This window comes from Lathyrus oleraceus, chromosome 5, assembly GCF_024323335.1.
Source record: "Lathyrus oleraceus cultivar Zhongwan6 chromosome 5, CAAS_Psat_ZW6_1.0, whole genome shotgun sequence".
Lineage (NCBI taxonomy): Eukaryota > Viridiplantae > Streptophyta > Magnoliopsida > Fabales > Fabaceae > Lathyrus > Lathyrus oleraceus.
In genome coordinates, this window is record NC_066583.1 from 235,977,957 (window position 1) to 236,050,045 (window position 72,089).

General features: G+C 37.0%; 1 protein-coding gene across 1 annotated transcript; it reads right to left on the reverse strand.

Annotated features, from left to right (window-relative positions):
• Nucleotides 1–29,904: 29,904 nt before the first annotated feature.
• LOC127083323 (subtilisin-like protease SBT5.3) lies at nucleotides 29,905–34,374 on the reverse strand. Its single transcript, XM_051023632.1, has 11 exons — nucleotides 34,192–34,374; nucleotides 33,992–34,101; nucleotides 33,813–33,913; nucleotides 33,567–33,734; nucleotides 33,247–33,355; nucleotides 32,626–33,163; nucleotides 32,286–32,380; nucleotides 31,926–32,174; nucleotides 31,745–31,859; nucleotides 31,447–31,660; nucleotides 29,905–30,605 (listed from the first exon to the last, which is right to left on the reverse strand). The coding sequence occupies exons 1-11, from the start codon at nucleotides 34,303–34,305 to the stop codon at nucleotides 30,061–30,063; spliced, it is 2,358 nt and encodes a 785-aa protein (XP_050879589.1). The 5' UTR covers nucleotides 34,306–34,374; the 3' UTR covers nucleotides 29,905–30,060.
• Nucleotides 34,375–72,089: the final 37,715 nt, after the last annotated feature.

Sequence of the window (72,089 nt, forward strand, 5' to 3'; positions counted from 1 at the left end):
TATCCTAAGTTCAACAAGGTCAAACAAAGTTTGACAAAAAATTTCAGCATTTTTAAAAGTCAGAAACTATTTTTAATCAATTAAAAGTGAATAAAAATAACCTAATTGAACTAAAATCTCAAATAAATCTCAAATCAATTCAAAAATTGATGAGAATATTTTTCATAGATCCATCATCATTCAAATAGGTTAGGAAAATATTTTTGTATTTTTTGAATATCAAAAACTATTTAAAATGAATTAAAAATAACCAGAAAAGAGAAAATTCATAAAAAATATTAAATGATGAAATAAAAAAAATTAAAAATCAGAAATAGAAACTAGAATTTATTTGGGAAATAATGCAATTGGTCCCATATTTTTTGGATAAAAAATGAAAGAGATATTAATTTTTGAAATAAAAGGGAATAAACAAAATAAAAACAGAAATTGAAATAATGTGGAAAATCAGGGATCGTTGGATGCGTTTCATTAATTGACGTGGCACATCAAATGGTACAGTGGCGTGCGCCCACCATGAGTCTAGGTCAATGCGTAACACACAACATTAAAAATAGTCATAACATTAGACAGTGGAGATTGCATCTGGAAAAATGGATGAACGATCCAGATTGAATCTGGAGACCAGACGGTGGTCAGCGCCACCACCGTCTTCTCCGACCAACCTCCGGCCACTTCAAAAAATTGCAGAAACGCAAATGGCCACCAAATGAGGCGATCTATATACGAATCGAAAGAGGAAGTGATGTACATCACTCCTATACCATGCACTTCCACTCTAGATCCCTATAAATGGAGAAATCAGAGCTGGAAGTAAGATGGTGTTCATCATGAACTTCATGTTTTATGTAAAATTGAAAGCACAAATCAAATGCCTCTATTGAGAGGACTTCAGCCAACATTAGATCCAAGCAAAAAGGTCCATGGATGAAGAGAATCGAGGGAATTACCAGTTGGAGTGCAAGCTTGAATTCTGGTGAATTGAGCACGATGCCTCACTTGCTTTATTAAAACAGAAGTTCTATCGATCAAGGTGAAGAGGTCTAGGAAATTTTAGATCTAAGAAAACAGTCGAGGAAACTGAATTCTAGATCTGAATTTTTTAGAGAAAAGAGAGAGTTCCTTTGGTGTGAGGGAGGGGATTCAATTCAACAGAGGTTCAGGCGCCTTCAGGTTAGTGAAATGAAGCTCATATGCAATGTATTTATAGGCAAGGCAATGCTGAATGCATGATTTCAAATTTGCATGAATGGAAAGGGCCTCCATGCATGGGCCTGTACAGGCGCATGGAGGGCCCAATTTCGCTTGGTTTTGGCAGCTGATCATCATCATGTACAAATTGGACGTGCAGATTGTGTCTTAATGGATCATGCATGGCAATTGAAATGATTTTCACAAAATGCACTATTACATTGAAGCCTTCGAAAATGCCATGTCCAAAATCAAAATGCAACCTTATGAGTAATGGTTGGAAAGCTTATTGCATAAGGAACAAATGTCATGTTGGTCAAAACTTCATTTGGGCCTTGGAAATTAGTGAAATTTGAGCTTGAAGGGTGATGTGCAAAACATGTCAAGGCAAGGTTTCTAAAATTGGCCAACTTTCAAGCCCTTCTGTTTTGATGATGCAAGCTCCAAATGGAAAAACCTCCAACATCAACGTTGTAGATCTTTTCAAGACAGTCAAAATGGACTTAAATTATGCATCATTTGGATTTTTGATGAAAGAGTTATGGGCACTTGAAGTTGGACTTTTTTGACTTTTAATGCCTTTGGTCAAAAAGGACCTATATTGTATTGCATTATCACTTGTATTTTCTTTGAGATTTTGAAATTTTGTTCAACATAACATTTTAATTAGACATCTTAATCTTTCCAATGCATTTTATCCCACCTCAAAATCATAAAAAGTTAATGAGTTATGTCCTTGGGAAGTTGACCCACAATTAGGGTTTCAGTCAAAATGACCTATAATGTATTGGAATGGAAGATGGTCTTCCAAGCTTCAAATAAAATTTTGATGAACATGAAAGTTGCTCATGTTATCCTTAAGAACATTTTTTTTATTTTGGAACCATCTCCATTTGACCAACACATAAAAAGTTAGGTCTCAGTGCATTTCAGAATAGTCAGATGAATTGACTGATCAACTTCTCAAGTCCATGACTCATACCTTGATGAATTGATGATTGAGGATACTCAAATAAGTTCAAATATGCATGAAATGATGAATTAAAGGACTTTCCTTGATTATACTTGACCATGGGTTGAGGTTGCTTCGTGAGCAAGGCATTGTGGTGCATAGATGAATTAGGGTTTCTCTGGGGAACAAACCTCAAACCCTTTGACTTGCTTTGATCAAAATGATGAATTGAGGTACTAAGGAGGCACACTTGATGGATGAGAGCTTTGGGAACCATTACCATGCTTGCTTTCTCCTCTTCTTGACCATGTATTTGTACCAAGGATCTCCTAGAGGCTTTTGACCTTGTGATTGCTCAAGCTACAACCAAAGGATGTTAGTGACATATTTTTGTGCTTTTGGTTAGTAAACAAAATGATAAAAGCAATGATATACAATTTTAAGTATGTTTGGTGATCTCAAACCACACACAAGGAGTCCCACCCAAAGGCAAAGGGAACCAAGATGCTCAAAGATCCTTGAGGCTATGCAATGCAATGTTATGATGCCATGAGGGAGCTTAGGGACAAAATTGGGGTCTTACAATTACCATGTTTGTGCCGCGTTGACTCAAGTCTACCATGGAACGCGCGCTGGTGACCACTTAATCTGCCACCTCAATTAATGAGGGAGATCAAGTAGTCCACGTTTTTTCTAATTATTTGAATTTCATTTTAATTGATTTATTTTCATTAATTCATATTAATTTTAATATTGATCCAAAAAATATGAGAGTTTCACCAAAAAATTTCAAATAATTTCCTCTTTCATATTCTGAATTAAAATTATTTTTTGGATCATTATTAATATTTTTCATGATTTAATTGATTTTTCATTTGTTTTTAATTGTTTAAAAATACTTTTAAGTCTTTAAAAATTTTGAAAAATTTTCTCCAAGGTCCTTTGACCTTGTTTGACCTATGATAAATCTCATGACCATTTATTTGGTGTTTTGATTAGGTTTTAGGAATTAGACAAACCAATTTAATTTAAATATATTATTTTAGTATTTTTAATTTGAATAAATGCCAAATAATTTTGTTGACCAATTGTGATGACTTGTTTGTGTTTGACTCTTGTTGTTGGGCCTTGATCAAGGTTGATATGACTTTGTCAAGTTAATATCATTGGATTTAGGAGACTGATGGAATGTATATTCCATCTCCCAAAATGAATGGATGATATTAATTTGGTAAGAGTCCTCCTTTGATCAATTTGAGTTTTCATCTATCCCCCCCTCTTCATCTCATTCCCCTTCTTTATGCATTCACCTTATTTGGCCTATGATATCTCAAAGTCCTAAAGCTTGTTGATTAAAAAATTAACATGAGTATGGATGAGATTAGGCCACATCTTTTGCATATTCTTTTTGTGTGTGGTATGTTTCATGAGCATAGTCCATAATAATATGTCTCTAACATGCATTAACAACAAAATTCTATTGACCGGTCTCAAATAGTTGTGACATCTACATAAGTCCAATTACGATTGCTTAACATAGCGCTTAATTTGTGACATAAAAGGCATAGCATTCTAGTTAGTGAGATTGCAAGCCTCCCCTCTTTCATGGTATTGTGTGGAAACATGGCCTTTTTTCCTTCCTTTGAAAGATGTCTTGGTTCAAGGATCCATGCTTGTGATAAGTGGGTTGAGTGTTCTCCAAAGAATATCTAAGAATGAAAAGGAAAAGCAAAACAATACTAACTTCTAACCTATTAACAACTAACTTTTAATTTCAAGCCATTTACTTTAATGTCATTTAATTCTAGATTTTATACATTTTCCATTGTTCATATCATTCTAATTGTTTATGTTAATGCAATTTTCACTTTGTCCACTTGGACCATATTGTGTGATATATTTTGTTTGTGTATACTTTGCTTGTTTGTGTGGTCTTTGACCATTAATGTACATAATAACAACAAAAACCCTAAAAAAAACTTTTGTGTGGACTGTTGGCTTAATCTTGGACAAATGGACTTAGAACTTAGGCAACATTCCTATGCTAAAGGACTTGGTCAATGCCAACTTATTGAGAAACCAAGTGCTTGCAATTTGAAACTTCATCTGATGCATCATTCAAGATCCCTTTGAGTTCATCTGCAACAGGATCATTGTGAAGTTGTTATTTTGAACCTGTGACTTGTGAAATTCATCTGCTACATGGGTTAATCTTGAAGAAGATCATGGAATGGATAAGCTTGGATGTGGCTATCTTTATTTGATGCCTTTGCTCTTCAAGATAATATAATTATGCATTTGTGTGTTGCTTGATTCTAAAAGTCCAAGGGAATTCTGGGTTTCTATTGACATTCTTGTCTATTGGATTGCTACCCATTTGGTCAGATCTTTTCAGCTCTTAACTTTTAATTTTGTGCATAGGATTAATCCCTTCATCTTCTCCCCATTTCTGAAATTTCAAAATCTCTCCCTGCCTTTTCAAAATCTTCTTTGATTGAACTTATTTTGTTCTAAACTTTGACCACTTTGCAAAAAGATATAAACTTTGGCCTTATGCCATTGTATTTTCAAACTTCTTTTCTTAAATCAAATTTGTAAATAAACTTAACTATACTTGACTTAAACTTTCAGAAAAGCCAAAAAGAATTAACTCATTCAAACCATTTTTAGGCCTTTGTTCCTTTCAAACTTAATTATTTATTAAAAACAATGCATCCACTTTGAAATTTGTATCACGAATTACGAGGTTTTGCACTTGCAATACTCTCGAAGATAAAAGAGGATGTGGAAAGGCTTCTTCGTTGTAACTTCATTCGTACATCCAGGTATGTCGAATGGTTAGCTAATATTGTGCCTGTTATTAAAAAGAATGTTACTTTGAGAGTTTGCATAGATTTTAGAGATTTAAATACTGCAACCCCAAAGGATGAATATTCAATGTCGGTGGCGGAAATGCTAGTCGATTCCGCTGCAGGCCATGAGTATCTTAGCATGCTCGATGGATATTTTGGATATAATCAGATATTTATTGCGGAAGAGGATGTCCCAAAAATAGTATTTTGATGTCCTGGAGGCTTAGGCACCTAGGAATGGGTGGTAATGCCTTTTGGTTTGAAAATGCTAGGGCAACATATCAGAGAGAAATGAATTCAATCTTCCATGATTTCATAGAGACTTTTATGAAAATTTACATAGATGATATTGTCATTAAGTCTGTTTCAGGGAAGAGCCATACAGACCATCTTCGAAGATCCTTCGAAAGGATGAGAAGACATGGTCTGAAAATGAATCCTCTCAAATGTGCTTTTTGTGTGCACGCAGGGGATTTCTTATGCTTTGTGGTCCATAAAAAGGGAATTGAAATAAACCAGAATAAGACCAAGGCTATAATGGAGGTGAAAGCACCATCAACAAAGAAAGAATTGCAGTCACTACTGGGCAAGATAAATTTCCTGAGGAGATTCATCTCAAACCTTAGTGGGAAGACGCCAGCTTTTTCGTCATTACTTCGACTCAACAAGCAAAGATTCGAATGGGGGCAGGCTTAACAAGAAGCATTCGATAAAATTAAAGAATACTTGAGTCATCCAAAAATCCTGACACTGCCTTGCAAAAATAGGAGTATGAGATTGTACATATCTACATTTGACAAGACTTTAGGGAGCATGTTGACTCAAGAGGATGATAACGACGTCAAAAGAGCCATCTACTACCTCATTAGGGTCTTAAATGATGCAAAAACTAGGTATAACATAGTTGAAAAATTGTGTTTATGCTTTTATTTTTCTTGTACAAAGTTGAAGCATTATATAAAACCTGTTGATGTTTATGTTTCATCTCATTTCGACATCATTAAACATATGTTGTCCAAACCAATTTTGCACAGTCGAATTGGAAAATGGGCGTTAGCTTTAACTGAATATTTCTTAACGTATATGCCATTAAAGGCTGTTAAGGGACAAGTGGTAGTAGATTTAAAGTTGACCACTCCATAGCCGAGAATGCACTGGACTATCTCGAATTAGAACCTTCGAACTTGTACTTCGATGGGTCTAGTCACAAAGATGGAACAAGCATAGGAGTTTTAATTATTTCTCCTAATAAAATTCCAACAAAACTCAAGTATAAAGTGGAGGGACTCTGATCGAACAATGAAGCTGAATATGAAGCCCTCATAGCCGGACTTGAAATATTGTTGGAATTGGGGGCAACTCGAGTCAAAATAATGGATGACTTAGAGTTAGTTATAAAAAAGATCACAAAAGAGTACAGATGTATCAAGGAGAATTTAATTATGTACTTCATAATAGCCAGTCGATTGCTAAAAAGATTTGAGATGGCTAATATTCGACACATACCTCGATTGGAAAATCAAGTGGCTAATGATTTGGCTCAAATTGCATCTAGGTATGAAATTTCAAAAGAAAAACTGGAAAAAGTCATCGAAGTCAGAGGAAAAGTTGTATCAACTAGATTAGCCCCATCAGACTTAGAAAAGACAAAGTTGGGATACGCTGATAAAGAAAACTTCGAAATATTGGCAATACACAATCTGACAGACGGAGATTGGAGGAAATCGATAATGGAATATCTATAGAATCCAACGGCTTCTGCTGATCAAAAAACCAGGTATCGAGCGTTAAGTTATTTTCTTTTGGGGATGGAGTTGTTCAAGAAGACTCCTGAGGGAGTTTTGCTTAAGTGCCTCAGTGAGTCAGATGAATATTTATCCCTTTCAACTGTCCACAGTGGGGCATGTGGGGCACACCAAGTTGGCTATAAGATGAAATGACTCTTATTTCGCCAAGGGATGTATTGGCCAACCATACTGAAAGATTGCATCGAATTTGCAAAAGGATGCCAAGAATGTCAGGTACACGCAGGCATACAACATGTCCCTGCGAGCGAATTGCACTATATAATCAAACCTTGGCCATTTATAGGTTGGGCTTTGGATCTAATTGGGGAAATTCGACCACCATCATCTAAGAATCAGAGGTATATCTTGGTGTGCATTGATTATTTTATGAAATGGATCGAAGATATACCTTTACCAAATATAAGCCAGGAAGATATGGTCGATTTTATCCAGAAACATATTATTTATAGATTTGGAATCTCAGAGACTGTCACAACAGATCAAGGGTCAGTATTTACTGGTCGAAAGATGCAATAATTTGCTAAAGAAATGGGCTTCAAATTGTTAACTTCGACACCATATTATGCTCAGGATAATGGACAGGTCAAATCCGCTAATAAGGTGATTATTGGTTTGATTAAGAAGCATGTGGGAAGAAGCCTAGAAATTGGCACAAAACTTTAGATCAGATTTTGTGGGCATGGCATACTTCTCCCAAGGAACCCACTAATTTGACCCCATTTCGACTGATATTTGGTCATGATGCAGTTCTACCAGTAGAATTTTACCTACAATCCATAAGAATTCAAACACATCATGAAATTCCATCAGAGTCATATTGGAACATGATGTTGGATGAACTAGTTGATCTAGATGAAGAAAGACTAAATGCATTGGAGTTATTAAAATGGAAGATGAAGAGAGTAGATAACTCTTATAACAAGAAGGTAAAAATTAAAACATTTTTGCCTGAAGACTTGGTCTGGAAAGTTGTCCTTTCAATGGATCAAAAGGATAAGACCTTAGGGAAATGGTCTCCTAAGTGGGAAGGTCTTTTTCATATTTTGCAAGTATTCTATAATGGTGCCTATGAGATTGAGGAACTTAGCAAAGACAAGAGTAAATGGAAAATATTTGAAAAGATATAGGCCAGGACTCCAAGAAATAAAAATAAGAAACGAGTAATCGTGTATGAGTTAAGCAGAGCCAATATGGTAAAAGGTGCCAAAATGGTTTAAATTTTCTTTAAAGACCCAAAGGGATAATATTCATTACAACCGAGACTTATATTCATTACATCAAATAGGCAAAAATGGAAAAAGAGACTAGAACTAAAAAGGAAGATTGGCTTTGATATAAAGGTACTTTGATTTGAGAAGTTCCAGGCGTTTCTCACATAAAAACCTTTTCGACCAGAGAAGTTTGATTTCAGATTCAAGCTTTCGTGCTTTTTCGACGAACTCTATGCTGAATTCTAGTTCTTTAGCTATCAAGGCATTATCGAACTCCAGAAGTGCATTTTTTCTTCTTTCAGCTTCAAAGATTTTTGCCTGCAGTTCTTCTATTTGTTTTCTCCAAGAAGCAATGTCATGATCATGGCCTTCGATCTTCTCTTTATTCTTTTATTTCGTCTGCTCCAGTTCCATTGCCTTGTTGGTTGACTCAGTGACAGCATCCCAAGCAGCTACCTCAGGACCAGCCTTCTTTTCGATCTCCCATGATAGCTGGGGTAGTAGCTTATGATCTTCGACAACTTGGTCGACCATAGTGCCTATCTCCAATATAACATTGGCCACATTAGGAGAAGCTTCTAGCAGATTGACTTGATTAAGAAGAGCCCTCAAGGTTAAGGGGGCAGAAGGATCAGCCAGCAGGAGCAGGAACAAGTCACCCTTAAAGAATTTTTCCTTAACTTTTGAAAGCACTTCATCTCCAGGCGTGCTCGAAGGTTGATCATCAGATGCCGAAGCAATGTTAAGGCTTTTCTCAGAAGAACTTTCCTTGTAGCTTAACATGGATTTTAGAGATTCAAGGGGTTGGTTTTGTTTCAGAGTAGCTAGTTCTTCTACAGAGAGACCCCCAGTGCTTCCTGTCGAAACTCTGCCTCCTGGAATAGATGCAATGGTTGGAGTAGCAAGAGTTTGACCCTGAGTCTGTCCTTCGCCTATATCTTGGTCCCCCTCATCATTATTGTCCTCTTCTTCGAAGCCTCCATCATCATTACCAACGTTGAATGGGGTCTGGTTACCTTCGTCTTCCTCCTACATGACCATATCTTCGCCATCGTTACCCTCTTGCTGGGGATCAACTGCGCCTTCCACATTGCATGAGTTGTCTCCAGGATTGTCTCCAGCTTGAACTTCTTCATCCACCACCATGGTATCTTGGTTCACTCCAGCTTCGTCCTCTTTGTTCGAATTGGCTTCATGATCAGAATCACTGGTGTGAGAGTGTTAGGTAGTAGTCTTTGGTGGTGAAGTATCAAGCTCATCAGAAATGGGCTTATTGATTTCACTCATGGAGATTTTTTCAGATGACGGTCGATAGGTGGGTTCGTCAATGCTATTTAGGACATCTGCTATGGAAGCTGGCGCGAAGAAAGTTGTAGCTTTTGTTCGAGCGACAGTGCCTGCACCATCCTGAAACCAGACAATAGAAAGATAAGTGGTGGAAGTCAATAAATCAACTAATCAAGATAGAGTGAGGTTTGTTTTACCTTATCTCCTTCGACCCCAGAGATGGAGTTATTACTTTCGCTCTGAGCCGCTGTGATCTTTGCCAAGTCCTCAGGGGTAGGCTCTTGGATGGTTAGTGCAGAAGGCCTTTTCTTGGAAACTTTTGTTGGAGGCTGGTTCAAAGCGTCAGTGATCTTTGGTTTCCGTTTTCTCTTCCTGGAAGTTAGGTCGAGCACAGGCGACAGATCCTCTTTGTCAAAATCTATTATGATAGGAGTTTCTGTGGGTTTGTTTTGGATTTTTATGGGGGTTATAGGAGGTTTTCGAGCAGCCTGAATTTGGTATTGGGGTGTTAGTACCATTACACATAACAAAGAGTAAAAAAGGGCAAGACAAAGATAGACCTTTGTAGGCTTGCTGCCTCCCTCAGTCTTCGATTCGACTTGCCTTCTAATTGTTGATTTCTTGGGTGGACCCTGGTGGCTAAAAGAAAATAACATAGAGCAGTTAATGTAAGCTAAGGATAAATATCCTAATAGAGGGGTATGATTTGAGAAAAATCTCCCATGTCACACCTTCATATATGTCTGATTCAATGCGAACATCTTCGGTCCCTATATGAAGATGCGCTTTGAAACTATCTAGAGTATGCTTAGTCGCAACCATCCACTGGGCTTTTTTCTATGACTGATGTCGAAGGATCTTAATGGAGTCCCCACAGATAAACCAGACTGGAAATGAAGGGGCAAGGGCCACTCCAAAGTCAGCATCAGGTAGTGGAGGAAATTTTGGGGGAAATAATTCGAAATCCATTTCATAGAGTTTCTCATGAGGAACGTACGAAGGGATTTTCAGAGTTTCCATTTTCTTTGAAAAATTTTCCTTTAGTGTGACAGCTGCTTCACGGATGGTTCGACTAAGATCATCAGGCCTATAGGCAGTTTCAAAGTAATTTTGGAACGCTTGAATTTCTTTGATGAGCGTATAAGTACCTTTTTTGGTTCTTTCCTGCACAAGAAGAAAATCTTTGTCAAAATGTTGGATAAAGGAAGGGATATCATATAACTCTTCAGTGTAGCATGGGTTCCACCATCTCCCAAAATCTCGAGTACAGAGGAAGTTAGCCTCAAAGTAGATAGGCGTGAGTTAGGTCCTACCAATGTATCTGGCTATCTGCTTAAGGGCGGCGGTTTCATTATGGACTGCGTTGTAGAGGAGGAGGTTACCTTTTCTGTCATACAGTCACTTGGGGAGAGCCTGAATTAACCCAAATTATCGAGATACAAGGTTTGGTTGATAGGCGATCAAAGTAACCTGAACCTTCGAGGGGTTTAGTCGAAGAGTTAAGACCCTGGGGGTTAAAAAAGGCTTCCCATATCAGTAGATATTCTGTCTCTCTTTTTTTGGAGGGAGATGGGAAAGTCTGTATAAACCATTATGGACCACACTTTCTGGCAGCAAAGGGGGTCATGCTTGAAGTAAATACATGGTGCTTAGCGAACATCATGATATAGCCCATGAAAGTTGGTCGAAGAGCTTGTCCTTCATCGTTGGGGGTCAGCTGGGCCAATTGAATTCCTTCGATTCCTCTATTTTTTACTTCCTTGGCTTCTTCATCAACGAGGCCTTTATTCGGCATACTTGCCTCGAACGTGGCATTAAGCCAAAGTTGCAATAGTCAAAAGGGACCAGAAAGGAGGAGATTCCCTTTTTCACCCAAGTTCTTTAATTGAGTGACTCCATCACTCAGTGATTCATAAAGGCCTGCCAGTATAATTTGACTTACGCAAACATCATGTCCAACATGTAATTGGTTCGCCAGGGTGAGGTACTTTTTGGCATCTTGCAGAGATTTCGAGCAAAATACAGAATGAGACAACCACAGAGCTAAGAAAGCTATGTGTTCTACATCAGAGACGGTGTCAGTGTCTTTGTCATGATAGTGTACAATGTGAGTCGAATACGTTGCTCTAGAGGTCGAAAAAACTATAGCATCTTCAGAATCAATCTTAGGGTCATACGTGTGTCCAGTGGGTTTTAGCCCTATGATAGCGAGTAGGTCAAAAAGTGTTGTTGTGCCCATGCCACATGGGAGGTGAAAAGTGTAATGTGTACTATCCCAGAAATACAGTGAAGAAACTAACATTGATGCACTATACTCCAATCCTACTTTCGTCAACATTATCAGGTCATAAATTCCCATGTCTTTCCAGTTTGGGGCTTTGGTTTTTTCTATTTTTTTAGCCATTCCAAATAATTTGTTGGGTCTTTGAATGAGGGAGTAGCGCGAAAAACCATAAATCTGTTGTTCATGAATCTCAAATCTATGGTTTCTTTAGTGTTTGGGTTTTCAGCAGCGGTTAGTTCAACCCTAGGTTTCTTCGCTTGCCCTATGGACTTACATTTATGGTAAGAGGGGAAGTATTCTTTAAGTTTTCTAAAATCAGTGTCTAAATCAGTCAAAGGCCTAGATGATGCATGAGTTTTTCCAGAAACAAAAACAGGGATAAGTACCTGGGAAGCGTAGATCCTGCGTTGTTCCTCCATTTTGGGTTCTGGGATGTATTGTTGATTACCCACCATTACTGGATTAGGTAATATGGTGAAAGGAGGGAGTTCTGAAATCTTCTTGGGAGTTTTTGATTTGACAGCCGTTGTCTTGATAGCTTTGCTCACTTCTTTGGGGGTATTGCTTGAGGTTGCCATCATTATTGAAAGTTGAGAAAAGAGAAGGTAATCTGGGTTTTTGATTAAAGATCGTTTGAGGATGAATAGTTAGAGTGCTTGAAAGTTTAGAAAGCGTAAAGAGTGAAATTGGTAAGTTTGTGGCTTTTATAAGCATGCTTGGGAGGAAAAATGTTTCAAATCAACATATTAATGGTTGACAAGTTAGTGGGACATGTGTCTTCCTTGGATAGTGTGATGGAGAGGTGGTAATTAATGCAAAAACTCACGATTTCCTAGGGTAGGAAACGTGATGATTAAGAAGTTTCGGTTGTGGGCTGAAGATACGTGGTTAGGAAAAAGGTAATGATGACTTTGACGTCACCAGACAGCTAGGAGAAACTGAAATTTTTTACAACATTGGAATATTTGGCAATTAAGCCAAAGTTGTCCAAGACGTAAAAGCATGTTCTCAAAAAAATGCCTTTTCTTCTATGTGTCGAAAATCACACTTTTTGGGGGGCAATTTGTTGGCTCCTAATTTCGACGCCCATTGTAAAAGGTAGAAAATGGTTTTTTTTATTGAAGGTGCTTTCGACTGAATCTGATGTTAGAGGCTCTAGTCGAAAGTCCCTGGATAAGGAGGATCAGTATGCAGAAAGGACTTAGAAATACTCTTTAGTGCTTGAAGATTGTTTTGACTAGAAATTCAAAATTCAAATTAAGGAGGGAACTTTGTTCTTATCTGAAGTTGATGAAGGTGCACGTGGAGCCTAATGGATAGTTGCATCCATGCAAAGTGTCATTTGTCTCGACGTGATTAAGAGGCCGTTAGAAACCGTTATTTCGATTAGTATAAATAGAAGGTCTTAGTGTTAGGATCAGTGTGTGTCAAAGTGTGTACAGAGTCTGTAAAATTTACCAAGTACCCGTGTGAAGAGGAACCGTAAATTAAGAAATGCACGTCCATTTTACACCATTGTCAGTTACTTTGAAGTAATCCAATTTATCTTTATTTTTTCCAGAAATACTTCTTTGTTTCAAATATTCATCTTTGTTGCTAGTTATCTACATTTCTTTTACAATCTCTCTCTTTAATTTATGTTAGTCTTTTATTGTCTAAGTAGTTTCACTAATCACCATCATTACAATACTGTCAAAGTATTCATATTTACTAGAATTCACTTTAAACAATTAGCACATGTCCTAGGATCAATCTGATTGATCCTGTAAGTGACCAAATTTAGTAATTTGGAAGATCAACGGTTGTTTACCAATTTTCACGGTAAACACGTATGTTATCTCTTGTGTAAAATATCCTTCCATAGAAAGTTGTTTGGTTTAAGCTCAGCTAGTAAAAGCTCTTGTGTTTTTGGGGAATTGTCTTAAGAAGTCTATGCTTGGTTCGTGAGTTTCTCCTTGAAGATAAAGCTCTCTTTTGGTTCATGAAGATCAACCATTAAAATATCTACAACAGTTCTTGAGCTCAGTCCAGTTAAAAACTCTATCTGTTCGAGATTAGGCTGGTTAAAATATCTCTTGGTTCCTGAGTTCAGTCTTGTATAAAAGTTCAGTTGGTTATAGATTAATTTGTATAGAATATAAACTCAGTTTGAGGCCAACTCGTATAAAACCCCAGTTCGGTTTGGAGGATAGCCAATTCAAAACTCTGTCTTGGTTCGAGATCAACCTTTGAAAATCCCTATTTTGTTTGGAGGATAACCACTTTAGACCGTGTTTGTTGTTTGGTTAGAAGTTAGCCTTAAAACTTCATTTCCTTGTGTAAGGGTATTTATACATACAACCTTCTAAAATCTCTCAAGTTTATTGGTTTCTCTAAAGTTAAGAACTTGAATGTGGAAGAACTAATAATGAGTGCACTCTACGATTGTAGAGCTCCCAAGAAAATTGATGGAAACTGAGGAAAGGAGATACAGAAAAATGTTTAATGAGAAAAGATGAAATTCTTTTATAGGAATGGGAGGCCCAATCGTAGTGGTGATAAACGACCTCTCACTTAGCACCCCAACCGTCGAAAAATATTCCCCATGTAAGTGAAACATATGAAGAATTAAGGACACTTTTGCTTCCATGGTCAAATCATCATTGATCACATTTAATGATGCGTGTGCTTTCCACCTCACCTGATATTTTGGGATTTACTCCAATTGACGTTTAGGGATTTTTCTCAAACGATGTTTGAGGATTCACCTCATTGACCCCTGAAGGTCTACCAAGGCTAGCATGGAAACTCGCCTCATGCTCGGGGAATTCGCCCATACTTGAGGGACTTTCCTTAGGTGTGCCTAAGGAACTCACCTCTAGTTGAGGGACTCACATTAGTCACACATGTGGGACTTATCCTAGGCACACCTGAAGAACCCGTACAAATAAGAGGAGAACAAACTAAATCACTTTTCCCTTTATAAAGCCTCGTGCTTGAGAGATTGTGTAGTGGTATATTTGAAGAGGGTCCACAAGAGGTGGTGTAAGAAGTTTGCTAAGGGGGCGGCGACATAACATATCGGCTTGCCAACTTCATGGCTTCTTATTTACTGAAACGAACTCCCATCATTTGGTTATGACGCCCATTTTCCATATCACTCGTTTCTTTGTGAAAATATGGATGTGACATGTCTCTATCAATAAAAGTACAAGAGAGAGAGTCAAATCAAGGTAGTCATGATCTCCCAAGAAACAAGAAAGTAATACCCTATCTCAACGCTCTTGAGAATTTTAATTACTCTCTTGGAGGTTAAGATCCAAATCCAACAGATTCATATAAATACATCGATCTTAAGGTTGAGAGATAAAAATCTATATCACATAAAAATACCAATACCTTAACCTGTGTGGGCTAGCTCTATCACCATAACAACATTAAAACCTTTGACAACCCTATAATTCAAGGGGTTGTCACGAATTTTACTTTTAGCGAGTACAATATTTTAGTGGCATACATGGTGATAAAATTAATGATACATACACATCAAACATTCCACACCAGTGCCACATAACAACTCTCATTGATTTGGACTAACATAATGGATAAAAAAGATAAACATGATATGTTTTGAATAATTAAAAGATTCAAATAATCATTTTTAAAATTATAAAATTAAAATAAAAGTCAAGATGAACATACGCAATAAAAGAGAATGTTAAGTCTAAAATCTATTACTTTTTATTGTTAAAAATAAAAAATAATTCTTTTTCTATGTACTCTTTGCTTTGTATAAATACTTATATGATTTACTTTTAGATCTATGTACTTTTTTTGGTTCCTAATGTGTGACATTGAGGTGTGTGTTTGATTTTGCGGTAAATAAATTAATTTTGAATAAATTAATTTTGTAAAATTGATTCTAGTTAAAAATTAGTTAAAGATAAATTAATTTATATTTAGATAAATTTATGTAGAAGTGAGTTGAAAACTAAATTTTAATATAAACACCACATTTAAACTCAAAAAACTCTAAATTTTAACTTCAAATAAAACAATTTAAAAATATAATTAATTCTAATTTAAAAAGTTGCTTTTCCGAAGAGAGAGCGTTAGAGAGTAGATGATACGTTCCAAGGGTGAAGCTAACGCTTCCCTGGCTACTAGGGAGTCATCAAGGTATGAGTCCGCTAGCTAATACTGGATCGTCAAATACCTTCTTCCATTTCTTAATACCTTTTGCCTCTCTCCTAAAGGATCCAATCCTACCCCAACACGGAGAGCTTATCCACTACATCTACTTTTAAGATTCATTTTAAGAGTGATGCGGAGTTAGAAAATGAGTTGACGAGGGAATTGACACCCGACGTGTTTATAATGGTGGAATCTGCAGGTACATAAACTGCTTGAATAGAAGTTATAGACCCTTTTTTGGTAGAAGTAATTCTTTCTTGTAAAGTACCCATTTCAGTACCCAGGGTAGGTTGATAACCCACAGCGGAAGACATTCGGCCCAATAAGGCGGATACTTCGGATCCGGCTTGGACAAAACGAAAGATATTGTCGAAAAATAGAAGGACGTCCTGCTCATTGACATCTCGGAAATATTCTGCCATAGTTAGGGCAGTTAAACCAACTCTCATACGAGCTCCGGGGGGTTCATTCATTTGACCGTAGACTAGAGCTACTTTTGATTCCGCAATATTTTTTTCATTAATTACTCTGGATTCTTTCATTTCCATATAAAGATCATTTCCCTCACGAGTACGCTCACCTACTCCGCCAAATACGGATACACCTCCATGAGCTTTGGCAATGTTATTGATCAGTTCCATAATGAGTATTGTTTTACCTACCCCAGCTCCACCGAAAAGTCCTATTTTTCCGCCACGGTGATAAGGAGCTAAAAGATCGACTACTTTAATTCCTGTTTCAAAAATGGATAATTGTGTATCTAATTGTATAAAAGCAGGCGCAAATCTATGAATAGGAGATGTTGTGCGAGTATCTACAGGACCCAAATTATCAATAGGCTCTCCAAGCACGTTGAAAATTCGACCTAGGGTTGCTCCGTCGACTGGAACAAACTCAACACCTCAAAATCATTAAAAAGAACCATTTTACCCCTCATATAAGTTTCGTATGTGGTTTTGTTTTTAAAGCTGACATTTTAGAAAACTTACATATATAATTAAGTATTGGGTTAAATACACTTTACCCCCCTGTAATGTTAGCGAGTTTAGGGTTACCCCCCTGGTAAAGTTATTTTTTCAATACCCCCCTTATGTTATGTAGATTCCTTCATAGAACCCCCTAATATCCAGGTGGCATGGAATCTTGGTTTTTTATTTCAGACGTGGCTTTTTAATTTTTTTATTTTCACATGTGAATCTTCATTAGGTCTCCAGCATGGCATAAACTAGAAATTAGGGTTCCAAATCCATCCCTCTCTCTCTTCGTGAAATCCATCCCTATCCCAAATCCATCCCTCTCTCTCTTCGTGAAATCCATCCCTACCCCAAATCCATCTCTCTCTTCATCTTCGTCCGTGTCCCCTTCATCTGGGTTATGGGTGGCAGCAAGGCATCTTCCACGAGTGAAGTTGGAAACGGCTTACCAAGATGTGGATGCAATGAAACCATGAAGTTGTTGGTCTCCAAGTCAATTGAAAACCCCGGTCGCAAATTTTGGAAATGCAGGAATTATATGGTGAGCAATTTTGAAGCATTTTATTATTTTGAGTTTGATTTCGAAATTAATTGTTGGTGGTGTTTGTCTCAAATTGCAGAATGGGTGCGGTTTATTTTGTGGGATGATTTGGTCAGTGAGTTTGCAGTGAAAGAAACCAATCCGTCCGGATGCCGCCAATGTGAAGTCAACAAGGCTTATTTGATTGAATTTGCTAAAGAGATTGTTGAGGAGATAGATTGCAGAGTCGGAAAGCTTAACAAGTTAGAAAAACTGAAGAAAAAGATTGCAATGGAAAAGAGGAAAAATTTATGGTTAATGTTTGTAATTGGTCTGTCATGGATGTTGATAGCAGCTATGGTTAAGTTAGTCTAATGAGTCTGTCATGTAATTGTTATGTCATTAGTGTTTTTCAGCAATGTAATGTTGAACTTGTAATGTGTTCATCAATGAAATGTAATCTGTTCATCAATCTTAAACTGTCAGTGCAGCATCATTATTTGATTAAACTTTCAGCATTCAATCTACCAATAATGACAGAAAAAAGTTATATCATAATGAAAGAGTAAAATTGCAAAATCATCAGAAAACTACAGAACAATTTTATAGTCAGTAATTCTAAAGAAAATATGACATAGTAAACATATAAATAAATTGAAATATATTAATGTAGTCTATCTCTTAAACTTTTTCAGTGCAGAATTCAAGGTGAATGTAATTAAATACTTTGGCTTTTTCTTTAGGTCCTGCAGAATTCATGGTTTTGTTGTAAGATTAGTGCACAGACTAGCCATGGCTCTCTGCAGAATTCATGGTTTATGAAAAACAAGAAAAAAATGTGACAGACTAGCCATTGTGTTTTATAGACAATACACACCAATAATGTTAAACTGATACATTAGAATTGATCATCACAGTAAGTGCATATGTTTGTTACAAAAGGATTACAAAATACATGTCTTCAAAGATCAGTTGGCATTACAAAAGAGTTTTCCAAAAGGATTACAAAATACATAGCAGAAACATAATAATCAGTCCCTCATTTTGAAGTGGGTATGTCTTCATTTTCTGGTAGGGTAATTGGTTTGTCACTAGATATTCCTTCACCTGTTATGGGTCTTTTAAACCAACTCAACTTGATCCTCTCACTTTGCCTTCTTTTGATGATAGGTTTTTTTTCAACCCTTTTTCTGGATTGTTTTGTGATTGAGGCAGCCACACTAGATCCTGTTTGACTCATAATAGTTGGAACAGGCATATCAGTTGGAGGCTGTGGATCAGTTGGAACAGACACATTTGTTGGAACAGTCATATCAGTTGCAGTTGGGGCAGGCATATCAGATGCAGTTGGCATATCATTTGCAGTTGGCATATCAGTTGCAGTTGGCACATGTCCTTTTTTAGGTTTTCTCTACAATGTAAGACACAATGTATGGTTGTCATCACAATGCATATCACAATGAAGAATGTAAGACAGAATGTAGAATGTAAGACAAAATGTATATCACAATGAATTACCTTTCTTTTAAGTGCATTGGGATCCTGAGTGGTAGCCTTACAAGTCATAGCATTGTGACCAAAATTATCACATTTGGTGCACTTATATGCAACACCAGATCTTCTCTTCCTTGCACCATCCTCTCCACTTTCTCTTATCCTAATCTTCTTAGGTCTACCAGGACCATTTTTATATGCAGGTGGTAGAGGTGGTTCCATCTCAACTTCTGGCCACATATCTTGACCATTGATTGGACTTACTGAAAATCCATAACATAGTGCAAACTTTTCTCTTGTGTAACAAGCATCAACAAATTCATCAGGGTTTTGCTTTCTATAACTCAGAGCAGCTACAGCATGCCTACATGGAATTCCTACTAATTCCCAAAAATTACAACTACATGACCTTTTAGCAAGGTCAACAATAAATTCATGTGTGTTGTAACTATGTGTAACCTGAAAAGTCTCAGCAATTGACCATGTTGGCAACCAATGACCACTATTGAACACCTCATTATCTAACCTTCTCCTAGGTATTGGCATCACCTTATGTGGCCAATTTTCTAGTTTACTTGCAGAGGTGGATAACCTATTCATCAGATATTTTCTTATCCACTCACACATTGTGAGTATAGGTTTGTCCCTAGCAGCTAGAATGGTAGCATTAAAAGACTCTGAGATATTATTCATCAATGTATCACATTTAGGGTAAAAAGAAAAGGCATGCTTACACCAGCTTTTGGTAGGAACAGCCATCAACCAAGTCCAAGCATTGGGATCTGCATTCTTCAATTCATTCATCTTTTGGACCCATGCCTGATAGTATGTGGCTTTAGCAGCTCCCATCATTAAATCTCTAATAAGGGCTCCTCCACCAAACCTTTTCTTGAAATTAGCATACAAGTGCCTAAGACATAATCTATGCTCAATAGTATCAGACAATTCTTCAAATACAGCCACAAGTCCCTGATACAAAATAGAAATTTTTCAACATTTAGAGAATAGAATAATTTGCAACAGAAAGATAGAGTTAAATACATACCTTCTGTTGATCAGAGATAAATACATATCTTCTATCCTGACCAATGTCCTCCATTAGTAGTTGTATAAACCATCTCCAACTCTCCTTTGTTTCATTTTCAACCACACCAAATGCCAAAGGGAAGTATTGATCATTAGCATCCCTGCCTACAGCAATAAGTAACTGTCCACCATACTTGGTCTTTAAGTGACATCCATCAACCCCCACAAATGGTCTGCATCCATGAATAAAGCCTTTCTTACAGCCATCAAAACAGAAATAAAATGACCCAAACCTTGGTTGTATGGATGGACTAGGTCTTTCTACATTTATCTTCACAGTGTTGCCATGGTTTACCCTTCTTAGTTCTTCTGCATACCTCCATATGGAAGCATACTGATTGTCAGCATCACCTTCAATTATCTTCTTGGCAATTAGCTTAGCCCTCCATGCTTTTGCAACAGTAATACCCACAGAATATGTTTGCCTCATATCTTGGATGATGTCTCTTATCCTGACTGTATCAGAAGTTTGCATCCTCTTTACCACATGCTTGGCCACCCACTTTGAGCTAGCAGACTTGTTGTTCAAAACCCTAGCACATGTGTGCTTATGTACAAGTGTTTTTATAGCAAAAGTCTCCTTGTGGCCCACCTTAGAGCATAAGACTAAAAACCCACATTTATGCTTACACACCACCCTTACCCTATCTCCCTCATTTTTCACAAAAGAAATTTCCCTCCCATCAAGTGTGTTGAATTCCATACCCCACTTGAATATAAAGTCTTTGTTTAGATGCTCTTTCCTAAACCTAGCATACTTGGGCCTTTCTTCATCACAAGAATCATCTGGGTCAGAACTATTCAACTCATCACTATAGTATACATCATCTGAATCCATACTCTTATTGGGCTCCTCCCTAATAGGCTTAGTAACATCTATTCCTTCAAAACCATCAAAGTAAGCAGTAGCTCTTTCATCTTCACTGTCATCTAACCCCTCTACCTTCTCCTCATCTAACCCATCAATTCCATTATCAGGGGGGTGGTCATCATCATTCACACATTTAGGTTCCCTATCAGCAGGGTCCATGTTCCCAGTACTATGTTCAACATACAAATCTCCTTTCACATTCATTGCACTAAAGTATAGAGCAAAATCATCAACAGCATCATCATCTTTCCTAATCAGAAAAAAACCATCTTGAATTTCTAAAACTTTTGTCCATACCCTAACACAATCAGCCTTATACCCTAACCTACTCAACAACTTCTCAATGTTATCCATGTTCCAATTTGAAACATGTATCCCATTAACTGTCGTATCCGTACCCCCTTTGTATATAATTCTTCTTCAAAAACCCTGTAAAATTCACCCCCATGGTGGAGTGTAACACTAAAGTGTTGTGAATCCTGTCAATATATTATACCCACATGTCAAAGATTGTTGATTTCAAAATTTTACCCTACGACATTGATGAACTTCAAATTTTTACTAACCTCGGACTTTGGACACTTCACTGGGCTCGTCTTCACTGAGCTGGATCGCTTCTTCGTATTCGCTGAGGTTGTCTTCATCTTCGTCTTCACTGCGGTCGTCTTTCTCGTTTGCTTCGTTCCCTGCATTCTTCTTCTTCGTCTTCGTCTTCCCCTGGAAATTTCGTCTTCGTCTTCCCTGCTATGTTCAGAACCCTAATTTTCTAAGGGGGTATTTGAAATTAAAAAGTGTAAAATGACACATAATCACTTTAACAAAATTAAAAATATGCCAGGTGTAGGACCTCTTATTAGATTCCATGCCACCTGGATATTAGGGGGTTCTATGAAGGAATCTACATAACATAAGGGGGGGTTTACAAAAAATATTTTTACAGGGGGGTAATCCTAAACTCGCTAACATTACAGGGGGGAAAAGTGTATTTAACCCTTAAGTATTTGCTTTTTTTTTATTATTGAACTCAATTTTAATCAAGGATAAATTTTCAAAATCAATTTATTAAAGATCAGTTTTCTTCTTTTACTTTAAAACCAAATACACATTAAATACAATATTGTAAGTAAGAATTGTTTTATATTTTTAATATGTTATTAGTTATTCAATTCAAAATCTTCCTAAAAATTGTGTACCACAATAGCAAAAAAATGTAAATCCAAAAATAAGTATATATTAAAGATCCATATTAATAAACTAAATATTACTACTTTTTTTTACAAACGTGCATTTAAGTTTTTATGACTTTAAAAATTATTTTATTCAAAAAAAACATTTTTATATTTCTTATAATGAATTGAATAAATATAATTAATATTACATATATTAATATGAAGAAATATATATTTGATGTTTTTAATGTGTTAGAAAAAATGTTGGTGGATAGAATTAGAAGTGTAGTACAGTATCTGTTTGGTTTGATTTGAAACGTTGAGTTTAACCCATCCTACAAGTTTGTTTATTCTGGTCAAGTAGCTAGTTGTCTCTGTTCCCCCAATTTATTAGGCGAACATTCCATACATCAATCACACTAGAAAGTTCCCAGCTATGAAGGAAAACTATGCAAAATTCTAAGTGTTCGACGACTTGACTTCACTCGCAGCTAAACAAAATACCATTAAGTCATTAACAAACAAATACCTATGTTGACAAATTAAAATGTTGTGAAATTACTTCACTCGCGGGATCCACACCATAAGTTCCAAGTTGACAAATACTTATGTTGTGAAATTAAAATAGACTAGTCTACAAATTTCCTACTTCAATCTATTGTGAATGACATTTATATTAATTTCTTACTCTAAACTTCCATACAAGCATCTATCGAACCAAACATATTGAATTAGACATTCGTATTCGTTTAGTTTATGAAAGAGTTATTTCAAAAAACTAAAAATTCGACATCTCATTAGCCCAGGTCGAATCACATATGTTTCACAAAACCTTTACTAATTACTGTTTTCAAAACTTAAGGATCAAACTCAAGTTTCTTTCCCTCTCACAACAATGAGTTTGTATGGGAGTATTAGAGTAAATGGAACTGTGTAACTCTTTCAGTAAAATAAGTAAGAGTTAGTTAGAATAATTAAGTGAGTTAGTTAGTTTTATCATGTATAAATAGACTTGCACTAAAGATGATGATCTCATAAATGAAATACAAAAGAATAATTTCAGAGGAAGTTGTTCCACCTATTAGGATTTATCTATTTATGTTTTATTGTTTGTCAATTTAATAGTTTGGTTTATTTGTCATAATAGAGTTTTTTCATATAATTGTGTATTCTAGAGTTGAATTCTAAATTGTTTTTTACACATGTATAAATCTAACTATTTGATTAAGGTCGATTAGTTTGAGTTTTAGATAAAGAAACACATACGAATATGGTTCAAATCGTGACAAGTCTCGACTCAAATTAACACTTCATTTTTGTTAAACTGTGAGTTTTTAGAAGTATGATTCTAATCAAAATATTAACTGACTCGAATCAAATTATATGTGAAAAATCAGGTTTGCTTCTATGAGTCTGATTCGAATCACAGGATAGTCTAACTCGAACCAAATATGGTTCTGAAAAACAAGATTTTGCTTATGTTAGTTTGATTCGAATCATAGTAAAGCATGACTCCGATCATAGAGGTTTGATTTGAATCATGAGAAAGATTGACTCAAATAAAACTCCGACAACAAATTATGAATATTTGTTTGGTAATCTTCGTTTGAATCATAGATCTGGATGACTTGTATCATATGACTCAAATCAGAAAAAACCTTGATTTGAATCGTGGAAGTAATTTTTCTTAGTTCTTCGATCATGATTCAAATTATTCACTCTCTTGACTCGAGTCGTACCGTCTGCTCTTGACTCGAATCAAATAGTTATTTTCTCTCATTTTTTTGCCTTATCTCCAACACATATATAAATAATTTTTCCAAATCCATCTCATTACCACTCTATGATTTAGAACTTACAACTAAGGTTGTTCATGGTATGATTTACTGAGAAGATCGAATCGATTTGAACTAAACCATAGTAAAAGTTCACACGAATTGAATCGAACCGTTTCAGTTTATTAAAAACCAAACCTTAACAAGCACAATAGCAAAAATGATAAAGACTCCTACAAAAAGAACTACACTTCACTAGAAAAGATAGAACGAACGTCTCATCTAAAGCATCATGTCATAATTATGGTGATAAAAGTCACATTAGACCTTTTTTCCATGTTAAGAATATCAAGGTTCCTAATGGTATTATGGCATGAATACCTAAGTGTCCTCTTACTAATTCAATTTATTAATATCTTGTGCAAGAGTGTTTGAGAATCTTAATAGATTCTCAAGACAAGTGGAGAAGATGTATCCAATTATAATTTTTGATTGTATTATGATTTTGATATAATAATTATGTTCTTAGCTAGCCTTACTTATGCGGTAAGTTAAATCTTAGATTATTTTAATTGTTATGTTTGTTCCATTTTCCTCAATCTTTGTGTAGTTGTATTTAATTTATCTTAATTATTTTATTTTCGTCATAATCATTCATTAATTTTTCATCTGCATCAAAATTATTTTCATCTGCATCAAAATAATATTTTGTTGCATTAATTCTTTTTCATTAAATATCTCTTGCATCAATTTTTTTCAATAGAATTTTTAAGCATAAGAAATCACATATCTTATTAGTTCATATTTACATTGATGATATTATTTTTGGATTTCAGTGATGAATCTCTATGCAAAAAGTTTTCTAGTATCATGCACAATGAGTTCAAAATGTCATTGATGAACAATCTAAATTACTTCTTAGGATTATAGATCAAGCAAACATAAGATTTGAGCTTCTAAATAAATATGATATGAAAGATTCAAAGAGCATTTCTAATCCTATGCCTTCAAATTTACTAATTGATAAAGATGAACAAGGTTTTTGGATCAAGATTACCATATATAGAGATATCATAGGATATTTACTTTATTTAACTGTGAGTAAGTCAAATATCATGTTTAGCGTGTGCATGCGGGCTCGATTTCAAGCGTCACCGAAGGAATATCATTTTAAGATCATTAAAAAAAATTTGAGTAATCTTAACAGAACCTCGCATCACAGTCTTTTGTTTCCCAAATGAAGCAAGTGTATCTTTATAGGATTCTCTGTTTATAACTTTGCTAGTTGCAAATTGGATAGGAAGATAATTAGTGGTTGTTGGAAAAATAACAACAAAAAAAAAATTCTACACACACAGAAGCATACCCACAAAAAGAAAAAGAAAAAGAAAAAATCAGAAACAAAACCCACAAATTCATTATTCAACATCAAATCTTTACAAAACAAAACTAGAAACTCTCTCATTAAATTGCAATTTTTAAAGAGAAAGTTGCAAACCCTCCAAACTGTAATTTTTGAACGGAAAAATTGCAAACCCTCTCTCAATTATAATTTTTGAATGAAAAAATTATAAATCCTCTCTCAATTATAATTTTTGGAGGAAAAAATTGCAAACTCTCTCTCAACTGCAGTTTTTGGTCAGAAGAATTGCAAACTCTCTAAAGAAACTATTTTTGAACCGAAAAATAGTAAGCCCTATCAATAAACTATTTTTGGACAGAAAAAATAGAAAATTCTCTCTAAACGTACAATTACTCAAATCCTCAATACACCTAAAAGACTACACTTTGTTGTTGTGTAGAAAATTAAAACTAACTATCACTATTTATATTAATACTCAAATTCTATTTCCTTTCAACTACCCGATGTGGGACTTGGATGAATATACTATTGACCCAACAAATCATCCCTTCATCCAAAGTCTCGCATATCTTCAGTTAGTCTTCAACTTTAACATTAACACAATCATTATGATTATAATGATTAGTCATATTTGTGAAATTATTACTCTTCGATCTTTTTGTCTTATTCCTCCCTTGATCAAAATAAGTGTTACTCTTCCTTCCTCCCTTGATCGGATCCTTAGCTCTGATACCAGTTCTTAGGGAAATAACAAATAAACAATTATCAGCGCACGCGAAAGCACATCCAAAAAAGAAGATAAATAAGCAAAAATTAAAAAATAAAACTTAAAAATCATAATTCAACTTTTAATTTTAGAAGGGAGAAATTACAAACTCTCTCATTAAATCACAATTTTTAAGGAGAAGATTGTAAACCCTTCAAACTACAATTTTTGAACAGAAAAATTGCAAACTCTCTCTTAATTACTTGAATAGAAAAATTGTAAACCCTCTCCTAATTATAATTTTTAGACGAAAAAATTGCAAATCATCTCTCAACTAAATTTTTTGGACGGAAACATTAAAAACACTCTCAACAAACTATTTTTGAACGGAAAAATAGTAAACTCGCTAAACAAACTACTTTTGGAAGGAAAAATAGAAAACCCTCTTTAAACACACAATTATCCAAATTCCCAATACACCAAGAAGACTATATTTTGTTGTTGTGTAGAAAACTAAAACTAACTATCACTATTTATATTAATATTCAAATTATATTTTCTCCCTACTACTCGATGTGAGACTTGGATGAATATACTATTTGACCCAACAATGGTACTTGCCAATTTCTACAATCAAGGCTAAATATGTCGCCTCTGGTAATTGTTCTTCACAAGTCATATGTCTAAATCAACATCTATTAGATTACGAATTAAATATTTGTTGCATTCCAATCAAACGCGATAACACTAGCACTATCACCCTTACTAAGAATCATGTGCTACATTCGCACACTAGTCATATAGAAATCCGACACCCTTTCTTTGTAAATCATGTTGAAAAACGAAATTTTGTTTTTGAGTATGTGGATGTGAAAAATTATATTAGCTGATATATTTACAAAACTATTATCCGCATAACATTTTCACAAGATTCATAGTGAATTGGAAATCTTGAATTCTTCATTTCATAAATAGATTCATATTCTATTTAATTTCATTTTGCTATATATTTTATTTGTAAACTAACATTCTTGTATGAGAAGTTACTTCTAATCAACTCTATTGGTATGACCACTTCAACTTTTATTTTTAGATGTGTTATGTTTTGTTGTTTTATCTTTTATCTTTACATTCATAATTTCTTAGTTTTTGAATGATTTTTCACTGTGCATTTAAAACCTTTTTAGGTTCAACCTTTGTTATGAGAATTTTTAACATGCTTTTAAATTGTTCATGCATGATTTAATCTTTCATATTTGTATGTCATGATTACTTGAAGTTTTGTTACTGTTTGCTTCATGTCGTGTTGTGCTTATTTATTGCATTAGGCATGTGTTGTATATTGTGTATATGTGATATTCTTCTTATTTGATGTATATCCTTCTTAGCTATGTTTAACTTTGTTTCTTTAGATTATTTTCAGTATTGTTGGTTATTTTGTGTTTAGGATCATTACCATCTATATCTTTTTGATCTTGTAAAAAAAAAGTTATAATGTGATTCTAAATTATATTTTTTGATTTTATGATATTTGTGGCATTATGCAATGTTTTAGGGGGAACACAAGCAAAAAGGAGGAAAATACTGATCGCATTTTACTTATGCTTAACGTTGACTCAATTTCAATTACAAAAGTTGCAAGATTTTCAAGCACAAAAAATGGGAAGACTAAAGTTGCTCTGCCTCCTAAGATTTACCCGTTTATGTTTTATTGCTTTTCAATTTAGTAGTTTAGTTTATTCTTCATAATTGAGTTTCCTCACATGATTGTGCATTCTAGGGTTGAGTGCTAAATTGTGTTTTACGCATATATAAATCGAATTGCTTGATTAAGATTAACACAATATATTTGGATCAAGAAACACACGAGAATATGGTTCAACAATCCAACAGAAAAGGAGGTTTTTCTCCACAAGGTTACTTTAATAGAGATGTGTGAAAGCTGTTATAGACGAAGTTCGAGTTTGTCTCATTTTCGGACAGTTCAAGGTTCATGAAATTGGTAGGGCTAAGTATAGGTCGATGTAGAACAAAAGTTTGGAACAACATCTTCAAGCTGGAAGATGGAAGTCTAAGTCGGGTAAAGATTTTGTGAAATTCAGTATCATGAGCTATATGTATTGTCAAAGAGGAATTAAATTAAAGATCATTATTTTCAGCATTATCTCGAATTGTGATTGTATTAAAAGAATATGTGTAATATTGTCAAAATCACTCTGGAAGAACAATAAACTTTTAATGGACAACCGTTGGATAGTACAATAGGCATAAGCGATGACGAAGTGTCAAACCACTATAAATTCAACGTATTATCTCTCATTCTATATCTCTTTTTATATTTTATTTAGAATTGCATGTTTATATTTAATGTTTTCTTAAAATCACATGATATTAAGGTTTACCGCATTGGTAGAGATTTCGTATATAAGTGTTATATCTATGTTAGATTGAGTTCCTAAACCATTCTTACTTTTGATTAACTCTAAAATATAATGTTATATTTCTTGCTCAAATGAAAAAACTCACTTTACACGTCTCGTATAAATCAATTTTTGATCGATTGAAACGTTGACTAATTTAGAATTTTTCATCAATCACTTTTTTGTGTTTTTGATTAAATGTATATTAAACACACACTAATTTGAACTTTTTTATTAATTTTAATTGTTTGTTGGTGTAAAATTATTATCTTGTTATTTGTAATATTTGTATGACTTTTAAGTAATATATGATTAAAAACACAAATATTTTTAGTAATTTAATGTTATATAAATTTTACTTATTTTTAAAAAATAGATTTATAAAGTAAAAAAGTGTCCCTCTTTATGAAACCATTTTAAACCTTATTTTCTTTTTATATAGAACTTGTGTTTTTCTCAAATGTAAATATACTTCTTGACACCAAACACACTATTAAATTTGTGATGTTTTTTAACCATATATTAAAATAAAAAATAAAAAGAACCATGTTTTTCTAATATTTTTCAAAATACACATATTTCAAATAAAAAATCATGTGTAGAGTTCAATTCAAATGAATTGACACTTCCATTTAATATTTTAGAAGGTAAGTCAGGCGAATTGATGTCTTCGATAGATCAATCATCAATATGATATTTTCTCTTTATTTTTCCAAAGGATCGTATTAAAACTTTTTTGTTTGTCTTATTTTTATTGATATAAAATATTATATTTTAATAGATGGAAGTGCAATTGAATTGACGTCCTCTTTGAAGAACAAAGAGAAAGCGCCAATTCGATTGACCTGACCTATTAAATATGTCAATTCGTCTAATTGCATTCTAAAATATTAAATAAAAGCATCAATTCGATTGATTTGAGTTATCTATGTGAATTTTTTTTTCTACTTATTTTAGTATTTTGGTTAAAAAATATGATTATTTAAAAAACACTTTTTTTTGAAGAATAAATATAAATAGTGGATAATTATGAATGAATCTATCTATGTAATACTTGTGCTTTTTTAAAAAAAAAATTATGAATGATTGAATTGCATAAAACTAAATATATGTTTATTAAACACCTATTTTTTACACAATATAATCGTATAAAAATTTATTTTTAAGGGATGTGTTCAACTCTTTTTAGAATGAGTTTCATTTTAATTAATAATAATTTTCTCTTTCTTATTTTAAAAAAAATATTTATAAAATTATTAAATGAGTAGAATTATTATTTTTAAGGGATGTGTTCAACTCTTTATTTATTAAATAAATAGAATTATTATAAAGATCTATTGAAGAGTATTTTGTAAATGGAATTATTAAATGAAGTTGAATTGGTTATGGCATTATTAAATGAAGTTGAATTGGTTGACATTTTTACTTATATTTTGAATCACTAAAAATAAGTCTTTTTAAATAATATGTAAGTAAATTTTAGTTGCTTTAAACAAAAAATCATCAATTTAGTTTCTGAAGTAGTAGACACAATCAAGTTATTCCATAAAATTAATATAGTATGCATTTTTTCTTACAAGAAAATATAACATGCATTCAAAAATTACCAAGCCTATTAGTCATTGTGAAACAAGTACATCAACTAAATAGACAGGTCCAGCAGTTCTCCATGCTATACAATTACAATCAGAATAAGAAAATGGGAAATCACAGTTATCTCTTTCAAGATTCACTAGTTGCATTATGCATGTGTCATATGCTTCATATATAGTGTTTCAAATGATGCTGAAGATATTTCTAATCATGTGATATTGTTAAATTGAAGATACAAGGATAAAGAGAAGTGATAAATGTTAACATTCTATAACATGTACTAAAAGTGATAAATGTTAACATTCTATAACATGTATTAAAAGAAAACCAACTAAAACTGTTTAACAGCCTTCACAACTAATGGGCTTTGCACATAATGCTCCCCATCTGACCAAATCATTTTTCCAAACACATAGTTGGTTGTTGCTTTTCCTTTCTGTACCTTCAATTTTACTTCAAACCTCTTTTCTTCACCAACATGTTTGAACTCCAATATACTTGGCTTCACAAAAACAGATATCCCATTTGGATTCTGAACATGAACAGTGTAAGTTGCTGGAGCACCGACATTTTTTAATGTCCTCTTAACTGTCACTGATCCAGACAGATTTGGGACAGTGATTGAAGGGTAGTTTAGGTTGAGGATATTGAAATTCTTATGGCAATGGTAAGTGGAATTTGAAATTATTGACCTTTGAGTTCCATTAATGCCCAAAACACATAAGCAGTTGAAGTAGTCATCTATTGTTGTGTCATAAACAAGACCAGGATCCATTGCATTGTTAGGTTGAACATGTCCTGCTCCATAGCTAAATGGTGTAGCTTGGCTGTAGGATGCATTCAGCAGCGGCTCCGCCTCGTTGTCAAATGTTGTAGCTGAAAGTAATAGAGAACATTTATGACTAAGTTGAGATATGGTAGTGAGAAGAAATGTTCTAGCAGTGAATCACAAAACTTTGTAACTTTGATCTGCTTAATGAAAACTTCCAATTCAACAATTACATTGGTTAAGTAGTTCATGTTACACGAAAAACTTCAAGGTGTAATAAGTATGTCGAATTTGGCATCGCTTTACTCAATCATAAAAATTCAAGTTTCATAGTGAACTATATCCCATTCCTTAATGCTAGAATTTGTCACATAATACTGCTAGAAATTTGTCACAGATTTTACTTAATGCTAGAAATCTTATGTCCGCAAATAATACTGCTCTCTTTGCTATCTCATGGCTAGTAAGTAACCTCTCATTTCTAAATTGGCCACTTGGTCATTCTAATTCACTCAATTTCTCCATCCTTTCTACAATTGTTTCTTCTGGTTATTGCTTTCTTATACCATATTTTAATTTTGTTAATGAGCTATGCCTTATTACTGAGAATGTTGAATATTTCCTATCTACACTGTCTTAAACTGTGTTTTGATACCTATTCTGATAGATGTTTTTAACCATTTTTTGTAAACCTTGAGTTCCTCTCAAAAATAGAAGCTCCAGTTTCACAACCTTGCACTTATATTCTAATGTTGTTAACTGTTATTAGTGGCATGATCATTGCGTTCTAATGTTAACTATTAGTGCCATGATTATCAATCATTCTAATGTTGTTAACTTTTATTAACAGCAGGATTATCATCAATGCATTCTAACTGTTATTAGATGTTATATTAGATTTGATCGAGACTTCTTGGCATGCAAGAAAAGGTTTGAAGAGTTTCTAACCTGTGGTCATGATAGCCGATTTAATAGCAGCAGGACTCCAAGAAGGATACAGGGTTTTCAATAGTCCTGCAATTCCCGAAATATGAGGGCATGACATCGAAGTGCCGAACAGTGCTTTATATTTAACCCGGTGATAGTCGAACACTTGATTAGTTGCCCCTTCCGCTTCAGTGTAGGCTGCAATAACTAACACTCCTGGCGCAGTGATATCGGGCTGAAAATTAAAACAAGAGTTGTTAAATATCACACACACGACAATAGATTACAAGAAGTTTTTGCGAGTAATGATGATTAATACCTTCAGAATCTCAGGCACAATAGTATTTGGTCCTTTGGATGAAAATACTGCCATGAAAGGGGCCGGCTTAATATGCAGCTTTGTTGTTGGATATGTAATATAAGCCACCGGAGACCTACAGGTTTAAGAAGTGTTAGATTTAACTAAACGCTAAACCAAAAGAGAATGCTAGATTTCTTACTTGGATGAGTTGATATAGTTAATGACTTGTACACCATCGGAGAAACTGATGTGAGAAGTAGGAAGAACATGAAGAGCCGCTGTAATCACATTGTCAATAATCATATTATTGCAAAGGACCATTCCCACAGCACCATCAGCTTTAAGAGCTCGTTCTTCTTCATTTGATCCGGAATATTGTCCATTCTGGCACACAACTATCTTACCCTTCACCTTTTTAGGATCCAGAGTTCCATTCTTGCAAAGCACACTGCATTATTGATTAAATCACATTAACTTCATTCCCTACGATTATAGTACTATGTTCATGCCTAATGTAAATACTATGTTCATCGGTCAAATTCGGTTATTTGATACTTACGCATCTTCATTTGTTGCACTTGCCAATTTAGCATCTGTTGCTTTAATAATTGGGTAAAATTTGCGTGCTAATCTTGTAGCTGATAAGCTTTCCCCCTTCAATTGAAGCAAACAAGATTATTTTGAGTAAGCAAATTCTTGTAATAATTTCAATAAAAAAGTAGAACATTTGCTGAATGTGTGAAATTGCGTCCAAGTAATAATTTCAATAAAAAGTAGAACATTTGCTGATCATTGGACCAATCTCGATTCACACCATCGATATACTAATTGAGTTAATACTAATGTCAAAAAAAAAATTGGACATAACAGTAATGCATTGTCTAGAAAAAGAGACAAACCTTTAAGGTTAAATTGTTACCGAGAACAACATAACTAGGGAACTGTCTGTCCATAGTGCTAGCAGCAACTGTAATATACCATGGAGCTTGATTTCCAACCGTTTCATCAAAAGGTCCTCCATTGCCAGCAGCGCAAACAACAACAATACCCTTCATAGCAGCATGGAAGGAACCGATAGCAATACTATCATTGAAAAAGCTAGAAGTACGTCCAGCCAATGACAAAGATAAAACATCAACACCGTCATGGATTGCCATATCAAAGGCTGCAAGTAGGTCTGCATCAGAGCACATACCACCAAAAAGTGAAGGCCAACAAACTTTGTATGATGCAACTCTTGCTTTTGGTGAACCGCCTTTTGCTGTTCCATTACCTTGACCAAGGAAACTTACACCAGGTACCATGTTTCCAGCAGCTGTTGATAATGTATGGGATCCATGGCCATCATTGTCACGAGGGGTGTTAGAGGACAAGTTGAGTGGGGTAGATGATTTAGAACCATAGCCTTTGTTGAAGTACCTTGCCCCAATTAATTTCCTGTTTTTTTAAATGAAAATTTAAATAAAAAAGAAATAAAGAATTAAAAAAGAGTGAATAGAAGAGATGCATTTGGAAGGTACCTGTTGCAGTGGAAATGAAGATCAGATCCTTTTTCACAGATTCCTCTCCACTTAGATGGAATTGGTCCAAACCCTTCATCACTAAAACTCTCTGATTCAGGCCAAACACCTAGAGAATCAAACAAGCATATAGTAAATTGAAAAATTCTACACTTCCACGTTGTTGTTATTATTATTATTATTATTATTATTATTATTATTGTTATTATTATTAATTAGTTATTACAAAGGGATTTTTAACTTCACATTGGTAGTAATACTAACTTTGAAAAGAAAAAAATATTAAATTCGAAAATAATACAAATAATAAGGAAAGTAACCCGAATCAACGTTAGCTATGATGACATCTTCACCAAATCTGGCTTTCTTCCATATTGAGTTGGATGGTATAACTCCATTATCATCTTCTAAACCCATGAAACCCCATGATCGTGTCGTCTGTAGTTTCTTTCCCTTATTCTCGAATACCGACACCACATTTGGATGTTCTACACAAAAAGGTTATTTATTAGAAGAAAATAAACACAACCATAAACAAGTACTAGATGATTCTTCTAAATTCTTACTTGCTATCTCAGCTGCTACTTGTTCTTCCAAAATTGCAGCAAAACCGTTGATATGTCTTGTGTAGGAGTAAAAGATTGAATCTTTTGCTGTATCAGAGGAGCTACATACAACAAAGGAAACGTGATTAGAAAGCAAAACAAAGAGTAATTTAGTATATGGTTTTGAATAACAAGAATACCTTTTCAAGAAAGATTCTAGAAACTCATAGTGAGAATCACTTGCACGGTTGAACTCAACTGATGAGGAATTTGAATCATGTAAGTGTCCTCCTAAGTAAACCACATAAGACTACAAAGAAAATGTACAAATTAGAAGTGATTTTCTTAGTTTATTTTTTTTAAAGATTATGCATATACAAGATTGAAAGAAAAATGGTACCTTTTTGAGTGCAAAGGTGGGTGTATGTAGAGAGAGCACAAGAAAAAACAAGAAGAGAAAATAAACACAATGTTGAAGTAAAGATCTGTCTGATTTGATAGTCATATTACCCATCTTTATCTAATCTCTCATACTCATAAAAAATTCTCGTACTTCACCTTTTTTATAGGGTTAGTGGTTTGCTTTTCACCCTTTAACTTGTTCTAGAAGTTTTAGAGTATTTCTAGAAGTCTTCTATATATGGCAAATTTCGTTCCCGAAATGCTATTATAGCTGCTTCTTGCTTAAGGAAAAATGATATTAACCTTATTGCGTTAACTAAGTTATGTGCGTTAGTTGATGTAACCTTATATGCTTGAAAGTTATGTATGTAACCTTATTGCGTTAGTTTTGATTAAGTTAATAACAACTAACTTATTTTATATGGTTAACCCATAGAACTAAGTTTATTTTGAATGAAGTCATATGTAGAGTTTAATATTGTGCAATTAATATATTCTAAATAATTTTCATCTCAGAATCATATGTAGAGTTTTAAAAGTCATTCAAAATGTAATATAAAATATTATTAAGGTTCTTAAAAATGTGCGGTTAGGCCTAACTCAACTCTACAAAATCGACTAGTAGGATGAAGATTGCTCTCACTTATTAACACATGTTCAAATTAGAGATTATTCGATGTTAAACTCTTAATACCCCCTCCCACGCTCAGCCCCTCTCACGCCCAGGATTTATGTCTGAGGCGTGGTACTAAATGTGTTGGTACACAAGGTTAAAGATGAAGATAATGAAGATAGAAGAAGAGAGAAAAAATATATCTAACTAACTTTTAGAGAAACTTTATATTGATTGCATTCACACTGAAATTCTGTTACACGTTTGGTTTATATACCCAAACAAAATGTCACGTAGGTTAAATGCTAACAAACGCTAGTTGAGCAGTGCACCTTCTGAAAACTTAAAAATAACTCCAACTCAGAAGCTAAACATCGCTTCTGGAACAACATCCTCAGAAGTTTCTACTTCTGAGCCATAACACTTCTTCTGAATATGAGTTGCTTCTCACACCATTCCTTAATTCATATTCAGCTAATTGAATTTTATACCACCAATTCCATCCCTCAGATGGATAAAGTATTCAGTCTTTACAGCTTTAGTCAGCACATCTGCAAGTTGCTTCGGAGTACTATAATGTACAACTTCTAGCGCTCCATTCTGAACCTGATTCGTCAAAAAATGAAACTTCGTGTCAATATGCTTGCTTTTTCCATGTAACACTAGATTCTTAGCAAGGCTTATGACTGATTTGTTGTCAATCATCATCTTCACATGCTTGTTCACTTTGATCTTCAGATCCTACAACAAATTCATAAGCCAAATAGCTTGACATGCAGACAAAGTACATGCAATGTACTCAACTTCACAGGTCGACAATGCAACCACTAGTTGCTTCTTGGACCACCAAGAGATAGAACTTCCCAGATACTTGAAATAAATATCCAGAAGTACTTCTTCTGTCAACTCTGTCTCCACACTAGCCAGAGTCTGAATAACATATCAGCTCTGAGTCATATTTAACACCATAAGGGAACATCATTTCATACCTCAGAGTCCCCTTAATATACCTCAGAATCCTGACAGCAGCTTGGTAATGTGATCACTTTGGTTTGTTCATAAACTTACTTACTATTCCAGCTGCATAACAAATTTCAGGTCCGATGTTTCAAAGATATATCAATGAGCCAACAAACTATTTAAAAGTTGTAGCATCTACATCATCATCCTCGTCATCAGAATCCAACTTGTGATTCGTTTCAACAGGTGTGATTGTAGTCTTGCAATTTGTCAACTCCAATCTCTTCAGAAGTTCAAGTTCGTACTTCAGCTGATGCAAAATAATACCCTTCTCAGAGTACATAATCTCCATGCCTATATAGTATATCATATTTCCCATATCACTCATCTCAAACTCACTCATCAACACCTATTTGAACTTCATTATCTCATATGAACAACTTCTTGTCAACAATATGTCATCAACATAGAGAGAGAGACACCAGAATCATATTGCCTTCAGAAGAATGCTTAACATGAACGCCATACTCCATCTCACACTTTCTGAATCCTTGGAGCTTGAAAAATGAATCAATTTTCAGATTCCAAACTTTAAGAGCTTGTTTCAGTCCATACAACACTTTATGTAACTTGTACATCATCCCTTCAAGATTCTTTTTTATAAATCCAGAAGGTTGTGACATGTATACCTCTTCTTGCAATGGACCATTCAGAAAATGCAGATTTAACATCCATATGTATCAGAGGCCAATTTTTATTAGCATCTATAGAAATCACCAATTTGATTGTTTTATATCTAATTACAAGCACAAACACTCTAAAGTAATCTAACCTAGGTTTCTATAGAAATCCTCTTGCTAGTAACCTTGCTTTGTGTTTGCAAATTGATCCATCTGACTTCAATTTCACCTTTGGATGCTTAGTCAACTCCTTTTATTTATATAGCCTCAAGGTCTTCTTCCATGGCCTCCAGCCGCACTTTTTTCTAGAGAGCTTCTTCAGTACTAACTGGTTCAAAGTCTACTAACATGGCATACTGAGTGACTTCTCCCTTAGAGTCTAATTCAATATCTTGTAACATGTTAAACTCTATGAATTTCCTTGGTATTTGTCTGATTCTTTGTGGCCTCTGAACTTGTTCTGAATTTTCTTCAGATGCTGGAACAATATCAGATGTTTGACCACCTCCAGAAGTTTGACCTCCTCCAAAGTATCGACCACCAGAGTCGGGATCATCATCAGAACCTAAATCAGAATTAGATTCACCTTTAGAGTCAGACTCGTCTTCAAAGTCACCTTCAGAATCATCTTTTGGTTCTGGCTCATCTTCAAAAGTTAACTCAGGTGTTGGCACTACACTAGAGTTGGATTGAGACTTACTTTAATCCCACACTTCTGATTCATTCATAATGATGTCTCTACTGACTTCAACCTTATTAGTGACTGGAAAATAAAGCTTATATGCACCTGTACAGTGGTACCCAATCAACAACATTACTTTGCTTCTATCATCCAGCTTCTTTCTAGTAGCACCTGGAACATGTTTATAACAAACTACACCAAATACCCTGAAATGACTCACACTTTGCTTATCTCCAGTCCACTTCTCAAAAGAAATAATTTCCTTTAGCTTCTTGTGAGGAACCTATTTAGCACATATGTTGTAGAGGCAACAACTTCTCCCCACAAGGTATGAGGAAGTTTCTCCTCCTTCAACATGCTTCTTGTCATATCAATCAAAGTTCAGTTTCTTCTATCAGTAGGAACATTATGTTGAGGAGTGTATAGAGCAGTCACCTCCTCCTCAATTCCATTATCCTCACAGAACTTTCTGAACTCTGTAGAGTTATACTCACCTCCACCATCAGTTCTGAGAATTTTCAGCTTTTGACCACTCTGCTTTTCATCCTTCAACTTAAACTTCTGAAACTCAACAATCACCTCATGCTTAAAATTAACGAGTGTTACCCCTGTAATTATTGTGAACTCATCCATAAATGACATAAAATATTTATTTCCTCCAAGTGAGGTACTTCAAATGGTCCACGAACATTAGAATGTACTACTCCTAAAGCATGCTTTGCTCTTGGGGATACTTCTGATTTAATGGAAATCTAGGTTGCTTGCCTTTCATGCATATCTCACATGACTTCTCATACTTCAAAATCTTGGGAATTTCGTATACCAGCTTCTTATAATTCATATGCCCTAAGCTTTTGAAATTAAGATGCCCCAATCTCTTCTGCCAAAGCTCACTCTCGCCTTCAGTTTCTTTTGCACTTTGGCATTTAGTTCCAGTTGTCTCCATATTCACCTTGAATGTTTTGTTGCTTCCCTGCTCATATTCCATAATCAGAATCATAAACTTCAAGAGATTTTTCTTCATAGTAACAAAGAAAACTTTCTCAATGAGACGACCTACACTCATCAGATTGCTCTTCATGTCAGGAACATACCAAACATCGTTTATCAAAACAATTTTACCATTCTTCACCTTGACTTTGACATTTCTCATACCTTCTGCATTGAGGTATTTATCATCGACACATTTTATCTTTGTCCTCTTTCTAGAGGCAAAATCAATCAGCCATTGTTTATTTCCAGTTAGGTGATTTGAGCAGCCACTGTCCATATACCACCACTCTACCAAATACGCACCATCAAATTCAGAAGCCATCAATAGAACATGTTCATCATCAAAATCTCCTCTGGCTATGTTTTCTTCTTTTGATTTCCTTTCCTTGTTTGACCAACAATCAACAGCAAAGTTGGCAAAGTTCTTACAAAAAGTAGCATTCAACCTTCTTCTTGTCAAACTTATCCTTCCCCTTATGATGTTTCTTCTCATCATAATTGAAGGCTTATGACTTCTGAAAAATGTAGCGGTAAGTTCATGATCATCAAGCTATGGATAAGCAAGACATCAAATAACAAGAGACGCCACCACGCTTTTATTGTTTCCAAGGGAAAAGGGAAAAGTACGAACAAAACCCAAAAGTAAGAAGTTTTTAAATCAAAACTAATAAAATGTCAGAGATTATAGGTAATGGGGGTTGGTTACATAGAGGAAAGGTGTTAGCACCCAAAGTGTCCTAGGTACTCCTAGGGAGCCCTTTTTTGTGTGCATATGTATTTTGTACAAATTGATGTTTACAAATAAATAGAATTGGGGGATGAGAAAATAATTCATTAATTATATTTTTGTGTTTGACAAGACCTTCGGACTTGTGCCTACGTACCAACATAAAAATGAGGGATCAAAACCTCACAGTCCGTGATATATTTTTTGGAAGTGGATGCATTGCTTTTAACAAAAATTAAGTGTGAAATGCACAAAGGCCTAAAATGGTTTGAATGAGTTAGTTCTTTTTGGCTTTTTTTAAAGTTTAAGTCAAGTATAATTAAGTCTATTTACAAATTTGACTAAGAAAAGGAGTTTGAAAATGCAATGGCATAAGGCCAAAGTTTCTAATTTGCAAAATGGTCTAAATTTGGAAACAAAACAAGTACAAACAAAGAAGTTTTTAAAAGGAGGGAGAGAGTTTGAAATTAAAGAGATGGGGAGGAGATGAAGAGACTAATCCTAAGCACAAATTTAAAAGTTAAGAGTTGAAAAGATCTGACCGATGGGTAGCAATCCAATAGACAAGAATGTCATATAGAAACCCCAAACTCCCTTGGATATTAGAATCAAGTAATAAACAATGCATACAATATTATCTTGAAAAGAAAGGCATCAAATAAAGATATCCCCATCCAAGCTTTAGCCACTCCATGATCTCTTTCAAATTTGCTCATGTAACAGATAAATTCCACAAGTCACAGATTCAAAATAACAGCTTCACAATGATCATGTAGCAGATGAACTCAAAGGAATCTTCAATGATGTATTAGATGAAGTTTCAAATTGCAAGCACTTGGTTACATGAAAGTTGGCATTGGCCATGTCCTTTTGCATAGAGATATTGCCTAAATTCTAAGTCCAATTAACTAAGATCAAACCAACCGTCCACACAAAAGTTTTTTTTAGGGTTTTTGTTCTTATTATGTACATTAATGGCCAAAGACCACACAAGCAAACAAAGTATACACAAGCAAGATATATCACACAATATGGTTCAAGTGGACAAAGTGAAAATGACATTAATATAAACAATTAGAATGGTATGAATAATGGCAAATGAATAGAGCTTAAAAATTAAAGTGCATTAAAAGTAAATGGATTGAAATTAAATGTTAGTTGTTAATAAATTAGAAGTTAGTATTATTTTTTCTTTTTCTTTTTAAGTCATTCTTTGGAGAACACTCAACCCACTTATCACAAGCATGGATCCTTGAGCCAAGACATCTTCCAAAGGAAGGAAAAAAGGCCAAGTTTCCACACAATACCATGAAATAGGGGAGACTTACAATCTCACTAACTAGAATGATATGCCTTTTGTATAAAAAACTTAGCGCTATGTTAAGCAATCGTAATTGGACTCATGTAGAAGTCACAACTATTGGAGGCCGGACAATAGAATTTTGGTGTTAATGCATGTTAGAGACATAGTATAATGGACTATGCTCATGAAACATACCACACACAAAAAGAATATGCAAAAGAGATGGCCTAATCTCATCCATACTTATGTTAATATTTTAATCAACTAGCCTTAGGATTTAGAGATATCATAGCCCAAATGAAATGGATGCATAAAGAAGGGGAATTTGATGAAGAGGGAGGGAAATGGATCAAAACTCAAATTGGTCAAAGGAGGACTTTTACCAAATTAAGATCATTCATTCATTTTGGGAGATGGAATGTACATTCCATCAATCCCCTAAATACAATGATCTTAACCTAGCAAAGTCAAATCAACCTTGACCAAGGCCCAACAACACAAGTCAAACTTATAAAAACCATCAAAATAGCTCAACACAATTATTTGGCATTTATTCAATTTAAAATACTAAAAATAAAGCATTAAATTAAATATGGTTTGTCAAATTTATAAAACCTCATCAAAACATCATAGAAATGACCATGAGATTTATCATAGGTCAAACAAGGTCAAGGGACCTTGGAGAAAAAAATTCAGAATTTTTAGAGTCTTAAAAGCATTTTTAAATAATTAAAAATATTCACAAAATCAATTAAATCATGAAAAATATTAATAATGATCCAAAAAATAATTTTAATTCAAAATGTGAAAGAGGAATTTATTTAAATTTTTTTGGTGAAACTCACATATTTTTTGGATAAATATTAAAATTAATATGAATTAATGAAAATCAAATGAAATAAAATGAAAATAAAAAATCAAAAAAACGTGGACCACTTGATCTCCCTCATTAATTGAGGTGGCAGATCAGGTGGATGGAAACGCGCGTTCCATGGTGGAACTTAGTCAGCGCGCCACACACGTGGTAATCACAACCAACACCCAAGATTAAAACATTTTAAATGAGATCAATGCTCAGAACCTGTCAAGCACACCACCGGCGTTGGACCTCTGGTCACCTTCTTAGGCGAGGTCCACCGGACTGGTTCACTCATCACCATCAAGAAAATGAAAAAAGAGGACATGATCTAAAAGAAAAAATGGCGTAGAGCACGAATCTGACCTCAATTTTAACTAACTCCACACATATAGAAAGATATGAGAAGTTGAATTTTGAGGTGTGTCAACATAGTTGCTTCGATTTGACCTCAAAGCAACTCAATCTTCTTGCCTACATTGGTAGGACTTCAGACAACCAAAGATCCAAGAGAATTGAGTGAGAATCAAAGAGAAGAAGTTTTCTGAAAATTACCTTCAATGCTGTGCAGAAATGGATCTTGCTTGCTTCAAACTTGATTTGATCACACTCGAGGAGCTTGCATAAGTAGTTTGGCAATCGTACAAAGCTTTGGATCTTGGGGTTTTTAAATATCCAAACAATGATATTCAAACTCAACTTTCAAGTTGAAAATTCTCAGGTTTTCCTTTGAATTATGAAGGTTTCAATTGCGGGGGCAAAGCTGGCGCGCAAGGTGGGTTTGAAATGAGCTCCAAGGCATTGTATTTATAGCATTTGAGAGTGTTATTTGTACACTTGAAAAATTGCTAAAATTGGCAAGGTGATGCACAAGCTTGCATGGGCGTGTACAGGCCCATGAAGCAATCCAATTTGATCCAATTACATCTGTACTGAAGTTGAAATGATGCTTGAATGGCAAGGCAATGATATGTGGAGTTTTTGGCATTTGATTTTCTCCAATGACACAACCTTGTTAAGACCATGTGCATCCCTAGCAAATCTCATCCAAAATGCATGAAATTGGGTTCTTTGGAAAGCTTAGATCAAGGGGAACAACTTTGATGTTAGACACTTTTAATTTGGAACATGGATCATGGCGAATTTTGAGGTGGAAGTTTGGAAATTTCAACATGTTGAAAAGTTTTCTAAGTGTTAAGCCATATATCTCAATGTTCCACCTTGCTTAACTTTTTGTGTGAGCTTCAAATGAGAAAAGTGTCTTTATCAAAGTTGTAGCTATTTCAAAGACCTTAAACATGGTCACCAATTTCATGTCATTTTGATTTAGAATGATAGAGTTGTGCATTTTTGAAATTGAGGAAATCACGTGTTCAATGGTATAGGTCAAAAATGACCTATAATGTATCCTCATATCAAATGCTTATAAAAGTTGAATTAGGTCCCACTCCAAACATCAAAGTTGAAGTAGACATCTGGAATTTGATTGTTCAACATGGAAATCTTTCATCTCATAAAAATTGAGCAAGTTATGGCCTTGGTAAGTTGACTTTCAAATTAGGATTTATACAAAATGACCTATAATGTTTCAACATATAAAATGATTTTACAAGCAAAACTAGATCTAGGTCTCAACATCAAAGTTGTGTGGAATTTCATTTAGAGTAACTTCAATCTTGAAATAATGTATCAAATGGTGAGATAGCTTGTTGGAGAAGTTACTTAAGATACCCAGTCAAACTAGGGTTTCCAAGGCAAATCACCTCCAAACTCTTGAAAAATACTTGATCAATATGACATGTAGAGATCATTGGGACTCATATATGATGCTTTGAGACATTGTGGATCAATATTTGGTTGTGATCTTAGCCATGAGGATCTTAAACCCTAGATGTGAACTTGATAGATCAATGGTGATCATGCCCTACCTATAAAAGAGTTAGGCAAATGCAAAGACATATTTTTGGTATTTTGGTTAGTAAAATGACAATATACAAGTATGATACAATCACATGGTGCTTGGTGATCTCTCCCAAAACAAACCCAATGAAAGAGGGGTAAGGAGGATGCCAAGGTGTGATCCCAATGCTAATGCATATGATGAGATAACATGAGGGATCTTAGGGTCAAAATTGGGGTCTTACAGCTGCCCCTATTTAAGGACATTCTAACTGAGAAGGTGAAGGTTAAAATCTTCGTATCGACTCAATAGAATGGGCTTAAGTAACAACATAGAAACACATGTTGGTCCCTAAGAGACCTCATGATGCATATGGTATGAATGTAGGAGCAAATTATCTTTGGGGAAATGTTGCCACAAAGGAGAAGAAATTAGAGAGACCGAATATTCGCAGGAGCATAATGCATTCCATAAGGAAAACTCGCTGGGGAGACAGAGACTCTGGGGGGAGAAAGGGGTTATGCGTAGGCCAGGCTACGACTTGAAAACTATTGGGGAGACTAGAGGAATTCCATAAAAAATGGAAAGACTCAGCCGGGAAAACAAAACGTTCGCAGGGGAAACAAGTAGATCAGGATAAAACTGACGTACTTGAATCGTGCAGGAAAACGATTTCACTGAGGAAATGCGCACTCAACTCAACTGGGGGAAGAAATAAACTTCAACATAGGAGGAGCAGAGATCTATTATCTACTACATGTCACTGGGTAAGGAGATAATAAAAGTCTGACAGAGAGGACACCCATCATCGGTTAGGATGAACATATCAAGGATGACTCACTGGGAACCACCAGGAGGGAGTATTCATTACCGGTTACTGGGTAAGAATAGCCTTGCTAGGGGAAGACTACATAAATAGGATTTACAACTATCAGTTACTGGGTAGAAGACCAAGGACGCGAATATCCATCACCGGTTAGGGTGAACATATCAAGGATAGACTCAAAAGGAAAGAAAATCCGTCATCAATTAGGATGAACATATCAAAGATAGACTTTCCTGGGGATGTCAAGGAGGATATCCGTCACCGGTTAAGATGAACATATTAAGGATAAACCAACTTAGCAAAAAGTAGGAATTACATCTATCGAATACTGGATAGAATACCAACAAAGAGAAAATTCGTCACCGGTTGATGAACATATCAAGGATAGACTCTGTTGAGGAAAAGTAGGATTTACAACTACCGGTTACTGGGTAGAAGACCACAAAGACAAGGAAACCCGTCATCGGTTTGGATGAACATATCAAGGATTAAATCTCTGGGGAACAAAATAGGGATAACAACTACCTTTTTACTGGGTAGAATACCACAGGATGAGATTATCCGCCATAGGTTAGGATGAACATATCAAGGATAAACTCAAACAGGTGAAGAAAGATATCCGTCACCGGCTAGGATGAACATATCAACGATATACTTCCGGGAAAAATGAATCCACTGGGAACCCTACCGATGGGGAAAACAGGGGTACTTTTGCCGGGTATTGGGCAAGAAGTAACGAACTGCAAACTAAGAAGAATATCACCATGTACTGGGTAGTAAACTCTTAGGGGACCCAAAGCATCTATCTAGGCAAGAGCTAGAATGAAACAATCAATCAAGACTCAACCCAACGAGGATATAACTCAAGGGGAGTGGTTCCATCCAAATAATCAATTAGGAAGGAAGCTGAAACAATATTCATCCACGAGGAAATAACTCAGTGGGGAAAGGAGAAAGGTTAAGGTCTTTCTGCTTAAGGGACCGACACTCTACAATTGAAGGAGGACAGACGCCAGATTTGTATGGGGATAAAGTACCTCCATAACAGAGAATAAGAATCTCAAACAATGAATCAGTAAATATGATGATATAATTATGCAATTATGAAATTATATGAGTGTATACGTATATGTATATATGATGATTATGGTGATAAAACAATCGCAAAGGATACAAAGGTGTCGCAAAATTTGAATCATCGGTATAATCCTCGTTCAATCCACAAAAAAGGAAGACAAATGTTGGAGAAAAAAGAGATCAACCTCCCACAGGCTCAACCCTAATCGGGGAAGGAGGAGATCCGCTGAGGAAAGGAAACGTTATCGAATCTGCGGGGAATTTTAGGTCAACACCACATTGAATGAGAGACAACCATACAGAGGATAAATGCAAATAGTTGCTCAGAAACCAGGAGGAAACTCTGACTGGGAGTGAGTCGGATGGCAACTGGTGGGGAAAACAAAGTTCTACTGCCATTACGCAAACTATTAAGAAAACCCTCCTCACTCTGATGGAGATCAAAACTAGCTGGGTAATCATTGATTCTGCCGGGAACTTATGCATAAACTTCTTTGGGGACAAACACTCCACAGGGGAACTGAATCGACCAACTCAGTTGGGGATAACTGAGGGTTAACTGCCCGGAAACCATTGATACTTCACACTTAGGACTTGCTGTTTTTCGAAATGCTGTTGATATTTCTTTTTTAATTGCTTTAAAATTCTTGCTTTTATATGTTTTAAAAAAATGGTTTTGATTTAAAATTTAATTTCAAAAAATGATCATAATAAAATTTAAACTATTTGGCTGAAATGAATGAGAGTGGAAACAATTGGATAAAAGCTCAACTTTATTTAATAGAATGGTAGTCTGTAAGTGACAAGACTCCATAGATCTTTACAAAGTTGAAAAATGGTAATTTACATGGAAAAGGGTTACATTGAATACAATTGACCACTAATCCTTCTACCAACTCTTGATATCCGATGTGCTTTTGGCTGCTACTGAGGATGATGAATCGACGTCAACCCTTATGCTCAACAAAGTTTCTTCCAAGACTGGAAGATCAGCAGAATGCAGTTACTTGCCAAAATCCCTAATTTTTGCATAAGTTGCCCCAGGGTGGGGTACTCAACTTATCGGGAAAATTCTTTTATGTTTTATGTCTCTAACTTTTTCCTGGATCGCCCTTTCAGGTTTTCAATCCATTGAGACGCTCATTTTTGCCTAAGCCGCCCTTTTGGGTTTTCAACTTAGCGAGTTGTTCTTTTTCTTTTTTAGGCGAAGTATTTCTTGATTGCATCTGCGTTCACAGGACGAGTGAACTCTTCACTATCCATAGTTGTAAGAATCAAAGCACCGCCTAAAAAGGCTTTCTTGATAACATATGGGCCTTCATAATTAGGTGTCCATTTTGCCCCTAGAATCTGGTTTGAAAGATAAAATCTTCTTGAGAACAAGGTCACCTTCCCTGAATACCCGAGGTCTGACCTTCTTATCAAAAGCTTTATGCATCCTTTGATGATATAACTGACCATGACACATGGCAATCAATCTCTTCTCTTCAATCAAATTCAGTTGATCATACCTGGTTTGACACCATTCAGCCTCAGTCAACTTGGCTTCCATGAGCACACGCAATGATGGAATCTCAACCTCTACGGGGAGCACTGCTTCCATACCATAAACAAGAGAGAAAGGGGTTCCCCCTGTTGAAGTGCGGATGGATGTATGATACCCATGCAAAGCAAATGTGAGCATCTCATGGCAATCCTTATACGTCACAACCATCTTCTAAATAATCTTCTTGATGTTCTTATTTGCAGCTTCAACAACCCCATTCATCTTGGGCCTGTACGGAGAAGAATTATGATGTGCAATCTTGAAGTCTTTTCAAAGAGCTTACACCATATTATTATTCAAGTTGATCCATTATCAGTAATGATCTTACTTGGCACACCATACAAGCATATAATCTGATTCTTGATAAACCTTACAACAACTTGCTTGGTTACATTCGCATACGATTCCGTTTCAACCCATTTTGTGAAGTAGTCAATTGCCACCAAAATAAAACGATGTCCATTCGAAGCTCAATCATGCCAATCATATTAATTCCCCACATGGAGAAGGGCCATGGGGAGGAAATGACGTTCGACAGTGTCAGAGGAACATGAATCTTATCCGCATATATTTGACACTTGTGGCATTTCTTCACAAACTTGCAACAATCAAATTCCATTGTCATCCAATAGTAACCTGCTCGCAACATCTTCTTTGCCATTGCATGTCCATTGGAATGAGTACCAAAGGAACCTTCATGGACTTCAGCCATCGACAGGTCTGCTTCATGTCTATCCACGCATCTGAGCAGAACCATGTCGAAGTTTCTCTTGTACAGTATATCACCATTCAGGTAGAAGTTTGCGTCTAATATTCTCAAAGTCTTCTTATCTTTCAAAGATGTTCCAAACAGGTAAATCTGACTTTGGAGGAAACATTTGATGTCATAATACCATGGCTTTTCATTTTTGACCTCTTCAACAACAAACATATGAGCTGGCCTATCAAGGCGCATCACATTCAAATTGGGAACCTCGTTCCAATACTTCACTACAATCATTGACGCCAACGTTGCAAGAGCATATTCCATCCGATTTTCATCTCGAGGGATATGATGAAACTCAACTTTTGTAAAGAAAGTTGAAATCTTCCTTGCATAGTCTCTATATGGTATCAAACCGGGTTGATTCGTCTCCCATTCACCTTTGATCTGATTCACAACCAAAGTCGAATCTCCAAAGACATATAAATATTTGATTCTGAGATCAATGGCCTCTTCAAGCCCCATAATGCAAGCTTCATATTCCGCCATATTGTTTGTACACTTGAAAGTCAGCCTAGCTGTAAATGGAAAATGCGTGCCTTGAGGAGTAATAATCATTGCCTCAATGCCATTACCATACTGATTAACAACTCCATCAAATACCATGCCCCAACGAGAACCAGGTTCTGGCCATTCTTCAAGCAATGGTTCATCATAATATTTCATTTTCAAGTATAAGATCTCTTCATCGGGAAAGTCATACTGCACTGACTGGTAATCTTCAATCGATTGGTGAGCCAAATGGTCAACCAAAATACTACCTTTGATTGCTTTCTGATATCGGTATTCAATATCATACTCTGATAACAACATATGCCAATGGGCAATCCTCCCAGTTAAAGCAGGCTTCTCAAATATATACTTGATTGGATCCATTTTAGATATCAAACAAGTGGTATGATTCAACATATACTGACGCAGGCGCTTAGCAGCCCAAGCTAATGCGCAACAGGTTTTCTCAAGCATAGAATACCGAGTCTCACAGTCGGTGAACTTCTTACTGAGGTAGTAAATAGCAAATTATATCTTTCCAGTCTCATCTTGCTAATAAAAAACACAACCCATACTATCTTCAAGCACATTCAAATACATGATCAACAGTCTTCCTTCAACAGGTGGAGACAAAATCGGAGGTTCAAGCAGATATTTTATGATAATGTCAAAAGCTTTCTGGAAATCTTCGGTCCAATCACAAGACTGATCTTTCCGAAGAAGGTTGAATATAGGCGCACATGTGGCAGTCATGTGTGAAATGAATTTGGAAATGTAATTCAAGCGGCCGCGAAAACCTCTAACTTGCTTCTCAGTTTTGGGCGCATGCATCTCTTGTATTGCTTTGACCTTGGTAGGATCAACCTCAATACCCTTCTCACTGACAATAAACCCCAACAACTTACCAGAACAAACACCAAAAGTACACTTATTGGGATTCAAGCGGAGTTTATACTTCCTCAAACGCTGGAATAGCTTCAACAAATGTTCAAGACGTTCCTCTTCATCAATTGATTTAGAAATCATGTCATCGACATAAAGTTCAATCTCTTTATGCATCAAATCATGAAAAAGAGTAGTCATTGCTCTTTGGTAAGTTGCACCAACATTCTTTAAACCGAAAGGCATCACTCTATAACAGAGTGTTCCCAAGGTGTAATGACTGTGGTCTTATCCATATCTTCGGGTGCCATCTTGATCTGATTATATCCGGAAAATCCATCCATAAACGAAAAGACTTTGAATTTAGCAGTATTGTCTACAACATATCAATGTGTGGTAGAGGGAAATCAACTTTCGAACTGGCTTTATTCAAATCTCTATAATCGACACACATGCGGACTTTTCCATCTTTCTTAGGCACAAGCACAATATTGGCCACCCATTATGGATATTCAGCAGTAATAAGGAAACCGACATGAATCTACTTCTGCACTTCTTCTTTGATCTTCACTGCCATACCAGGATGCGTTCTTCTCAACTTCTGATTGACTAGCGGGAATTCTGGCTTCAACGACAATCTATGCTCCACAATCTCAGAATCCAAACCAGGAATGTTATGATAGGACCAAGAAAACACATCTTAATACTCTCGAAGAAGATCAACCAACCACTTCTTCGCCTCTGGACATAGTCGAGACCCAATATTCACTTCCTTCACATCATCCTCAGAACCAAGTTGACTAACTCAATCTGCTCTTCGAAAGGCTGAATGGTCTTTTCATCCTGCTCGAGAAGACGAGACAATTCATCACTCACTTCTTCATTACTTTCCTCCTCGGCCTCAAACACAAGGAATTTGAAATTTGGAGAAGGAGAAGGATCAATGTATTCAATGGGGTTAGGAACCAACCTGCATAATGATTTGATATTTTGATTTTAGAGAAGTGAATTTGTGACCAAATATTATGCAAATGGACAATTATATTATTTATTTATGTTTTTTTTGTGATTACCATTTTCAGAATAAAGCAAAAAGTAAAAACAAAATATCATAGATATGGATGAATAAAATTAATTTTATTGATGATCAAATTTGAGATGCCTAACAATGTTCACTTCCCCCTTAGGCATAGGAGAAGGATTTTTAAAACATATAAAAGCAATTACTTAGATTGATGCAAAATAACAGGAATGTCAACAATAGTCCAATTGTTGCAAGCCTTTCCATGCGTCACAAAATTGGTGCAGTCTTCCTCTTCGTTATCTTCTAGTACAACAGATAAGTGTTGTTCATTGCCATGAATGAACCCTCCACTATGGAAGCTAAGTTGCATATCCTCTGATCTAGCAGTAGACAATCCTTGCTGAAAACCCAGACCGGTTCTACCTTTGTTGTTGGAGACCTCTACCATGCGCCCACACTGATCAACATGGCCTTCTTCAACAATCTTCCTTGCATCCTTCAATGAGGACATAGGTTCCCCAACCCTCTTTTTAGCAGAAATAGATAAGGCTTGGAACGGAGTTCCAACCTCATCCTCAGCTTCAACATAAGAGAAAGATGACAAGTGGCTAATCAACAACGCTTTTTCCCCGCCAACGATAACAAGCTTCCCATTCTTCACAAATTTGAGCTTCTGATGCAATGTGGAGGTAACAGCTCCCGCCTCGTGGATCCATGGCCTTCCCAACATACAACTGTAGGCCGGGTGGATATCCATTACTTGAAAAGTAATCTGAAAATCACTCGGACCTATCTTCACTAGAAGGTCCACTTCAATTATCACTATTTTGCGTGAACCGTCAAAAGCTTTGACGATTACACCACTATACCTCATAGGCGTTCCTTGATATGACAGTGTTGAAAGAGTTGACTTTGGCAGTATGTTTAACGAAGACCCGGTGTCAACCAATACATTGGATAAACATCATCTTTGCAGTTCATGGAAATATGCAAATCCAGATTATGATTCCTACCCTCCTCGGGGAGTTCTTCATCATAAAAGTTGAGATTGTTGCAGGAAGTGATATTAGCCACAATATGATCAAACTGATCCACCGTAACATCATGTTCCACAAATGCTTTCTCTAGAACTCTTTGCAGTGCTTCTCTGTACGCTTCTGAATTCATTAGCAGAGACAACACTGGAATCTTTGAGGGGGTTTGGAGCAGTTTCTCCACCATGTTAAACTCACTCTTCTTTATTAGACGAAGTACCTCATCATCATTAGCCTTCAAACTGCTAGATTCACCAGACTGACACTTTGAAGCACTAACCAGATCTACAGCAAGCACTTCCACCTTCTTATTGACAATTGATTCTTCATTATCTTTTGGGAACACCGACCCAAACACTCGACCGCTATGGGTCACCTTAGTAATATCAGCAATGCTCACTACAGAGTTGGTCGTAGGCAATGGAACCTCTTGACCATCTTTCAACATCGTCGCATTGTACTGATACAGAACAACTTTATCTGATGAATACGAGACTGGGCCCGCTAACCATATGACCAACGACGATACCGATCTTTGATTGTTGTTGTTACTATTACTGCTATCGTATTGAATGACTACTCTTTCCAGATTCTTGAAAACGGGCACTATGACATTCACATCGTCATCTACATGACGTGATTGAACAATTTGGATCATGCCTTCATCCATCAACCGCTGGATGTCTATTTTCACTACCACACAACCCCTCGGGTTAACACTGCAGATAACACAACCGTCATGGTCATGCTCACAATCACACACCATACAAATATCCTTATGCATTTCCACTAAGGACCTCAGGATGAAACGAACATCAAACACTTTAAACTCTCTGGGACAACCATCCACCATGTTAACAGAAGAATTCCCATGACCGGGCAGTGGATTTGCTTTCATGTTTGGTGCACGGTCTTCGAAGGATACCATTCCACTCTTTATCAGCTTCTGAACTTCGTACTTGAGCGGATAACAGTTCTCAATGTCATGTCCGGGTGCCCCTTGATGAAAAGCACAACGGAGTTCGGGTATGTACCACCATGGAAGTGGTTCTGGAACTTGTGACGGGTTTCTCGGTTGGAGTAGGTTCTTGAGAACCAAAGATGGATAAATTTATGCATACGTCATAGGAATCAGGTCAAAAGATACCTTCTTCCTCTCGAAATTTTGTTGATGATGATTGTTGGTATTGTTGTTACTGTAGGTGTTTGTTCGTTGCTATTGACGTTGTTGTTGTTGAATTGGTGTTGATTGATTGTTCGAAAATACTGGAATTACTGAGGATACTTGATGATGGTTTTGACGGGATGGTTGACTCTTTCTGATCTGAGGCCTCCTCTACCTCCCATTGGAGATTGCATTAGCTTTGTTGTCTTTCTTCTTCCCGAAACTGCTGCCATATCTCTTATTTGATAATGCTTCCTCCTTCGACAATCGTCCTTCTCGGACACCTTCTTCAAGCCTCATCCCCATGTTTACCATTTCGGTAAAGTCATTGGGGGCACTGGCAATCATGCGTATGAACTCAGGGTCTTCAAAAAGATCTTGGTCGTCTCCTTCTCCTATAAAGGAGGGGTGATCTGAGCAGCTAATTCTCTCCACCTCTGCGCATACTCTTTGAACGTCTCCTTATCCTTATGAGACATAGACCTCAATTGGTCTATATCAGGTGCCATATCCACATTATACTTATACTGCTTAACAAAAGATTCTCCCAAATCGTTAAAAGTGCGGATGCTTGCACTGTCCAACCCCATATACCATCTGAGAGCAGCACCGATCAGTCTGTCTTGGAAGTAGTGGTTTAACAGCTGGTTGTTATCTGTTTGGGTAGACATTTTGCGGGCATACATCACCAAATGACTGAGCGGACATGACTTCCCTCTATATTTTTCAAAGTCAGGCACTTTGAATTTCACCGAGATCTTCACATTTGGCACCAGACATAACTCAACAGCATTTTTCCCAAACAGGTCCTTACCTCTCAACGTCTTCAATTCCTTGCACAACTCAAGAAATTGATCCTTCATTTCGTCCATTTTCTCATAAACATCTGGGCCCTCAGATGGCTCGGAATGGTAAATGGTGTCCTCCACACGAGGTAAGGTATGCACAACGGGAGGTGGCACAGACATGACCGAGCTAGATGCCGGCATGGAAGCAAAAGTAGGCGCAAAGCCTTTAGGCATGAAGTTCGGAGGCATTCCCCATGGGAATCCGGTAGGCATGGAAGGCGTAAAATGAGCGGTAGCAGCATGCATGGTAGAGGTAGCCACCTATGAAATAATAGTCCTTTAAGGAGGAGGAGTTATAGGAGTTGGAGACGACTGGCTCTGAGCAGCTAACACTGACTCCATCATGGCAGTCAGGCGGGCGATCTCTTCCTTCAACTCTTTATTCTCTTGCTCAAGATATTCCATGATTCTCAAATGATTGACGCGAGTGTTGTACCGATGAGTCAGCTTGGCTGAAGCATAGAAGAAACACCAATGAGACATCTGGCAAAAGAGAAACCTGCTTATGCAAATGATTCATGGAATGTAATACTTGTTTATTTCTTTTTATTTTTTTCAAGTAACTTACTATAGTATTTGAAAATATATATATATATATATATATATATATATATATATATATATATATATATATATATATATATATATATATATATATATATATATTTAACAACAATTGCAATCAATTTGATATGACCAAAAATCTCTTTTTATTTATATAATTGGAAGGATTACACTGAGTAGAATTTCATAAACCAAATAAATATACGAGAGAAAAGGAGACTAGTCATCCTAAGGATCCCTAACAACAATATCAGAGGGCCTGGCAGTAGGCGTGTACTTCCTTCGAATGCGTCGAATCTCGGTCTCAAAAGAAGCCTTCATCTGAGTCTTCTCAAGGACAAGTTAATCAACGATCTTCTTCCAAGCAACGGAAGGCTGAGGCATGCTAGAGGAAGATGAAACCTCCGGCTCTCTCTGTCTCTTTGTCACTCGGTCTTCAAGTAGCTCGATAAGTGCATCTTTGTCCTTAGACTCCAATTGCAACTCTTCATGCTTCTTGCTCAAAGAACGGAAATGTTCTTCCCACATATCCTTCTCTTGCTTCATCTTGGCAAGTGCGTCTTCCAACTCCTCTACATCTTGGTTAGGGAGAGTTAATGGCTCAACCACAGCCATAGATATAGGTCTCTCACAAGGATAAGGCATTTTCAACTCCAAATCTCTCTTCTTTACCCAAGTAGTGTAAGTTCTAAAGCTACACAATTGCACGGACCAAGCTCAGATCTTCCTTTCCTATGCACATTATGCCAAGCATGCACAATCTTCTGCTTTAAATGTTGGGGATCTTTACCCTCTTGATAGAAAATACCTTCTAACAACATGTTATTAGGTTTTTCTCTCAAGGGGAACCCAAGTTGACGACGAGCCAAAGCAGGGTTATAGTTAATTCCTTCTTGTGTACCAATGAGAGGCACATTAGAGAATTCACCACAATAATCAACAATCTCCAAATTGCTCAAAGAAGGATCGTACCAAACTATATCATCATTAGTGAGAGACATAAGTCTCTAAGACCACCGTAGACATTGTTTGTTCTCCACAAAAACAGGTGTCTGAGGCAAGTGCAAAATAAACCACTTGTACATAAGAGGAATGCAACATACAATAGTTCCACCACCCTTAGAATTCCTTAAATGCAGAGAGAAGCACATATCTCCTAACAGAGTAGGCACAAGATTCCCAATCAAGAAAATTCTAATGGCGTTAACATCAATAAAACCGTCAATGTTAGGGAACAAAGCTAATCCATAAATGAGCAACACAAATATAGCTTCAAAAGCGTCCACACTACCGGCTTGAGCAAAGGCAGTAGCTTCCTTGATGAGGAAATCAGATGGCAACCCAAACAATCCTCCTTTCTTCACCCAATGAGCCTCTATCTCATACTTCTTTAAGTGAAGAGCTTCAACAATAATATGAGATCTCAGAATCTCTTCCAATCCACTAAAAGGCACCTTGCTAGAAACAGGTATTCCCAAGAGATGGGCATACTCCTCCAACGTAGGCACAAGCTGATAATCAGGAAAAGTGAAGCAACGGTAGAGAGGATCATAGAACTGCACTAGCACACTTAGGAGTCCTTCAACCACATCAGCAAACAAGATAGACAAAAGCTTCCCATGGTGTTGTTTGAAGTCCAAGGGATCTAATACAAAAGATGCTAGCTTCCTTAACTCTTTCAAGTCGGGACATCTGAAAATGTACTTCTTAGTGTTCCTTCGTCCATAATCCATGGTCTGAAAATATTTGCAAATAATACCTCAGTTCCTTGAAATTTTTGTGTGATGAATGTTATGATGCGCATGAATGCTTTAATGCAACAATCACAAATAAGGGATCACACACAAGGCAAGAAAACAAAGGTCAAGGGATGAATCCAGTCATTGTCAAGATCAATCATCCATTTTGGTGGATTATGGTTTACACCTTATCAACACCCAAGTTCCATTGATATCGACAAGACTTGATTGGATCAACCAAGAATCAAGGGTTTATTATGAATCACGAGCATGGAGTATAGGTAAGAACCATCCCAAAGGAGTAAACTAAGGATAAAACCTGTAGATCATGTTCTAAAAAGTTCCCAGAGTCTTAATTCCATCTATCGGATATTACATGTTAAGATGACTGACTCATCGACCCATAATATTCTCAAGAGAAACTCATCTGAGTGTAGTATCACGTAATAACTATTATCAAGTCTACACTTGAACAGTCTCCGCACTACGTCCTAAATAGGCCAAGAGGGGGTAAATGTTCTACGATCCTCAACTTCTCAGACCCAAATTAGAGATAGTAATTGCTAACCATAAATACTTTTGTGACATTTCCAAATCCAAAAGGGTCTCTACTGAGTAGATGGATCTCAAGCCAACTTGTTAAGGACTACTCCATACAAGTCGAACATGACTATACCATCCTCCTATCTTAATTGAACTCAAGTTCGGGTTAGAACTTATCTCACCACTCAGAGATCACCAAGCATAACAAGCAGATTATATCACACAAATATACATACATCATATATATACAATTATATACACACAAAAAGTAGGCTAAACCCACTAGAGACTACTCCCCAGCAGAGTCGCCATTTAATTTTTGTAGCGGTAAATTTATGATCAAATAAGCAAGACATAAAATAACAAGAATCACCACTGCGCTTTTATTGTTTCCAAGGGAAAAGTAAGAACAAAACCCAAAAGTAAGAAGTTTTCAAATCAAAACTAATAAAATGTCAGAGATTACAAGTAAGGGGGTTGGTTACACAGAGGGAAGGTGTTAGCACCCAAAGTGTCCTAGGTACTCCTAGGGAGCCCTTTTTTGTGTGCATATGTATTTTGTACAAATTGGTGTTTACAAACAAATAGAATAGGGGGATGAGAAAAGAATTCATTAATTATATTTTTGTGTTTAACAAGACCTTCGGACTTGTGCCTACGTACCAACATAAAAATGAGGGATCAAAACCTCGTAGTTCGTGATATAAATTTCGAAGTGGATGTATTGCTTTTAAAAAAATTAAGTTTGAAAGGCACAAAGGCCTAAAATGGTTTGAATGAGTTAGTTCTTTTTGGCTTTTTTGATGTCGCATCCACTGCATACGTATCTCATCTGAATATGAGAATTAGAGTCTTCGTAGCTCGGCTAACCTATGGGTTGGGGGGATGTGTGCTCGCTAAGACATCGCGTCTTATGCCTACGTATCTCATCTGGAATGAGAATCAGAGCAAGCCGTAGTTCGGCTAACTACAGGGTTATGGAGTGGGTTTTGGACGAACGACGTTACTACGCAATCTACCGGATGCTCGACCTTTGGAGACTTACTCACCTGTAGTAGAAGGAGTAAACGTGTGTTTAGGAGAAGAAAAATCAATGAAGGGTTAGTGTTTGGTGAAGTCATGCAAAAAGGCAGTCCTTGACGAAGGAACCTGTAAAAAAACACACAAAAATATTGCCTCCTATCGAGGTCTTCCATCTAGGAAAGCAGTGAAATGCGAGAAAAATGTAAAAGTACCACGCGGATAAAGATCCGAAGTAACAGCAGTTAGAGGAATGGGAAACCCAGGGATCCTTCCAAGCTAAACACCATCAAAGAAAGTGAGTCAGTACAGGTAATCGGAATGAAACCTCCAGGGGGTATCCCACAAATAAAGTGGAAAACCACGCAAGTTATCCCTGCAAAAGTCATGTGAGCCCTCACAAAAACTCAACAAACAGGTTAGAGACAAAAAAAAAGAGGGTAATCAAGGGTTGCCCCCAAATCAAAATGTAACCACATGAATCAAGCCATTAAAATTCACAAAAAAGACATGCATCAAAAGGGTATCAAATTCACCCATAATACCTCATACATTTAGAGCATTCAAATTAAAGGCATAAAGATGATGGATATAGGGCAAATCTAATTGGAGAGCTTGATTGAAATTGAGTTGCACCCGTGAGGTTTACAAAACAATCTTTAGGGTTTATGTGAGGCAGAGGTGATTCTGTGCAGTTGAGTTCCCTTCAGGGTTTGGAGGCTACTCTGAACCCTGTTAGCTCTTCTCTCACTATCTTTTTCCTCAGGGTAATAGGAATAGAAAATCCATTTGTTTCACTGAAACTCTAGTATTTATAGCCTAATATTGGTAGCTTAGTGGGCTTTTGAGAGAGGTCCAAGTCTGAGATTTTTTCTTTTATTTATTTATTATTATTTTTATTTTTATTTTTATTTTTTTTATTTATTTTTTATTATTTTTTTCGTTTTATTTTTTCGTTTTATTTTTTTATTTTCTTTTTTTCGTTTCTTTTTTTCGTTTTTTTTTAATTTAAAATAAAGTTTCTTGGATCTAATTCTGATTGACATGATGAAATGCAATGTATCTAATGTTAAATGACCTAAAAATGAATGCATGCATGAGGTGTAAAGCGTATGCTTCTAGGAAAAATGAAGGGTAAATTTTGGGGTATTACAGCTGCCCCTATTCAATCAACTGGAGACCTGGAAAGAAGATAGCAGCGTCCTTCGTGCTTTCGAGGTATCAAGGGATTGAATACAATAAAAGCCCAAAAATTTGCACTGAAGTGAAGTGAAGTAACAATGTCTATCAGAATCGGCAAAGAGGTGGTCTTGAAAGAAGAATCCGTCTGGTACGGTGAGAGTCAGTCTGAATACCGAAAAAGAATGTTAACTTGGATACCAAAATAAATGGTAACACAGAAATAACCATGACCTGAATGCCGCTCATCAGTCTGAATACTGGAAATGACTTCGATCTGAACATCGGGAGATATGAGATTATTAATATCGGTCTCAACACCGAGAGGCTGGTCTGAATGCCACAAGTTGCGTCGACCTGGACGTCGGAAACTTCTTCGATCTGAACATCGGAAAATTGGCTTGAATGCCACAAGTTGCATCGACCTGAATGTCGGAAACTTCTTCGATCTGAACATCGGAAAACTGGCTTGAATGCCACTTCGATCTGAATATCGGAAAATTGGCCTGAACGCCACTTCGGTCTGAATACCGGAAAATTGGCCTGAATGCCACAAGTTGCATCGACCTGAACGTCGGAAACTTCTTCGATCTGAACATCGGAAAACTGGCCTGAACGCCACTTCATTCTGAATACAAGAAACTGGCCTGAATGCCACTTCGATCTGAATATCGAAAATTGGCCTGAATTCCACTTCGGTCTGAATACCGAAAAATTGGCCTGAATGCCACTTCGGTCTGAATACCGGAAAAACTTCATGCCTGTCAGCATCGGCAGAAATAGGGAAGATAATAGAGGCGGCGCATGGGCCAATGACACTTGCTGGGGATAACAAAGGTAAGTCATGAACAATCTTCAGTCTGAGTACTGGAAACACCTTCTAGCTTATCACTTGGGATACCGAGAATGTTTTATGCTTACATGCGTATGTTTGAATTTTTCAATGGCGTAATGCTCCATGAAAATGGAAATGCTACGCGATTTGGAAGGATGCAATGCAATATGATTCTACATGCAGGGATGCAAAATGCTGGGTAGAATTCCAAGCTGAGGCAAGGGGATCTGCTGGGGAAATGATCACCATCTTCTGGACCCTGGCAAGGCTGCGGGAGATGCACAGCGCAAAGAATTATGTGGGGAAATGACCCGCCACACGGTGTTCTAGCAATGACGAAATGCTGAGATTCACACTGGGGAGAGAACGACACTGAAAACCTGCTGTTGGGGAAAGCGATAGTGGTTATGGTAACCACGATCTGCGAGAGATGACTCAGCAGGGGAAGCAAACACTGATACGGTACCGAGGTTCTGCTTCAAGGAAAGAAAACATGGATCTGGCATTGGGATTATCGATCTGGCCTCGAACTCTAAAGAGCAGCCACTTCTGCTGGGAAGATACAGTCTGGCACTGTCAACTCCGCTGGGGATATATAGTCTGGCACTGTCAACTCTACTGGGGAGTGTATGTCCTGAAACAAACACTTGGGGAAGTACAGTGGTGAGAACTTGCTGGGGATTGAAGAATCCAACACTCTGATCAACTCTGTAGGGATAAGACACCGGATTCGTCTGTTGGTGACTTCACTGGGGAAGATATTCACGATCATCGGCAAGGGATTTTAAGGAAATGCCCCGAGGGTATCTGTTCTGAATAGACGATCCAAAGCACTTAAAATTTACAGCAATTTTAAATGTTTATTAAGCATGTACCTGTAAAGCCCTTATGTGTCATGATGCAATGTTTATCGAAAATTCGGACGTCATTTTTGCAAACAAAATAGTAAAATGAAAATGAAAACAGAGATATACTGAATAACATGATTTTATTGATTGAATGGCCTCTGAATAGGCATTTACATCAGAAAGCAATCCCTGGAAAGAGGTAATCGCACAAAAGATAAAAACAGAAATTAATCTAATGGCATTGTGAAATGGATTTCTATTGGGTTCCAATTCTGCTATGACTTGCCCGTCTTCAAGATCCTCTAGATGATCAGCCTTCTGAAAAGGTGATTAGATTGTTTCCTACCTTTCAAAAATTTCCAATCATCGACATGAGATGAGACTCAGAACTAACTCAGAACGTAGTCATTCGCTTAATCCCTAACTTTTGCCTGGATCGCCCTTTTCGGGTTTTCAATCCACTGGGATACCCATTTTTGCCTAAGTTGCCCTTTCAGATTTTCAACTTACCGGGTGTACGATCTTTTCATTTTTAATCCCTAATTTTTGCCCGAACCTTTTCATTTTCTTGGTTCGTCGGGATGCCCATTTTTGCCTGGACTATTCTTTTTACTGTACAGCGGGTCTATTTTATGCGAAGTATTTTTTACTGCGTCTGAGTTCACAGGGGAAGTGAAGTTTTCACCATCCATAGTTGCAAGCATTAAGGCCCCACCATCAAAAACCTTGGTGACAATATACGGTCCATCATAGTTAGGAGTCCACTTGCCCCTGTGATCTGTCTGAGGAGGAAAGATCCTTTTCAACACTAAATCTCCGACTTGGAAACAACGAGGACGCACTTTCTGATCAAAGGCTCTCTTCATCCAACTCTGATACAATTGCCCATGACAAATGGCTGCCATTCGCTTCTCTTCGATAAGACTCAACTCATTGAACCTTGTCCGAATCCATTCGGCTTCGTCTAACTTGACATCCAACAGGACTCTTAGAGAAGGAATCTCCACTTCAACAGGTAGGACTGCTTCCATACCATACACCAGGGAGTAAGGGGTTGCCCCAATCTACGTACGTACTGAAGTACGGTACCCATGCAAGGCGAAGGGTGGCATCTCATGCCAATCTCTGTACGTGACGACCATCTTCTGCATAATCTTCTTTATGTTCTTATTTGCCGCCTCAACATCGCCGTTCATCTTAGGGCGGTAAGGGGAAGAATTGTGATGCTGAATGTTGAAGTTCTGACACAACTCCTTCATCATTTTGTTGTTGAGATTAGAACCATTATCAATAATGATTCTTTCGGGAATCCCATAGCGACAAATGATTTCTTTCTTGATGAAATGGGCAACCACATGTCTAGTGACATTCGCGAACGATGCTGCTTCGACCCACTTGGTGAAATAGTCGATGGCAACAAGGATGAAGCGATGCCCATTGGAAGCAGTCGGCTCAATCTTTCCAATCATGTCAATGCCCCACATAGCAAACGGCCACAGTGAAGTCATCACATTCAGAGGATTTGGCGGCACATGCACCTTATCAGCATAAATCTGGCATTTATGACACCCCCGAGCATATTTGAAGCAATCTGATTCCATGGTCATCCAATAATAACCCGCTCTCAACAATTTCTTAGCCATTGCATGTCCGCCGGCATGAGTACCGAAGGAACCTTCATGAACTTCCTGCATTAACATGTCCGCCTCGTGTCTGTCCACGCATCTGAGCAAAACCATGTCGAAGTTCCTCTTATACAGCACATCGTCTTTGTTCAAGAAGAAACTGCCTGCCAATCTTCTCAAAGTCTTTCTGTCATTGTTGGATGCCCCTGCAGGGTACTCTTGATTCTTCAGAAAGCACTTGATATCGTGATACCAGGGCTTGTCATCGACTACCAGTTCAGCAGCAAACACATACGCGGCCCTGTCAAGGCGCATCACATCGATCCTGGGAGCATGGTTCCAACGAATTACCTTGATCATGGAGGATAGAGTAGCAAGTGCGTCTGCCATCTGGTTCTCATCACGAGGTATATGATACAATTTTACTATTGTGAATAAAGTCAACAGTCTTCTCGTGTAATCTCTGTAGGGGACCAGAGTGGGCTGGAGAGTATTCCAATCACCATTCACTTGATTGATCACCAGAGCTGAATCTCCGAAGATGTCCAGAGTCTTGATTCTCAGATCAATGGCTTGCTCAATACCCAAGATACAGGCCTCGTACTCAGCTTCATTATTTGTGCACTCAAAAGTCAAACGAGCGGTGAAAGGCATGTGGGCACCTTTCGGAGTAGTAATGACAACGCAAATTCTACTTCCTCTAGCATTGACAGCCCCATCCAACAACAAAGTCCACTTTTCGTTTGGATCAGGTCCCTCCTCAACAACTGGCTCTTCACAGTCTTTCATCTTGAGGAACATGATGTCTTCATCCGGAAAATCAAACTTCATCGGCTCATAATCATCAATCGGCTGCTGAGCAAGATAGTCTGACAGAATACTCCCTTTGATAGTTTTCTGGGACGTATACTGGATATCGTACTCTGTCAGTACCATTTGCCAACGAGCCACCCTTCCGGTGAGAGCTGGCTTCTCGAATATGTATTTGACTAGATCCATCTTGGAGATCTGTAGGGTTGTGTGAGACAGCATGTATTGTCTCAATCGCTTAGCAGCACATGCAAGTGCATAACATGTCTTCTCAAGCATTGAGTATCTCGACTCGTAATCTGTGAACTTCTTACTCAAGTAGTAGATGGCATGTTCTTTCCTACCTGTCTCGTCGTGTTGACCGAGAACACAACCCATAGAATTGTCAAGTACTGTCAAGTACATAATCAGCGGTCTCTCTGGGACTGGAGGCATAAGGATAGGAGGATTCTGCAAATACTCTTTTATCTTCTCGAAAGCCCTTTGACAATCTTCATTCCACCTGATAGCCTGATCTTTCCTCAGCAATTTGAAAATTGGCTCACACGTGGTTGTTAGGTGAGAGATGAACCTTGCAATGTAGTTCAACCTCCCTAAGAAACTACGGACTTGCTTCTCTGTTCTTGGCTCAGGCATTTCCGGTATTGCTTTCACTTTGTCAGGATCCACCTCAATCCCTTTTCCGCTAACAATAAAACCCAGCAATTTTCCCGATCTCACCCCGAAAGTGCACTTGTTCGGATTAAGTCTCAGTTTGAATTTCCTTAACCGTTCAAACAATTTCTGCAGATTCACCAAATGTTCTTCTTCTGTCTGAGATTTAGCAATCATATCGTCCACATAAACCTCAATTTCATGATGAATCATATCATGGAACAGAGTCACCATAGCTCGTTGATATGTTGCTCCAGCATTTTTCAGAGCAAACGGCATCACCTTGTAGCAGAAGGTGCCCCATGGGGTTATGAAAGTTGTCTTCTCCATGTCCTCTGGTGCCATCTTGATTTTGTTATAGCCAGAAAAGCCATCCATGAAGGAGAATACCGAGAACTGAGCTGTATTATCCACCAAAACGTCGATGTGAGGTAATGGGAAATCATCTTTAGGGCTAGCTCTATTCAGATCCCGGTAGTCGACACACATCCGTACCTTTCCATCCTTCTTAGGTACTGGGACGATGTTTACAACCCATGGCGGATAATTTGTGACAGCTAGAAACCCTACATCCAACTGTTTTTGCACTTCTTCCTTTATCTTGACAGCCATCTCTGGTCTTGTTCTTCTGAGCTTCTGCTTGACCGGAGGACAACCTTCTTTGAGAGGCAAGCGGTGTACCACGATGTCTGTGTCCAGCCCGGGCATGTCCTGATAAGACCAGGCGAAGATGTCAACGTATTCTTGCAGCAATTCAATCAGCCCTTTCTTCACATCATCTCCTAAAGCAGCCCCTATCTTGATTTCTCTCCTGGCGTCCTCGGGGCCGAGATTAATCACTTCAATAGGCTCTTGATACGGTTGAATGACCTTTTCTTCATGTTTTAAGAACATGGCAAGTTCTTTAGGGAGTTCACAGTCTTCATCACCCTCTTTTTCAGCTTGAAAGATTGGATTTTCAAAGTCGAAGCGAGCCATAGCAGAACCGTTATCAATAGAATCCGGTGACGTGCATCTGCATGAGTGATGGTATGTGCTTATGAGTGTGAAAGAAAAAAGTGGAAACTAAACAAAACATTGCCATTTTTTTTATTTTGAAAAACTGCAAAAATAGAAAGACAGGGAACGAAATATTTGAATGCAAAAAGACGTCCTTTATTTAAGATAAAAAATGCAAGTGTCACATAGATGAGCCCTACAATGAGTCATTACGCCCTGGGCGGAACGTAAGACTTGGACATGCATGAATAAACAAAGAAAATTACTCCTTCAGAAAAGTGACTTGGACAATCTCCTCAGAAGACCAATTGTTGATGACTTCACCCGGGATCCTCGGACGCACCCAGTTGTCGATGTCACAATCACTATCCCCACCTTCATTGTTGACCGCAGAGACTAATCTGACTTCTCCTTCAACCATGTTAACGTTGGCTCCACCATGTTGGGGCATGGGATTGTTGACGACATTAGGAGCTGGTGCAAAGTTAACGGCCTTTGAATCAATGAGGTCCTGAACTACGTGCTTAAAAGCTTTGCAATTCTCAATGTTATGGCCAGGTGCCCCAGAGTGGAAGCTACACCTAGCGTTGGCGTCGTAACCCACCGGAAGTCTACCAACAGGAGGAGCCAGAGTGCGCAATTGCACAAGTTGTAGTTGTTGAAGACTCGAAAGCAACTGAGCATACGACATTGGAAGGGTGTCCAAACGCCGGTCCATCATCCTTTGCCTCTGTTGATAGGAGGGTCTGTTACCCGGTTGTTGTGGTTGGTACTGAGCTGGTTGACGTTGTGGTTGTTGTTGTTGTAGTGGTGCTGCAGCTGGAATGGTCACAGCCGCAACATACGGTTGTTGATGATAATTCTGGAAACTGTTCCTTCTAACACCTCTGTTCTGATAGGAAGTCAAAGAATTTACTCCCCCCTCTCTCTGCTTATGCCCTCCAATGAACGACTTTTTTACCCCTGATGAAGATCCAACTCCATTTTGGATCTTGCAGGTCTTCAGGTAATTCTCCACCCTCTCTCCGGTAGAGACCACATCAGCAAAGTTGGAGGCATTGCACCCCACTAGACGCTCCAGATAAGGTCCAGGCAACGTATTCATGAACATGTTGGCCATTTCCTTTTCCAACATAAGAGGCTGAACACGGGAAGCTATCTCCCTCCAGCGTTGAGCGTATTCCCTGAAGCACTCATTGCTTTTAAGAGACAGATTCTGAAGTTGAGTTCTGTCCGGAGCCATGTCTGCATTATACTGATACTGCTTTACGAAAGCCTCCGCCAAATCCCTCCAGCAGCGGATATGGGCTCTGTCCAGCCTCATATACCATTCCAAGGATGCCCCAGCTAGGCTATCCTGGAAGAAGTACATAAGTAGCTTCTCGTCATCAGAGTATGCAACCATTTTACGGAAATAGGCTTGCACGTGAGTTTTGGGGCAAGAGCTGCCATTGTATTTGTCAAAGACCGGGACTTTGAATTTCGGTGGCACTCTCACACCTGGGACCAGCCCCAAGTCAGCAACATCTACTCCCAGAGGATTCTGTCCTTCCACAGCTTTCAGCCTCTCCTCTAATCTTCTAAACATGGGGTCCATGCCATGGCCCATGCCAAAGTCTTCCTGAAGTAGGGGGAATTGATCGGCCTGATCATCATGGACGAGTTGTTGGTCAAGGTTGACATGTGGGATCGGGATAGGCCCCGGTCCATTGGGACCATTAGCCTCTCCAGCTGGAGGATCATCCAATGTCTCTGGTTGAGTAGCGGCGGGATTCCTCTGCATCATCTGTCTGAGCTCTTGCTGTCCCTGAGCCACCCCCTGAACCAAATCCATGAATTGGTTCATGCGGATCTTCATCTAGGCGAACTCTGCTTATAGGCTTTCCATTTCTCTCTGGTGGTTTCTGCGGGTACCGTACCGGTGAATGCCTGAGTCAGCTATCCTGCTAGTGGAACACCAAACAACTGAGAACACTGCGGCAATACCTGTTATGCAAGACATGCTAATGAATATGCAAATGCAATGACATGTTTATCAATTCCAAAGGTATTCTACCCCCTTGATTCCAGTCTCTCAATAGATAAACGATGTAAAAAAAAAAGACTAAGCCGTTGATGAGAACCAAGAAAATTCCGACTAGAATCAAGTAGAAGATATAAACCCCACAGAAATGGATAAACATGTGTGAATGATTATGAATGCAAAATGATGTGAATGCAGTGCAGTGGCATGGAAATCAAGATTGCTGTATCTGCTTGAACATCTGTCGGGTTGCACTGTCTGAAGAGAAAACCCACTGAAGAATATAATATAAGATCAGATCTCTGCTCCCGAAAACCAGGTTGGTCAGAGGTTAAGGTTTCCTGAATTTAGCCCGCCCCTCACTGGTAGGTTCTAAGAACAGAAGTTCGTCAGCTTCAGCCCTTCAGTCACGAATAATACGTTTACCACTGAAGGTTTGGTATTATTACGGGACAAAAGACCTTCGTTGACTCCCCTCAACAGGACATCCTAATAGCAAGTTCCCAGTGTCGGGATCCTCGGATTGAGCAGCGAGAATGCGCCCACCAGAGCTAACATAATCACGTCTCGGAGGAGAGGCCTCGACTGAGTTCTCGGGAAATGGTCACCAGAGTCGACGATTTCTAGAGGAACATCCTGCCGTTACGGAACACCCGTAAGACATAATATATCCAAAAGAAACCTCGTCTAGGTGTGGTTCTTCACGAACCACTTAACGTAGCAACACGCCACGCAAGCCTCATAATTATCCACTCTAAAACCTGTGTGTACACTCAAGCCTGGGTAATAGGCTTATCTCTCATAGAACACCCCATCCCAACAAACAAACAAACAGATACAACAGATGCATGCAAGCAGGTAAGCAAATAAATGTACAAAAGCATGAACACCCAATAAACAAGAAATCACACAAGCTAGGAGGGACTCGCTTAGGGAAGATGAACCAGCAATAGGTCAACTTCTTAGTGTCCCCAGCAGAGTCGCCAGCTATAGCAACCTAAAAAATACAGTGCGCGAAAAAAACAACCGGCGAAAGAAAAAGACAGAAGAGTCGCCACCGTGCGTTATTCATCCCAAAGGAGGGAAAGGAAACGCTCGAAGTAAACCTGAAAAAGGAAAGGACAAGACAGGGTCTCGCAACCAAATCTTGGGTTCGGGAGCCGGTTATGCGAAGGGAAGGTATTAGCACCCCTACGCATCCATAGCACTCTACGGGATCCACTTTTGTAGTTCTTGTCTAAAGGGTGTGAGTTTATCTTGTGTTGTTTACCAAAAAAAAAGGGTTAAATGAAAATGACTCGCGCAGATGTCGCATCCACTGCATACGTATCTCATCTGAATATGAGAATCAGAGTCTTCGTAGGTCGGCTAACCTATGGGTTGGGGGGATGTGTGCTCGCTAAGACATCGCGTCTTATGCCTACGTATCTCATCTGGAATGAGAATCAGAGCAAGCCGTAGTTCGGCTAACTACGGGGTTATGGAGTGGGTTTTGGACGAACGACGTTACTACGCAATCTACCGGATGCTCGACTTTGGAGACTTACTCACCTGTAGTAGAAGGAGTAAACGTGTGTTTAGGAGAAGAAAAATCATTGAAGGGTTAGGGTTTGGTGAACTCATGCAAAAAGGCAGTCCTTGACGAAGGAACCTGTAAAAAAAACACACAAAAACATTGCCTCCTTCGAGGTCTTCCAGCTAGGAAAGTAGTGAAATGCGGGAAAAATGTAAAAGTACCACGTGGATAAAGATCCGAAGTAACAACAGTTAGAGGAATGGGAAACCCAGGGATCCTTCCAAGCTAAATACCATCAAAGAAAGTGAGTCAGTACAGGTAATCGGAATGAAACCTCCAGGGGGTATCCCACAAATAAAGTGGAAAACCACACAAGTTATCCCTGCAAAAGTCATGTGAGCCCTCACAAAAACTCAACAAACAGGTTAGAGAAAAAAAAAGGGTAATCAAGGGTTGCCCCCAAATCAAAATGTAACCACATGAGTCAAGCCATTAAAATTCACAAAAAAGACATGCATCAAAAGGGTATCAAATTCACCCATAATACCTCATACATTTAGAGCATTCAAATTAAAGGCATAAAGATGATGGATATAGGGCAAACCTAATTGGAGAGCTTGATTGAAATTGAGTTGCACCCGTGAGGTTTACAAAACAATCTTTAGGGTTTATGTGAGGCAGAGGTGATTCTGTGCAGTTGAGTTCCCTTCAGGGTTTGGAGGCTGCTCTGAACCCTGTTAGCTATTCTCTCACTATCTTTTTCCTCAGGGTAATAGGAATAGAAAATCCATTTGTTTCACTGAAAATCTAGTATTCATAGCCTAATATTGGTAGCTTAGTGGGCTTTTGAGAGAGGTCCAAGTCTGAGATTTTTTCTTTTATTTATTTATTTATTATTATTATTATTATTATTATTATTATTATTTTGTTTTTTTTTTAATTTAAAATAAAGTTTCTTGGATCTAATTCTGATTGACATGATGAAATGCAATGTATCTAATGTTAAATGACCTAAAAATGAATGCATGCATGAGGTGTAAAGCGTATGCTTCCAGGAAAAATGAAGGGTAAATTTTGGGGTATTACACAATGGCATAAGGCCAAAGTTTCTAATTTGCAAAATGGTCTAAATTTGGAAACAAAACAAGTACAAACAAAGAAGTTTTTAAAAGGAGGGAGAGATTTTGAAATTAAAGAGATGGGGAGGAGATGAGAGACTAGTCGTAAGTACAAATTTAAAAGTTAAGAGTTGAAAAGATCTGACCGATGGGTAGCAATCCAATAGACAAAAATGTCATATAGAAACCCCAAATTCCCTTGGATATTAGAATCAAGCAACAAAAAATGCATACAATCTTATCTTGAAGAGCAAGACATCAAACAAAGATAGCCCCATCCAATCTTTAACCACTCCATGATCTCCTTCAAATTTGCTCATGTAACAGATGAATTAAATAAGTCATAGGTTCAAAATAACAGCTTCACAATGATCATGTAGCATATGAACTCAAAGGAATCTTCAATGATGTATTAGATGAAGTTTCGAATTGCAAGGACTTGGTTACATGAAAGTTGGCATTGACCAAGTCTTTTGCATAGGGATGTTGCCTAAATTCTAAGTCCAATTGTCCAAGATCAAACCAACAGTCCACACAAAAGTATTTTTAGGGTTTTTGTTCTTATTATGTACATTAATGGCCAAAGACCATACAAGAAAACAAAGTATACACAAACAAGATATATCACACAATATGGCCCAAGTGGACAAAGTGAAAATGACATTAATATAAACAATTAGAATGGTATGAATAATCGCAAATGAATAGAGCTTAAAAATTAAAGTGCATTAAAAGTAAATGGCTTGAAATTAAATGTTAGTTGTTAATGAATTAGAAGTTATTATTGTTTTTGCTTTTGCTTTTTAAGTCATTCTTTGGAAAAACACTCAACCCACTAATCACAAGCATGGATCCTTGAACCAAGACATCTTCCAAAGGAAGGAAAAAAGGCAAGTTTCCACACAATACCATCAAAGAGGGGAGACTTACAATCTCACTATCTAGAATGCTATGCCTTTTGTATAAAAAATGTAGCGCTATATTAAGCAATCGTAATTGGACTTATGTAGAAGTCACAACTATTGGAGGTCGGAAAATAGAATTTTGGTGTTAATGCATGTTATAGACATAATATAATGAACTATGCTCATGAAACATACCACACACAAAAAGAATATGCAAAAGAGATGGCCTAATCTCATCCATACTTATGTTAATTTTTCAATCAACTAGCCTTAGGATTTAGAGACATCATAGACCAAATGAAATGGATGCATAAAGAAGGGGAATTAGATGAAGAGGGAGGGGAATGGATCAAAACTCAAATTGGTAAAAGGAGGAATTTTACCAAATTAAGACCATTCATTCATTTTGGAAGATGGAACGTACATTCCATCAATCCAGTAAATACAATGATCTTAACCTAGCAAAGTCAAATCAACCTTGACCAAGGCCCAACAGCACAAGTCAAACTTATACAAACCACCAAAATAGCTCAATACAGTTATTTGCCATTTATTCAATTTAAAATACTAAAAATAAAGCATTAAATTAAATATGGTTTGTCAAATTCCTAAAACCTCATCAAAACACCATAGAAATGACCATGAGATTTATCATAGGTCAAACAAGGTCAAAGGACCTTGAAGAGAAAATTTCAGAATTTTTAGAGACTTAAAAGTATTTTTAAACAATTAAAAATATTCACAAAATCAATTAAAATATGAAAAATATTGATAATGATCCAAAAAATAATTTTAATTCAAAATATGAAAGACGAATTTGTTAAATTTTTTTTGGTGAAATTCTCATATTTTTTGGATCAATATTAAAATTAATATGAATTAATGAAAATCAAATGAAAATAAAAAAAATCAAAAACACGTGGACCACTTGATCTCCCTCATTAATTGAGGTGTCAGATCTAGTGGATGGAAACGCGCGTTCCATGGTGGAACTTAGTCAGCACGCCACACGCGTGGTAATCACAACCAACGCCCAAGATTAAAACATTTTAAATGAGATCAATGCTCAGAACCTGTCCAGCACACCACCGGCGCTGGACCTCCGGTCACCTTCTTAGGTGAGGTCCACCGGACTCGTTCACTCATCACCATCAAGAAAATGAAAAAAGAGGACATGATCTGAAAGAAAAAATGGCGTAGAGCACGAATCTGATCTCAATTTTAACTAACTCCACACATATAGAAAGATATGAGGAGTTGAATTTTGAGGTGTGTCAACAGAGTTGCTTCGATTTGACCTCAAAGCAACTCAATCTTCTTGCCTATATTGGTAGGACTTCAGACAACCCAAGATCAAAGAGAATTGATGAGAATTGAGTGAGAATCAAAGAGAAGAAGTTTTCTGAAAATTACCTTCAATGCTGTGCAGAAATGGATCTTGCTTGCTTCAAACTTGATTTGATCACACTCGAGGAGCTTGCATAAGTAGTTTGGCAATCGTACAAAGCTTTGGATCCTGGGGTTTTTAAATCTCCAAACAATGAGATTCAAACTCAATTTTCAAGTTGAAAGTTCTCAGGTTTTCCTTTGAATTATGAGGGTTTCAATTGGGGGGAAAAGCTGGTGTGCAAGGTGTGTTTGAAATGAGCTCCAAGGCATTGTATTTATAGCATTTGAGAGTGTTATTTTCACACTTGAAAAATTGCTAAAATTGGAAAGGTGATACACAAGCTTGCATGGGCGTGTACAGGCTCATGAAGCAATCCAATTTGATCCAATTACATCTGTACTGAAGTTTAAATGATGCTTGAATGGCAAGGCAATGATGTGTGGAGTTTTTGGCATTTGATTTTGTCCAATGACACAACCATGTTAAGACCATGCGCAACCCTAGCAAATCTCATCCAAAATGCATGAAATTGGGTTCTTTGGAAAGCTTAGATCAAAGGGAACAACTTTAATGTTGGACACGTGTTCACTTGGAACTTGTATCATGGTGAATTTTGAGGTGGAAGTTTGGAAATTTCAACATGTTGAAATTTTTTCTATCTGTTAAGCCATATATCTCAATATTCCACCTTGTTTAACTTTTTGTGTGAGCTTCAAATGAGAAACGTGTCTTCATCAAAGTTGTATCTATTTCAAAGACCTTAAACATGATCACCAATTTCATGTAATTTGGATTTAGAATGATAGAGTTATGCTTTTTTGAAGTTGAGGAAATCACTTGTTCAATGGTATAGGTCAAAAATGACCTATAATGTATCCTCATATCACGTGCTCATAAAAGTTGAATTAGGTCCCACTCTAAACATCAAAGTTGAATTAGACATCTGGAATTTGATTGCTCAACTTGGAAATCTTTAATTTCATAAAAATTGAGCAAGTTATGGCCTTGGGAAGTTGACTTTCAAATTAGGGTTTAGACAAAATGACCTATAATGCTTCAACATAGAAAATGATTTTACAAGCAAACCTAGACCTAGGTCTCAACTTGAAAATTGTTTGGAATATCATTTAGAGTAACTTTGATGTTGGATTAATTTTCATATGGTGAAAATTGTAGGAGATAGGGTCTAGGGAGACCCAGTTTTGATCAGATGAATTCATCTGGCCAACCACCATCAACCAACTTGCTAACCTTCAATTCTCTTGACTTTCTAGGCTCAGGGTAGATCATATATGCATAAGATGATGGAAATTTGAAGTGTCCCTTGATAAAATTTATCAAATGGAGAGATAGCTTGTTGGAGAAGTTACTTAAGATACCCAATCAAACTAGGGTTTCCAAGGCAAATCACCTCAAAAATCTTGAAGAATACTTGATCAATATGACATGTAGAGATCATTGGGACTCATATATGATGCTTTGAGACATTGTGGATCAACCTTTGGTTGTGCTCTTAGCCATAAGGGTCTTAAACCCTAGATGTGAACTTGATAGATCAATGGTGATCATGCCCTGCCTATAAAAGAGTTAGGCAAATTCAAAGACATATTTTTGGTATTTTGGTTAGTAAAATGACAATATACAAGTACGATACAATCACATGGTGCTTGGTGATCTCTCCCAAAGCAAACCCAATGAAAGAGGCGTAAGGAGGATGTCAATGTGTGATTCCAATGCTAATGCATATGATGAGATAG

Excerpts from the sequence above, each read along its gene's own strand:
- LOC127083323 (XM_051023632.1), bottom strand. The coding sequence starts at position 34,305 with ATGGGTAATATGACTATCAAATCAGACAGATCTTTACTTCAACATTGT. Across the intron at positions 34,102-34,191 it reads CCACCTTTGCACTCAAAAAG|TCTTATGTGGTTTACTTAGG; the intron begins GTACCATTTTTC and ends TTTTCTTTGTAG. Across the intron at positions 31,860-31,925 it reads AACTATATCAACTCATCCAA|GTCTCCGGTGGCTTATATTA; the intron begins GTAAGAAATCTA and ends TTAAACCTGTAG.